Source organism: Phyllopteryx taeniolatus, chromosome 9 (assembly GCF_024500385.1).
Source record: "Phyllopteryx taeniolatus isolate TA_2022b chromosome 9, UOR_Ptae_1.2, whole genome shotgun sequence".
In the NCBI taxonomy this organism is placed as follows: Eukaryota; Metazoa; Chordata; class Actinopteri; order Syngnathiformes; family Syngnathidae; genus Phyllopteryx; species Phyllopteryx taeniolatus.
This window is the reverse complement of record NC_084510.1, coordinates 21,530,743-21,590,752: the sequence shown is the minus strand read 5'-3', so window position 1 is coordinate 21,590,752 and position 60,010 is coordinate 21,530,743. Positions and strand designations below refer to the sequence as shown.

At 41.0% G+C, this 60,010-nt stretch overlaps 2 protein-coding genes and 1 pseudogene across 2 annotated transcripts; all 3 read left to right on the top strand.

The window, feature by feature from the left end:
* The first annotated feature begins 250 nt into the window (after nt 1-250).
* rpl29 (ribosomal protein L29) lies at nt 251-4,279 on the top strand. Its single transcript, XM_061783707.1, has 4 exons — nt 251-335; nt 762-817; nt 946-1,010; nt 4,103-4,279. The coding sequence occupies exons 2-4, from the start codon at nt 781-783 to the stop codon at nt 4,208-4,210; spliced, it is 210 nt and encodes a 69-aa protein (XP_061639691.1). The 5' UTR covers nt 251-335; nt 762-780; the 3' UTR covers nt 4,211-4,279.
* Nucleotides 4,280-5,008: 729 nt separating this feature from the next.
* iars1 (isoleucyl-tRNA synthetase 1) lies at nt 5,009-59,518 on the top strand. The gene is made up of 34 exons (XM_061783705.1): nt 5,009-5,121; nt 6,146-6,272; nt 6,897-7,053; nt 7,133-7,252; nt 7,343-7,425; nt 9,089-9,206; nt 9,286-9,433; nt 13,664-13,751; nt 17,038-17,098; nt 17,247-17,342; nt 18,936-19,058; nt 24,335-24,426; nt 25,188-25,286; nt 31,450-31,576; nt 34,480-34,553; nt 34,686-34,880; nt 35,771-35,857; nt 36,194-36,277; nt 37,577-37,721; nt 38,603-38,723; nt 38,848-38,939; nt 39,823-39,900; nt 40,270-40,391; nt 44,100-44,202; nt 44,303-44,386; nt 45,863-46,037; nt 49,721-49,833; nt 51,558-51,653; nt 54,158-54,334; nt 55,455-55,575; nt 55,956-56,081; nt 56,160-56,306; nt 57,263-57,415; nt 58,955-59,518. The coding sequence occupies exons 2-34, from the start codon at nt 6,154-6,156 to the stop codon at nt 59,035-59,037; spliced, it is 3,807 nt and encodes a 1,268-aa protein (XP_061639689.1). The 5' UTR covers nt 5,009-5,121; nt 6,146-6,153; the 3' UTR covers nt 59,038-59,518.
* Nucleotides 20,283-22,361, top strand: LOC133484124 (vimentin-like; annotated as a pseudogene).
* Nucleotides 59,519-60,010: the final 492 nt, after the last annotated feature.

Genomic DNA, 60,010 nt, shown 5'->3' with positions numbered 1-60,010 from the left:
TTTTATATGGAGTTTATTTTTTGTAATGAAATTTAATTAAATTTAATTATGTGTTATTTCATTTTATTTCAGGAATATTTTTTTGATGATGCGCCATGTATTCAACTACTAATTAAATTAAATAAAGCGAAATTTGTAATACACACTCAATAAACATCCAATTGAAAAATTGCTAAACATGAGCAAAGACGGACATCTTGTGGTCCGTTGTGAACATTCACTTCCCCGACCTACCAACAGGAGGCGGCCTTTTCATTCAGAGCAGACTTCCCTCCGTTATTTACTTCCGAATGTGACCTTCTTTCTCTTCCGGTTGTTGTCCATTCGTGTGTCAGGTATTTGACGTTTTTCATGGCTATGTACTCTATAAATCTCTATCAATCTGTATGTGTTTGCGTTGCTTTTATACAAACAGTCACTGGATTTGATCGAACACGACACAAAGCAGACGTCCGCGGCACTATTTTAATGATACGATCCCTTTGTAAAAGGAAAAGTTAGTGTAAAGTGGTGTTAGCGCTCTTAGCATCAACTAGCGTTTACAATTATCTGGCGATTGTGCCATACGAATTCTATTAGGTTTTTTTTTTTAAAATAAACGTTACATTTTGCCGATAAATTGCTGTTGGTGTTATATGTTACACGTTAAAAAACGGCTGTTTTAAGTTTTCTTCTGGTCAAGCCACGTAGTAACCCCGAACGCAGATGTCGCCAGCAAATGTACCCTTATTGGCATTATCTAACTCTACATTTTATTTTAGTAGGTAAACAGGAGTCACAATGGCAAAGTCGAAGAACCACACGACACATAACCAGTGTAAGTAGTAATAACGGTCCAACAATACAGTACAGCAGTCTTTGACTTCTTCCCTCACTATAACAACAGCACTGTTCTTGAATGGAACTGTTCACTAATATACATCCTTGCCGCCCCCCCACCCCCAGCTCGTAAAGCCCATAGGAATGGCATCAAGAAGCCCAGATCCCACCGCTATGAGTCCCTGAAGGGGGTACGTACTGTGCCACATTGTCAAAAATAAACGTACAAGCTGGATTGTGGACATGGTGCTTGCTGCGCCAATCTATAAAACTTGATCTGCACTGCGCGGTTCAAGTGACACATTTAAAACTTAGCTCACAAGTGGTCAAATCTCCAGATTGCAGTCAGACCTCTTCCAAATATGGATACAAATATGCATATTGATAGTTTCATCGTGTGAACCAAAACCACCAATTGGATACGAGTGCAGCGTGAATGCACATATTGGATATTAGTCCCTTAATCCAAGCCTCACACTAATACCACTCTTTTCAGACAGAGTACAATTACTTTTGAATCCTTGCTAATACTACTAATAATATTATTAATTATCAATTAATTAGTAATATTAATAAATAATAATATTGATACTCAATGTAATTGTCTTGGAATTGTGATGAAAATGTGTGATTTAAATCAAATGTTCAAAAACAAAACAAATTTCATGAACACGGCTGGTGAAGTGGTATTGGTGTCGTAGTATTGTAGTGTCTGACTACAGATGTACAGTATCGGTACTGATATCTTCTGAGCTTTCCTATTAAAGAACACCCCTCCCCTGTAAATTTGAACTGCAGCAAACGCATAGATTATTAAATAAATGCCGCAATAGATGTTGATTATTAAATAAGGAAAACATTTGCCGACTGACTTGTGGATAATCCTGACATTACCAGCCATCCATCCATTTTCCGTACTGCTTAGTGCCGCGGGCGTGCTGTAGCCTATCCCAGCTATCTTCATGCAAGAGGCGGGGTACACCCTGAACTGGTCGCCAGCCAATCGCAGGGCACAGAAAAACAAACAACCATTCACACACACATTCACACCTACGGGCAATTTAGAGTCTTCAATCAACCTACCACGCATGTTTTTGGGATGTGGGAGGAAACCGGAGTGCTTGGAGAAAACCTACGCAGAGAACACGCAAACTCCACACAGGCGGGACCGGGATTTGAACCCCGGTCCTCAGAACTGTGAGGCTTTCATTTATTAAACTATTGGGGGAGGGGGGGAGTCGTCCCAGGCCAACTAAGCAGTACGTAGTGTTTAATATTTGTATGATATGTGTATTATTGTTGCGTATTGTCACTATCCAGTGACTTCTGTGCAATTTGGGTGTCTGAGCACAGGGAGGTGTTTCATCGCTTCAGTGAATGTAAATGCAGAAATGTACATGCAATTAGATATGGGCATTAATTTAAAATTTGCCATTTGGACCCACTGTTGTTTTTGCAACTTTTGATTAGTCCCATCAGGCGTCACCACAGTGAGCTACTTGCATGATTAGTTTGGCACAGTTTTTGCGAACCCAACCCACCCATTTCTTATCTGGGCTTTGTGTAAATCCAGTCTAATATGCTACAAAAATGCACAGTCTTGGTAGGTTAGATTATTTTAAAATTTGCGTGGATTCTGGAGGTTCTGAATGCTTTCCAACCACAAGTAATTGCTGTTACAGCATGCCTGTATGCTTGTTATTGTATACTTGTTGTTAGGCCTGCAACAACAGTTTTATTAAGATGATATTGTCCCAAAAACTATCATGATAAATTGTTTTTCTTTACTCTCAGAAATGAAGTATAAAGAGCTGCAAGACCAGCCTGGTTTATATGGAGCCTTCTATTCCACTCAAAATCGATTTAGAAGCCCAAACTGAGTGAAAATGGTCCACATAAACACCTCAATCGAAATAAGCAGGCTGAAGGATTCGGTCTCACGGGGGCGGGGGTATTCCTTTTGCCAAGCCGATCAGAAGTAAATTTCCGCCATGTATGTAAAATAATACGTAAATGCCCTGTGACATCATCGTTTATGTGCGACATAAATATGGCGGCTCCTGACGGAGCTCATATGTGGAGATCTTGGTTTTAACTTGTTGTTTTGAATCAAGTGTATTTAAAAAATAATGTTTTAAATAAACGTATAAAACACTACCAACTACTACGCTGAATAGACGATGGACCTCAGTCTTAATAAATGACGTGACGTTCATGACGAAGTGCGCATGTTTCACGGCTGTTTCGATTAAATGTAGTGCACATCATGCCATCATGTGAATAGATCACGTCACGTCACATGTAAACAGTTGACCAGAGATCTTCAATCGGAATGAAAAAAAGGTCTCCATGTAAACCCGGCGACCGTGTGGTTGGTCCGTTGAAGACGAGCCCTTCACCTGTCAATCAAATATATGTTGATGTTCGCTGTAGTCAAATATTGGCTGAATAATGTGTGCCACTGAGGTTATGCAGTTGACGTTCCCGTATTTAATTGGGGACTAACACACACAACACGGAGTGAAGCTCTGAGGTTTTAAATGACATCGCCCCACGACAACAACAACAAAGCTGTTTACTTTCCCTTAAGTGTCTCTGTTGTGTGGCACTACGCACTGCACATGGAGCAAGGCAGTAGAGTATTGGACGGGGAAAACACCGGCAAGAGTGTACTGGTCCGCCGGTGTTCCGTGAGCCCACTAGCGGCTAATGGCACAGACGCCCAACTCGCTCACTGTGTGATCCGTGTGCAGGCTCACAACAACAATAACAATTTATCGAGTCCCGAAAAACTATTGTGTCCATTTCATTTATTGAACGATAAGTAATTATCATAACGATTGTAGTTATCGTAACAGGCCTACTTGTTGTAATGGAATGTTTCTGGAGCAGGCTGCTACATTTAAGCAGGTGTCTTGTTTAAACTTGGTGAAGCAGCATGTGGCTCATTGTCCATTGTTATATATGCATGAGCTGTTTCTTTTTAACTAGGCTGTGGGATCTTTTAACTCGATGGGTGGTTTTGACAGACGTCAAAAGAAGTCGAGGAACAAATCATGTTAAATACAGGACCTTTAATTTTCTCCTTCCCATACAGGGTTCATGCTCTTCTCCTTATGCAGCACATACAAAACGTTAGTGCTTGCGAGTGCCCAAAACATGTAATTAATGCGCTGAGCCCCAATATGAGCATGCCTTAGTCTATAGTAGCATGGAAAATACACACACACACATTTAAATATTGAAATATTGTTTCTGAAGAGTTTTGTTTTGTTGTCTGCAGTTGGACCCCAAGTTCCTGAGAAACATGCGCTTTGCCAAGAAGCACAACAAGAAAGGCTTGAAGACGATCAGGAAAGCCGCAGCCGCCCCAGCTGTCGCTCAGAAATGATCTGTCTGCTCGTCTTGCCGCAACGCCTTCAGTTTTCATCACAATAAAGCAATGCTTTGTTAACAAACACCCATTTTCAGTGATTTCTTCTAATAATGTATGTCAAAATCTCGAGATAATGCTCGAATAATAATATAATAATTTATGGGTGCCTCTCAGGGCCCTCAAGGTCACCATAGAAACATAGTAAAAGAAAACAAGCAGTACAATAACAATTAAAACCAATTAAAATGGCAAATGTTGTCCAATGAAGCTTGAAGGTTTAAATTGAGGGATTGAAACCAATGTTACTGGTGCTGTAATTGGACAGCTGTGTAACATTTATTATTATTATTATTACAGATGGCAAAAAAATTTTTCGAGGGTCAAGAATGAGATTCTGTATTCGCAATACTGTTGCAACTTGGAGTTGTAATGACAATCACAGACCATGGGGCTTTGTAACACCTCACTTAACGTGACAAGAATGGATACTTTAAGAATACATAAGAAATACCCATAGCGTGTTCAATATAATTTTCCAGTCCATTCGAAGTTTATTTCCCGCGAAAATATTAAAGCACTTGGGTTGCTCGGATACGGTGGGTAGTCCAAGAGACTCCGGATTATCGAGATCTAATTTTATGCAATTTGTAACATTACTCACTGTGTACGCATAGCCTACGAACACGACCACAGAGCCACAAATAGAAGTAGGACACTGAATATTATGACTGAGTTGTTAACGCCCTCAAATTAACGTTGAGAATAATACACTGTTAAAGCATTAAATTGTCATGTTCTCCAATTGGGAGTTCAGAAATTCCGATTTTTCCGTTGAACGCTACATCAACTCTGTCGTCACTTCCGCTCACGTTAACACTAACTTGCATCATTTCTCGTGTGTTCTGTCATCCGGAGTTGGACGATATGTGAGTAAACCATTCAGACTGGCACAACGTCATATAAATCGCCGGGTATTCTACCGCTTGTGTCACATTCTGTAGCTTTGTGTGTATTTTGAAGGCCTTCCTCGCACGAAAGCAGCAGTGATTTTTGTTCCGAGCAAATTTACTTAAACGTTGACCGGCTAACTTAGCACGCTAGTTCACTTAAAAGAGGCGTCATTATTGCTGTTTCTGACTCTGAGGAAAAGTGAACTTGAAGTAAACTCTTCTCTGCGCATCTATCGGCTTTGGATTTAAAATGACACATGATCAAAGCATTGTTTATATAATTGTGTGTTGACAAATTGTGACGAGTTGGTTGAGTTGTTAGCCCCCCACAAAAAACATAAATTCATACAAAAGCATTTAATTTGTTTAAATTAATGTTGAACGGACTTATATCAGTCTTAACGTCAGTCCATTTTTGCACATTTTTGTCACTTGGTGGCTATAATAACAGTAACATTGATCCTGACACTGACTGACATTCTTGTCTAACTAAAAAAAAAAAAAAAAACATTTAAACATTTCTTGAGGCAGTCATTTCCATAAAACTGGCTTAAAAGTGATTTAGATTTATATTTATTTGAATTGTATTTTCTTGAATTAACTGTGAAATGTAAATTGTGATTCTGTATTTTATATAGTGTAATATCTGTGACTTTGAGTGTGGGCTGTGAAGGGCGGCACCAGGTTATTGACAGTAAAAATGAAAGAGCAAAGGGACATTTTAGCATGAATGTTGGCTCAAGTTAGTGACTTTGCGTGTGGAGCAATGGGGTGTGAGTTGTAGCCGATGCAGTTCTTGGATGAATGTATTTTTTTTTTTTTACCTCTCATGGAAATAAAGCAACTGAAATCCAGAAGTGACTGTCATCCTTGACCACATACGAGGGCAGTACAATATATATGACTATATTCTGACCTGTGTGAAACTTGTGTAAAGTGCTACATAAAGATAATTTACGTATTACCTGTGTGTGATTTGATGCCCTGTGTTGGTGAACAGACACCATCATGGTGGAGCCGGTGCCTGAGTCCATCAACTTTCCCTCGCAAGAGGAGAAGATCCTCCAGCTGTGGAAGGACAAGGACTGTTTTAACGAGTGCCTCAAACAATCAAAAAACCGGCCCAAGTGAGTGTATGGAGGTGTCTCAGCCAATAAAATGGTAGAAATATTTGTCTAACTAGTTGTTGATGACTGCCTTGACTTTGAGAGGCGCTGAATTAGCCTTAGGCCCAATTAACCCTGCATAATTCAAGTGTATGATGTGTGTCATGGCAGCATAAAGGGAAAAAAAACACGCATAGAATTAAATATCCTCAGATTGGAATCAGGTCTCTTTCAAATGTAGATAAAAAAATCGGATATTTATTGGATATGTGCCCATGCGACTGCAGCCTAAACTCATAGATCGGACGTACCCCCTCAATGCAAGCTTGACGTGATCCAATTAATTCGATTAGTGATGTATATACCAGGGATTTCGGTATTGGTGCAGATACTGCATGTCTGTACAGTCCTACTAAAAATACACTGATACTACATAGTGATACCAATTCACCAGCCTCACATGCATCTTTTAGCTGGGAGCCATGTTGGCCTTGTAGAGATACTTTAAGGTAAACAATCAATGGGGGGGCAGTGGTGGTTTCAGATATGGGCGATATGGGCAGCCGCCCAGGGTGTCAATCCAAACCTCAACCACCGTCGACCGAACTGCAATCACATAATTACGATGCCAATTTCCCTGACCAGGTACACCTTCTATGATGGTCCACCCTTTGCCACGGGTCTACCCCACTACGGTCACATCCTAGCGGGCACCATCAAGGACATCGTCACCCGCTTTGCCCACCAGAGTGGCTTCCATGTGGACAGGCGCTTTGGCTGGGATTGCCATGGCCTGCCTGTGGTAAATAACATATTGTTGTTCTTTTTTTTTTTTTAACCCAAATCCTCCCAGAACTATCGATCAGCTGTGTGTTTTGTAGGAGTACGAGATTGATAAGACCTTGGGGATCACAGGCCCCGACGACGTAGCCAAGATGGGCATCGACGAGTACAACAAGCAGTGTCGAAACATCGTCATGAGATACTCTCACGAGTGGGAGGTCAGAGATGGCAAGAAATAAGTGTGTTTCTTGTATTTTGGGAACTGCCAAATGTGTGACATGGATTGTTGTGCCGTTGGTCATTGCCAGGTCTCGGTCAACCGAATGGGCAGATGGATCGACTTCAAAAACGACTACAAGACACTCTACCCGTGGTTCATGGAGACTGTCTGGTATGTTTGGCTGGCAAGAACTGCATTTCCACACAATTTGAAGGATGTGTGTTTAAGACTCAAAGCAGAGGTGGGTAGAGTAGCCAAACGTTTTTCTCAAAAAAGAACACCGTTGCTTTAGAATAATATGACGAAAAGTAAAAAGTAGTCCTCCAAATAATTACTATAGTAAGTTACTCATTACAGAGTAACTCGTGAGTAACTTCTGATTTATTATTTTTAAAGCAGCGCATGAAGGTCAAATAGATGAAAATATAAAATAGGAATGTGCAACAAAAACATCAATGAATTAAATCTTGATAACATCCATCCATCCATTTTCTGAGCCGCTTTCCCTCACTTGGGTCGCGGGCGTGTTGGAGCCTATCCCAGCTATCATCGGGCAGGAGGCGGGGTACACCCTGAACTGGTTGCCAGCCAATCGCAGGGCACATACAAACAAACAACCATTCGCACTCACATTCACACCTACGGGCAATTTTAGAGTCTCCAATTCATGCCTGTTTTTGGGATGTGGGAGGAAACCGGAGTGCCCCGAGAAAACCCACGCAGGCACGGGGAGAACATGCAAACTCCACACAGGTGGGGCCGGGGATTGAACCCCGGTCCTCAGAACTGTGAGGCTGACGCTCGAACCAGTCGCCCACCGTGCCGCCTCTTGATAACATAACGATGCAAATTCAGCCACAAAGGAATTGTATTATTGTCTTAGTTTACACATGTGGAACAACCCAATAGGCTTACCAGGTAAAGATTACATAGAAAACCGGAAACAAGGCAGCTCAACGCATGACATAGCTGTTCTTTTTTGTTTTTTGTGCGGTCAGGTGAATTCCTGGTTCCGGTGAAATGAAGCTGAACGTCTCTAGTGGTTACGTTAAATTGGTGGAACAGAGTCATGTGACAGCGCATAAGACACAAGTCTCTCAGACGAACCAAAACAAATAGTATACTTCAAGGAATAATAGATGAAAATAAAAACAAGCAGTACTGTATGTATCTACTTGCATTTAAAAAAAAAAAACCCAAAAAAACAACACCATTTATTTTCCCAATGGAAATAGAAATAATCCTTTCCAAAGTTAAACTGCGGTAATTATAAAACCTTTGTTCACTGTATATAGACTTTGAATTAACATTTTAGCATTCGTAACTGTCATAGAAGTGTCATAAATGAGCTAGGAACTGTAGTACATTAAAAAAAGAATGATTTTCAACTTCAATGACGATTGTGTAATGTGATGCTCACCCTTTCATTCTTGTCTCGCAAGTGTAAAAAGAAAGTTACCACTCCAAATAATAAATGGTCCCGTTATTCTTTTTACATCCCTTGAGTTTTTCGTCTTTGGGATTTAGTGTCACAAAATGCCAAACACGTGTGCAGAGTTAGAATCTCTCGTCGCTTGCCAAACTAAGGACTCAAAGATTTTTTTACATTATTTTTGTTGGTTAAACTTCAAATGGTTCCTACCACAGAGGTATTCCTCCTTTGCGGTTTTGCTGCTCTGTAATGAGTTGATTCACTATCCAGTGCCAAAATATTGGACTTTAATGGCAGAAAGATCAAAGGTAAAACCATTGTCAGAAAAGATGTGATGTCCTGGCGTAGCCTACAACAGATCATAGCACTTACTGAAATGTCCATTCATATGATTATGATCAGGTGGGTGTTCAAGCAGCTATACGACAAGGGTCTGGTGTATCGCGGTGTCAAGGTCATGCCTTTTTCCACTGCGTGCAACACTCCGCTCTCCAACTTCGAATCCCACCAGAACTACAAGGTCCACACAACCCCCACAACTTAGGACATTATGTCGCAGCAGAGAGAAAAAACATCATTTCTGTTATGTCTTATTTCAGGACGTTCAAGATCCATCGGTCATTGTCAACTTCCCGCTGCTTGACGATGAGGACGTGTCTCTTCTTGCGTGGACCACCACTCCATGGACACTGCCCAGCAACTTGGCCTTGTGTGTCAACCCTGAATTGTCTTATGTCAAAGTCCAAGGTAAGAGTCTTGACACAAAAATCTATTCATATTAGGGGTCGCACAAATCATGGTTTGGTACGAATGGTTTTAAGCTCACAGTTTGGTTCACATTAGGTACAGTCAGGGAACAAAATGTAAAAGTGCTTATCTTTTGTGTAAACAGGGACTGATTTAAAGACATTTAAAATTGATAAAAACAAATGCAAAACAAAAGATTTCAAATACATAAAATGGAGAACTTTTTCATCCACTGTTTGGCCATAAATTATTAATATAGTCAGGCGTGCACATAAGTGGTGCGCAGCTGCCCATGCACACTGAAAATGTTATAAGCGCACCAGATTCGATTGTAGCAGTGCGCATTTGCGGACTGCCAAGCATTGTCTTTTTTTAAAAATCTTTTTTGGGGTGGAGCTTAGAGGTAGACGGGGCTGGAGTAGTGTTGTAATTCACGAACGACTCGTTCAAACGAAAAATCTTTTGTGTGAATATACTTAATGGAATCACTTCATGAATTGATTCGTTCCTTTCCTGAGCATGTGGTGCATAAGTTCTCCGCACAAGGCGCCACTCGTGGGCAGCAGCGGTGGCTGAGTGCCCACATGGGCTGCTGACGAGGGGGCGGGCACCGTGGGGCGTGGGTGTCTCAGTCTTGCTGCATAGCAGCTACGGTGGTCCGTCAAAATATGTCTTTATGTAAAACCGGACTGTGGTGCAAAAAGGATGAGGGACAGCTGCCCGAGGGAACTGCGGCAAATCAGCTGATCGCGTGGTTCCATACTGCAAGTCAGGGGCGGTGCTAGCTTGAATGGCTCCCTGTGCGAGACCTCTCGATGGCACCCAACACCCGCCCCCATCATCGTCCTCATCATCATTGCTAAAGGCAGTGTCAGCTGGCACAACCGTGATACTCCCATGGGATTATAAAATAAGTATCTATCTTTAGTATAATTACAGATATATACAGAATGCAAGATATAAAATAATATAAAATGTGTCTCAAGGAATGTCTGTTGCTAAAGGTATGCATGTACAGGCTGTTTAATAGCTGTGAAATGGCTCTGGCTAACACTAATAAAGCGTAAAGCATATGCAAAAATACCTAAAAAGGAAAAAAACTGTTATAAGATCATTAAACAAAACAAAGAAACATGTTTTCTTCCTTTATTTGTAATGGATAGGACGTATGTCTAAAACCCATCATAAGTTCATTGAGTGAGGTCGGTGGGTAATGCAAAACAAATGAGCACTAAGCAACAACCTCTGGTGCTCATTTGACAACCTGACCACAATTATGTACACCCCTGAATATAGTTACGTATTGTTGTAAAACACAAAATATGTATACTTTATAGACTGTATTTGCATTGGTTGGCAGCGGCTGAGACTTGCTTGCTTAAAAACCTAAAAATACTGTGTTGCTGTTCGCATAGTTGAATGAGTGGGTACCCGCCACGAAGTGGGTAGGTACTTAAAAAATGAGTTAACTTTTTATGTCACAAATAGACAGAAATTTGATCCAGTTGTTCTGCAAGCCTTGTGCCGGTATTGCCTTTTACATTCAGTCAACAAACAATATAGATATTATATTGATCAACGGTAAGTGTAGAAGTCTGCGTCCATGAGACTCGGCCTGTAAATCTTGTTTCTGTCATGGCTTGATGGCTAAGCTTGAGTGCTTTTATTTTTTACATAAAAGGAGAATTTTATACTGACTATTATCTTAAGCCAATGCAGAACATTTGACAGATCTCTTGTGTCGGATCGTGTCAGATTGTGCATGTATATCTAATGTTCAGAATCAGAATCATCTTTATTTGCCAAGTATGTCCAAAAAACACACAAGGAATTTGTCTCCGGTAGTTGGAGCCGCTCTAGTACGACTGTTGTGACTACTGAGAATCGTAGAGCGTGACGATTCCCAGCAGCCCATCATAGCAATGGGCTACTGCAGGGGGCACTGTTGAAGCATTGAGCAAATGACTCAGTAACTGCACTGCCTGTGCTGCATGAGAGACCGCCTCGGAATACCAATGATTTTTTTTTTTCTTTGGCATCAAGTCAGTCTCTTTTTAGCTCTCGTCCTCCTTGCTTCATCTCCATCCAACAGTTTCTTCCCATTTGCCTTCACCCTCCACCTGTTTTTGACCCGACGTCGCTCTTATGTTTGCCGTGTCTCTCGGGCTTCTGTCAGCCCCTGCAGGTCTGAGCCTCGCAATCATCTGTCACCACGACGACACATAGAAACGTCCTCTTTTGCCCCCCCACGCTGCTTCAGTCTCTCCTACATGATCCTTTTATTTCCCAGTTTTAGTATTTTGGGACCGTTCTGGTTCCCCCGATGGCAATGCTTCCACCAGTTCTGTCGTCTGTTGAGCAGTCTCACAGCACGGCCATGGAGTCCTTACCTGACCTTGACTTTTTATGGCTGTGGCCTCGTTGTTACCAAGCAGGATTCGACACCTGAGTTAGAGCCGTTATGCCCCCGCCCCCACACATATACACACACAACAGTTATGTGGAAAAGAGCATTACATGGTTGCTGTTTATCACACATGAAACATGGATCAATAAACATAAATCACTCTTGTCAGGGCCATTTGTTCCAGCCTTCAAAAATTAAGCAGAGCATGAGAAAAATCATCATTCATGTGTCGCAAATGTATGACAGCTTAGAAGACACTAAGGAGGAGGAATTGATTTGGAATGGCCACTAAGCGTCCTGTGTCACACTATGTGCTGGATGACCAATTATTCTTTGTCTTGCATCTCTCGTCTGTGTTTTTTTTTTTAAATGCTTTTGTAATATTCACCTTCGACCTGGTAAGTCTGAACGCAATCTATGGTCTGTAACACTGGTTAATTTCCAAGTTGTTGGAATTTCAAAACAATTTTCCCCATAAGAAAACGTGAAATGAATTAAGTACTTAATGACCATCACAAAGCATTTTATTAAATGTGTAATGTTTTAAGTAACATTGTGTTCGCCTGATAGCATATTTTCTTAATTAATTATAATCAAATTCAAGAAACAAGAAGAGTCCAGTTACCTCGATTCAACATGTTGCGGATTTCCAAGACATGGATGACTGAGAATTGACACAGACGTAAAGAAAAAAACAAAGAATTTCTTTTTTTTTTTTTGCATCTACAATGTATTTTTTTAATACCAGATGTCACCACAGATCCAGCAAAGATTGCAATATTCAATGTTTAGGCTGGTATTTACATACATCATAGTTGTATAAATAAATAATATACATGTATTTAATTTGTGTCTGAAGATACCAGCCATAGAGAAAACAAAATATTTGCAAGTTCGGTTTCAAACAATCATGTAATCAAACTGTAGTCAATGCTCATTAGCGTAGCATCCACAGAAAGTCAGCTAACCTGTTTTCTGGGTTTGGTCATGTGACGTTCTGCATTTACCGGGTTATAAACCTTCAAACAGCTGCTACTTTAATACACACAGAGCAGCAACACATGCAATTAGCGTGTGCGATACGGACTGGCATACATTCTCTGCACTGCGGGAATAAACTCCTCTTGTAGCAAATGTAAGTGACGTCATGCACGCTGTCATCTCGAGATTACGATTTCAGTGTCCCGGCGCCCTCATTGGTTAATGGAGAGTTCAATCTTGCTCCTATCTACTAAAACAATATGTGCAACAAGAGGGAATAAAACTTGGCGCCTCCTCTATCCTAAATGCTAATATAAAGGGAGTTCTTGTATATTTTAATTAGAAAATAGTATATTCTGTAGTTGTTTGATTGTATTATTTAAATTATTGTATATTGGGTTTTATGTACAGCACTTGTTAACTGTGGTTGTTGTAAAAGTGCTATATAAATAAAATTGAGTTGAATGTGTTCCTCACCCTTTCCTATGTGGATTTGTCATTCTCCTCACACATTTCTTCTTTGGCACCAAGTTTAGCTGATATCAAAAAAGCAAACAAAAGGCATGAAACAAAGCTAGAAAAAAAAAAAAAAAGCCAAACACTCTTGTAGAGTTGTTTTTTTCCTGCTTACTGAGCTGAAGTCTCACAAGATCTGTTGACATCACATAAAATGTTTTTGGACTTGTGGCAAAAAAATTTCCACAGTAGTTTGGTTGAACTCCAAATTGTACCACTTGTCCAACTTTTTCTTGTGTAATGCCAAGAGGCTTGCACCTAAATATTTTAAATGACCTGGTTAAAGCTTCGCCCAAAGTTGCCTGGCTTGTTTTTTTTTTTCACAGATAATACCACCAACAAGACGTACATCATGATGGAGTCCCGGCTGGGCGCTCTGTTTAAGTTGGAGAGCGAGTACACGTTCCTGGACAAGTGAGTGTTTATAGAGCCACTTTTCAAACTTGCGAGAGAGTGAGTCATGCATCCCTTTTTAGATGTAGATAATTAAACACAAGTCCCTCTGAGCTCCCTCATATAACAGCAAAGTGCTTTTGTGTAAAATTCTACCAAAAGCTTGCAGAATTTAAATTGCAAATGAAACAAGTAACATTAGCATCAAGCATTTTTGTTACACGCTTAAGTGAGTCTCATTGTTACAATGCTGTAAATTAGCATAGCTAATGTGACCCATCGCAACTTTATAGCTTGAATTTCAGCCCAAAAGACTGTTCAATATTTCATTGTATATTAGGTATATTATGTGACGTACAAGTTTAATTAATTCTGGGACCATGGTCGTAATCCAAAACAGTTATATCATCTTTTCTCACAGAAATGAAAGAAAATGCCATTAATCCGTTCCACCGCAATGAAAAACACCAACAATTGTGTTTTGCATTCTGTGTTAACATTAAGATAGCAGACTTTATAAGTTATAAGATTTGGTGAAATACACATAGTGTAAATCTTTTTTTTTTTTTTTAAATTGACAAACTATAACTAGGAATGGCAATACATCGGAACCCCGGGGCTGGGCCGACCGCAAATAGCGAAAATCCACAGATGATTAATGCCCATTATAATTGCACTGGGGGAGGGGGGGGGGGGGGGGGGGGTTAATTTTTATTTTTTTAAACCCCAAAATTCTTGAATAAGCGGGGATACGGTCAAGTATTGGAACGGTAAGGTCAATTCCTTTGTTTTTGTTTTATACTGATGACATTCGGGTTTCAGATCAAAAGATGAATATGAGACAAAAGTTCAGACTTCCAACTTTTATTCCATGGTATTTATATCTCTATGTGTTCAACAACTCAGGACAGAGCACCTTTTGTTTGAACCCACCCACTTTTCAAGTGAGCAAAAGTATTGAAATGTGACTGTTTCTTCTTACTGAGGTGTTGCCTTTTAGATTGATTGCTTAAGCATTCGGTAGTGCTTGTTTTTGACTTTAGGTTTCACCTGTGAAAACTGCATTTGCTGTTAAGCAAACATGAAGACCAGAGCGCTTTCTATGGGAGAAAAGCAAATCTTTTTCAAGCTGATAGAAGAGGGAAAATCAATCAGAGCTATTGCACAAAAATTGGGCATGGCCAATACAACAATTTGGAATGTACTGAAAAAGAAAGACACTACTGGTATACTGAGCAACAGACATCAAACAGGTCAGCCAAGGGTATCAACAGCAGTTGATGACAGAAACATTGTGAGAGCTGTGAAGAGACACCCAAAGACAACAGTCAGTGACATCACTGCCAACCTCCACAGGGCAGGGGTGAAGGTATCACAAGCCACTGTTCGAAGAAGACTCTGAGAGATGAAATATACAGGCCATCCCACGAGATGCAAAACACTCATCAGCAAAAAGAATTGGAAGGCCAGATTGGATTTTGCAAAGAAGTACAGAGATGAGCCACAAAAGTTTTGCAACAAAGTTCTCTGGACTGATGAGACCAAGATTAACCTCTACCAAGGTGATGAAAAGGCCAAAATATGGAGAAAGAAAGGATCTGCTTATGATCCAAAACACACAAGATCATCTGTGAAGCATGGTGGAGGTAATGTCATGGCTTGGGTTTGCATGGCTGCTTCTGGAATGGGCTCACTAGTCTTTATTGATGATGTAACTCATGATGGTAGCAGCAGAATGAATTCTGAAGTCTACAAAACCATTCTGTGTGGCAATTTACAGGAAAATCCATCCATACTAATTGGGAGAAGCTTCGTCATGCAACAAGACAATGACCTAAAACACACTGCCAACACGACAAAGGACTTCATCAGGTGAAAAAAGTGGAAGGTCTTAGACTGGCCAAGTCAGTCACCGAACCTTAACCAAATTGAGCATGCATTTTACCTCCTGAAGAGGAGACTGAAGGGAGAAACCCCCAGAAACAAACAAGAACTTAAAGAGGCTACAGTAAAGGCCTGGAAAAGCATTTCAAATGAAGAATGCAACAGTCTGGTGAAGTCAATGGATCGCAGGCTTGATGGAGTTATTGCAAGTAAGGGTTATGCCACCAAATATTAAATGTTATTCACTTAAAGTTAATTTAATAATGTCTGTTCCAATACTTTTACTCACTTGAAAAGTGGGTGGCTTCATCAAGATGTAAATACCATGAAATGAAAGCTGGAATTCTGAATTTTTGTCCCATATTTATCTTTTGATCAGAAACCCAAATGTCATCAGTATACAACAAAAACAAAGGAATTGACCTTGCCATTCCAATATTTTTGGAGGGGACCGTATACCCCCAGGCGGCACGGTAGTTGACTGGTTACCACGTCTGTCTCACAGTTCTGAGATACCGGGTTAAAATCTGGCCTCGCCTGTGTGGAGTTTGCATGTTCTCCCCATGTCTATGTGGGTTTTCTCTGGGTACTCAGGTTTCCTCCCACATCCCAAAAACATGCATGATTGGTTAATTGAGAACTGTAAATTGCCCATAGGTGTGAATGGTTGTTTGCTTACATGTTACAGGTATATTTTATTGTCTGTGCAGATTCTCAGTCATCCAGGTCATGCACAAAATGAACCACGTATCAGTTGCACACAAAATCATTGTTAAAAGAACAAAACATGAATTTCATACAAAAACAAAAAATCAATTCAACGAAAATTTACTGTAAGTGAATGTGCATTTTGCTGTTGCCATTCCTCTTGGTAAGTGCCACTCTCATATCAGAGAAATGGACTTCGTTGTGAAAATTCACAACAAAATCTGTTCCTTTTGTTATTTCTACAATCCTTGAAAAGGGTTCATAGGTAAGAGTAGATTTTTTTTGGGCTCTTTTTTATTATTGGAAGCGCTGTCTGACACCACAGCAATGCTATCAACCCAAGTGTATCATTGAAATGTTGTTAAATAAAGAGTTTAAAAAAGGGAACAAAGCATTTCAACTCAAGGCGCAGCGCCGCAATGAGTTTTGAACGGCATGAACACGGCATTCAAAATGCGATGTAAAAAGGCTTCAATATCTTTGTACACGCTTGCATAAGTATTTGGTAAGTACAGTTCAGTTGTATTTAACTTTTATGTACATTTGCATTTGATAAGTTAAAAACCCTAATGAGCACAGGCGCTGTTAGAGATGGATAATTGATTGTTTTCTTGCATCGGGTTCTCAAGCTTCTCCCAAATTGTTTTCTGAAAACTTTTTTTCCCCCCTGCTCTGCCTGACATGTGACTTTGAAGTGTGTTCCCTGCCTTTCCAGATTTCCTGGCAAAACGCTGAGTGGAAAAAAGTACAAGCCTCTTTTCAATTACTTTGCCAAGGTTAGTAAACTCTGTGGCTGCATCCTACTTTTATATATTGGCTACAGAATGAAAACAAGCCTCTTCTTCTTTTCACCCACCTGACCACATATTGGCATTTGTATTTACGTCCTTTAAATCTCTCTGTTTTTTCACGATATAACCCCAGTGTGGCGAGAGAGGTGCATTCCAGGTGGTGACTGATAACTATGTTAAGGAGGAAGAGGGCACAGGAGTGGTCCATCAGGCACCTTACTTTGGAGCTGTAAGTATTAATTTGTATGTCTTTTTTGTTGATTTGTCTTTTCATAGACCGGATTGAACAATATGCAGAATTATTTTGTTCCTATTACATAACATACTGCAATTACTTTCCTGCAGTAATGTTCTTGACATAGTTTTAAAAATATGGTAATTCAGACAAATTGTTCTGGAAGTGAATTTCTGTAGGTTGGCAGCTCCGCAGTCACAGCCATAAATGCATTTTTACTAATTGGCACAATAATGTATTGTTTTATTGTTTTCGGACTTGGTTTCCTTTCTGTTTCGGCCGAGAATTTTCATTTCGGTTCATCACTAGTAACCATATGTGGTGGGATCACTTGTGTTGTTAAACCTTTTAGATCATTATATACAAATTATTATTATTATTATTATTATTTTCATTTTAGGGGCCATTTTAGTTTTTTTAGCCCTCCGAAGGCCATACATTTATTTTAAAAAGACAATTATGCAACAATCCCTCTAATACATATTACATATAAGAATTTGTCTGTCAAATGTTTTGTGGCTTTTTTTAAGAAGACTTTCTCTGAGGTTTTACTTGTTTTTACAATTCCAAATGCTCTCGTAAAGTCTCAAACGCTGATGGCTCAACCTTTTAAGTATTTGTACGCAATTTAAGGTTGATAATTTTGACCGAATTCCAAATTGCTGACCATTAGGGTGTTCCATTTTCCAGGTTCAACTGCTATTAGTTTTCTTAAAATGTCCTCCTGACATCTTTGGTTGCCGTCGTCTAAAATGCTCTTTGAGTGATTTACCTATTTATTATGTGTACATAAATAGTGACAAAGCATAAGAAAGAAGAATGTTTGTTGCTTTTAAAAGTATCATTTGTATATATTTAAGACTTCTTTTAGAAAAAAAGCAATGTTCCTATGCTATCGTGGCTACTATTGGGTCATTGCTAATGGTTAGATGACTTTGTCAAATGGGGCTTAGGTTGCCCTGAGGCTTGTAGGTAACCTTTGTGTTGTCTTAAATCGCCACCACACCCACTCGTTCATCTTTCAGACCTTGAGAGTATTGTAAACGTGTTGCATTGCACATATTTTAGAGATGACAGATCAATGCATTTATTTTCCCTTAGGCGGATTTCCATTTTTTTCCCCACGCTATCATCCTAGCCCTGAAATGCCAAACAACCCCGTTAGCAATCCATCTTTTGCCGCTTGACAGGCTGTTGGAATACAGAATACATTTACAGTTGTAGTGCAATCAGCCCCTTGGTGCTGAGCTGTCACATAGCAGCAGTGGTGTTTTGTTTTTAGCTTTGCAAACATGCTATTTGGTATGGAGTCATAAGATGCCAGTAGGCTTGTGAGACAGTCTGCCAAAGTGGTTGGGTAATTACTTATTTAGAGTTTAATCTTTTTAATGGAGATTTATTGGGAAGACAATCTCATAAGGATTACTACTAAGGTAATGTTAACTAGCGAAGGAATCCTACATTTATTACAACACAGTCTTGCGCTACACTCCGTGACTTGTTCAATATTGTACAGTGACTAACAATGTGAAAGAGATTTAATTAGCATAATCAATGCTTGAATGTGTGTCCAATCTCCTCGTGTAGGATGATTACAGGGTGTGCACTGAATACGGCATCATCCAGAGGGACCAGGCTCCGATCTGCCCCGTGGACGCCTCCGGCTGCTTCACTTCAGAGGTCACCGATTTTGTGGGACAATATGTCAAAGTGAGTGACGCATCAGCCTTTTACATCGAGCTTGGTGGATATTTCATTGACAATAAATTGCTAACAGTATTCATAGGGTGTTTAATAATATTTATTTTTTTCACATTTTGAGCTAAATATTTCCTCTCCCCGCTGCTCACCATTTCTCTGCTTATGACTAGAAAATGCTTTTCCATTAAGTATTAATGATCTTTTTCCGCTGTGAATATTTGCACTGAAGTATTTCCATTTATTTTTCATTGGTAGGTTGTCTTTTTGAGTTATGGTTATAGGATGATATGGAGACACTCAACTTTAACAACTAAAATGAGCTGAATATAAACACCCACCCACTCACAAGCAATCAAAAAACAACAACAAACATTTTTTTTTTGTGCACCAGGGATCTGCTTATAGCATTCACACTTGACCAACGAACCCCGCTATCCAAACAAAATGTGTGAATACAGTCTGATTTGACTGCTTAAATGCTGCACTTGTGATTTCCCTATGCATTTTGGTGTCATTTTCAAGATTGGTCCTTGCCTTTTATTTGTGTAGTGTTCACACTTGAAGTCAACTTAACTGCACCCGTGTTCACTTTGCTTGTTTGGTGCGTACTGATGTTCAGATGATAGCGTTCAAACTTGACCAAACGAACCATACAAGGAAAGCAATCGCAATGGACAAAATGTGAAAGTGTAAACACAGTTTTGTTCAAATCTTCCAATAAACCCAGAGATTGGTGACTAATAATTTTCTACATACACTTATTACAAAGTTTATTTAGATCAAGTCGTTTAAAATCAATGGATTACCTGGAAACCTGCGGATTATGGTAGTACTTGATAACAGTATTTGACATTTCAACTCGGGATAAAAATTATACCTGATCTTTTAATTTTGACATTGTTATTATACTATTTCCTAGTAGATTTCGTGTCATACAATCCATTGCGGTCATCTACGACCATGTCTTTTATATTTGCCAAATGTCTGTTTTGAATGCTTATGATAATGTCGCAGTTAATGTAAATGATGATATACGGACATAATTGTAACTATATAGAGGCCACACACAGTTTTAAACTGCCTGCATCAGTGTAGTTGTTCAGGGAAACCCATTGTCATAGCACATTGTATGCATGGAGCGCCATCCTCCTAACAGACGCCTAATGTCGCTAGTGGATGTTGAATTAAAAAAAAAAAAAAAAGGGCCTACATGATCTGATCAAGTATTTCACATGCTTACGTGAAAAGAGCTGGGAGTGGACTCTGACTTAGGCTAACAATACGTTGTTGGTGGCCACAGCCTCCTTGTCATAGTCCTGTTTTGAAACGGTTAAAGCTTGGCCGGCGTTTCGAGGCTGTCTGAGAAATTCTTTACTGTTGCATAAAAACCCTGCAATGATTTGGGACTGGCTCAGAAGAAGAGAGAAGACGACAACAATTGGCAACATGTTGAGCAAATCTTACATCCAGAAGAGCCTGCAAATGAGCCGCCCTGGCAGCAAAGTAAGGGTCCAGAGCCCATCTCTGTCCCGAGGCCATGGATCCACTTTGGATGTCCGCAGAAACTCTGTCGTGCGTTCCTGCTCTCGAGCTTGGAACAGAGCTGCACAAGCCGCATGCCAACAAAAAAAGAAGAGAGGCAGGAGGTCAATGTCAAGTTTGAAGGCTACATCGGCAAGGTGCAGGCCCTGGAGAAGAGGAACGCTGTTCTTCAGGAGAAGCTGGCCAGGCTAATGGGTTGCAGCAAGAGCCCCTCCACGGGCATCACAGAAGAATACGAACTGAAGTTTAAAGATGTGCAGAATGTGATTGAGGGCCTGACCAGTGAGAAAGGGGCAGCTGATATTGAAAGAGGCTACCTTGAAGAGGAGGTAGAAGTGTAGAAGCTGAAGCTGGATGAAGAGCTGGCCCTTAAAGAAGAGGCAGAAATAATATTGAGGGATTTTCGGCAGAATGTTGAGAATGCTGCATTGCAGAAAGCCGTGCTGGAGAAGCGCATCGAGCCGCCTGTGGCCGAGATCAAGTTATTGAACCAGCTGCACGATGAGGAGGTGGCTGACCTGTTGAAGGAGATCGAGGACTCCAAGGTGACCGTTGAGTTAGATGAAGAGCAGGCCCAACTCGCCGCCTACCTGCGCAACATGCGGACGGAGATAGAGGTTGTTGCTGCTCGCAACGTCTAGGAGGCCGAGAAGTGGTACAAGTTTGACACCCTCAAGGAACACACCGGCAAGCATGAGGAGCAGATGAAAAGCATGAAAGTCAAGATCACAACCTTGCACGGCCAGCTGACAGACCTCCAGAGCCAGATTGACAGCCTGAGGGTTCGTAACTCCAGCCTTGAAAAGCAGCTGGAGGACATAGAGATGGCCCATATGGATAAGGTGGGGAGCCACAGGGATGTCCTCACTCAGTTGGAGACCCAGCTCTGCGAGACCAAGCTGGAGATGAGCGAGCATTTACAAGGCGTATTAAAAGGCGCAGTCTCAGTTACGGGGTCTATTTCTGTATTTAACACATACATAAGGCATAAGGTATTATTGGGCGCAGGCATGGTAAAACATACGCTAGCTTAAAACATACGGTAGCATGGATGCACGCTAAAACAATGTTTTTAAAAAGGCAGCGGGAGCAAAACTGAGTTCGGTTGTACTTTATTGAAGTATTTAACAATGTACTCACGTTATTTTTTGATCAATCCTCATCCACAAATCCATCAATGTCCTCATCTTCTGTATCCGAAATGAACAGCTGGCCAAGTTCTCAGTCAAACACGCCAGGTTCGAGTCAGTCTCGTTGCCCTGCGAAAGCTCGCACAAGCATCCATTCACAAATTGTGGCGTAACTCGCCCGGCGCTGCCTCCTAGTCTTAGTAAAGTTGTGTTTGCCATCTGTCATCCATGGCTCCCACGCCGCTCACCTCACTTTGAACGCCCTGTTTACACGGATGTCCAGCGGTTCGTCAAGTCTCCCGGAATGATGGCAAGCCCCGAGTTATTGCACTCAGTCGAATGGTGACTTGAGACGCTTCTCTCGGCTGTTCTTTGCTCATTAATCCATTGCTCGAGTTGGTCTTCCAACTCGGGGCACCTTGCCTTGTTTCCGCGTTTTGTTTTTCTTTTTTTCCCGTGGAAACTCAGCTTCGTCTTCTTGACTTGGCGAAGCTCGTTTTCCTGCTTCCTCCACTTGCTAACCATGGATTCGTTGTTCTTGAATTCTCTCGCGGCTGCTCGATTCCCATGTTCTTCCGCGTAACTGATAGCTTGCAGTTTAAACTGTGCTTCGTAAAGCGTCTCTCTTCGTAGGTGACATTTTCGGGGGTCCTTAGCCAAACAGATGTTGTTTTTGCACAATGCACACCCCGGAAATGCTTCTAGTCAGTCAAGCGGTAAAAAAAACCCCCAAAAAAACAAAGCAAAAAAAACCACCCCCGCGCGGGGGCGTTGCTTTAGCGTCCTACTTCACGCACCCTCCCGTCCTCAGCCACGTCCGCTTTTCCTCTGTATAAGCAGCGTGTCGGCAGGAAATGCTCCAAAAAAATAATAAAGGCAAGCAGGGCGCTCATCACACAGCAATATTTATAGATGTCGGAACTCGGTGCGCACATAAGGCGCGCCGCATTATAAGGCGCCCCGCGTCCATGTTGGAGAAAATTTAAGACTTTTAAGTGCGCCTTATGGTCGTGAAAATACGGTACTACCAAATTCTAACCGCATATACGAGACAGATGGGTTATGCGAAATTGCTGGCTGGGAGTTGCTCAACCCTGTTCTAAAATATCCTTTTTCTAACTTACCCCTGATACGCTCCATGGTCAGGTTTTATTTTAGAAAAGCACAAGCACAATCGCCCCCACCCCCCACACACAGACTTAAGTCAGTTTTCAAATGCTAAATATTTAAAACGAATGCAGTTGAGCAGTCTAAATGTCAATGTGCAATGCATAATTCAACAAGGATGTGGAATATACAGCTAAAATAACTATCAGGTAGGTATTTATGGAAATGGTGTCATACCCAGCCTGAGCTAGTTACATCATTTACCCTGCCTACTCCATGGCCCCATTTTCCCAGAAAATTCCCTTGTTTCCCAGCTCATTCCTGCTCCATACTGCGTCATATTTGACACCGCTTCCTAAAATAGCCTCCCTTCCATTCAATTGCCTCTCCGCGACTCGTACCACCACACCACCCTCTCCCATTTGTCTTCTTTGGCAGCCGTAATGTATCCTTTGTCCTACCTGATGCTGCATGTCGTTTTTCCTGCATCTTGGCCTCATGGTGCTGCCTTGCCTCATGATGTCAGTCACTTCCTTCGGCTTGTCACATTTTTGCAGTCAGCGCTTCTCTTGATCCAGGTTTAGGTTATTAATAAAACCTTACTGAGCAGCTCTAAACTAATAAAGATTGAAGTGGGTGCATTCTAAGCACTGTATTGATCCTTTGTTTTCTCCCTCGTGAGGTGCGTTATGCTCTTTTCTCTTCTGGTCCAATTTATCATCTTGTCACTGTAATACTTTATTAGTAGATATATGAATTGAGCCATATGGGGTAGCTGAAGTTATTAAATACAGATATATTTTCCACTTGTATTCCAAAAGTACAGGTACTTTGACCAATGTAAGTAAAATGGTTTAGTCAATTCCGTAGCCGGTGAAATTCCCCTCACTCACCATTAACACAAGATGGTGTTCACATTGTAATGAGTTTGGGGGTCAAATTGGTAGTAAAAAAATAAAAATAAAATGTAATCTAGGCCAAGAGTTTGTTTTTTTGACAAAGAAATATGAAACAAGTTTCACAAAGTACCTTGCTGGAAAAAGTCATAAGCAGGAGAATTGAGTTGTGAAACATACACACATCTGCAAACAGAAATTCACTAAACCTTTGAGTCTGTGACGTAACCACATGGAATACTTAACTTTGTACAGCAAACAATTGTTCAACTTAATAGATACCCACCTCCTACATATGCCATTTTTATTCAGTTCAGAATTACCCATTATTGTATCCTATCGAGGATATGATGTCCGGTGGAATACATTGTATTTGTAGTTGTTTTAGTGGAATAAAAAATGACAAAGCAAATGCTGGATTGGTGAACAAAACATGTCAGAAACGAGCTCTTCGGTTAGAATTGCACTTGGACTTGAGGTTTAAAAAAAAAAAAAAAAAAGCAACAACCCTATTTATAATTTTATTTCTCATGTATTGAATCCATCTTTATCACATTCGGTTAACATACGTGCATTTAATTTTAAATATGTAATACTTTTGTTACTGTAGGATGCTGACAAGAATATCATCAAGTGGCTGAAGGAGAAGGGTCGCCTTGTCAATGCCAGCTCTTTCAAACATAACTACCCATTCTGCTGGAGGTGAGACATGGACAACTCGCATACTGAAACTACTGTATAGCTTCTTGTAACTACTGATTGCCGACAATGGGAATTACTGGTCACATCAAATACTGCCTTATTTAGCAGCAGCAAACCGTGTGACCTCCTGTGAAGTCTCAGTACAGTTTCTCAGTCAGCGGTATCCAAATGCACCGTGGGGTCAATAATGTTTTGCGTTCTCAGCGCAGAATCAATTCATAGTCAGTGTGCTAGCACAGTCATAACCTTTCAAGGTCCCACATTAGCAGAACTTCAATTCATTAGCTTGTCTCTGAGCAGCGGTACAATTAATTAAACCCATTATATGCAGCGATGTCAAGCTACTAGTAGATGCAGGCTTGCAGAGAAGAAAGTCTTTAGTCATTACCCCTCACCATCTGCGTTGTCAATTGTATTTAAGAAGTGTGTGTAACTAGAAAAAAATGAGTGCATAAAAATAGAACTTACTCTCTCTTACCAGGCCAGAGCTGTCAAATGTTCAAAACGTCTGTATTTTGTTACAGAAATGACTGAACGCTGACTCATCACGGCTGTATCACTGATTGTTCTGGACATTGTGTGTGTGTGTGTGTGTGTGTGTGGTGTGGGGGGGGGGGATGGATGGATGGATTTGGACAAGCGGTATGGAAAATGGATGGATGGATGTTTTGGAACTTAATTTTTATTTTGGCAGCTCTGCGAGGCAGTTTTACGCTGCCCGTGCTTATTTATTTGCTTGTAACGGGTTCATTTACTCGCAGGTCAGACACCCCCCTGATCTACAAAGCTGTGCCCAGTTGGTTTGTCCGTGTGGAGCACATGGTGCAGAAGCTTCTGGACAACAATGGACAATGTTACTGGTAAGATGTTATTTGGAGGGCATACTCACATTTAGCCATGCAAACTTTGCTGAAACCCTTGACAACTAAAGTCAAGTTTGGCTAGTGTGAGTGCTTTGAAGCATATTCCGGATTGGTTCACTTCCACTACTCTGGCACATATAATAAATGTGGGCCATGGCCCGGCACAATTCGTCAAGCATATACATGTGCAACCTGTGTAATACAATAACTTCCCACTTATTCATGATAACTGGCACCTTGCTAAATATAAATGCATACAACTAACTAATACACAAGTCAACCAAGTCCACTGCATGCTTGATTACACATAGGCCCATGCGTGCAAATTGTATGCATCATATAATTAATCCAATTGCTCCTGCACAATGTCTGTGTCATAATATGGAACGGTTCTGTTTGCCGGTTAGTTATTAATAATAACCGCCACCACAGAAACAAATAGAACTGCTCTAAATAATACACTATCAAAAATGTCCACACGGTTCACATAATTCATATAATTAATAAGATCACTCTTCTCGCAAGTTATTCAGTATAACTGCCACCTTGCACAATACAAATAAACAAACTGGCTAGAAATAATCCTGTCAAAAAAATTCCACAACATGCTCAAGTACGCATGGCCACATGTGCGCATAATGTGCTATCATATTATAATGAGATCACACTTCTCACCAGTTATTCATGATTACCGCCATCATGCACAATTTAGAAGTAAGCAGTATTAGAAACAATCCACAGGGGGGGGGGGGAGTCCAAGTCAGGGCACACACTATCACGCAATATTGCTGTCATATAAGTAATCAAATAACTCCCCTCACCAGTTAGTTATGATAACTTCATGACAGCATGCATGGACACGCTCACGTACACAAGATACTCCAGGCGTCATGATTAATATGATTGCTCCACCCACTTAGCCATGATAACCACCACCTTGCACAACAGAAATAAGCACAACTAGAAATAATCCACAGTCAGGAAAGTTGTTATGAAGCGTTTTATAATGAGATGGCTCAACAAACCCCCCCTGAAATACTAACCTCCACTTTCATGTATACAAATAGTAAAGGAAATAAAATACTAATCGTGCTTGATGCTAATCACAATAGCGGATTGTGGAGTAGAAGTTAACGTCTGCATGAAGGCTCACCGACCAAGTGATATTACCCCAGGTGATCCCAGTGCTCTTTTCTGAGCTGCTGGTAATGGGAATGTCAAACTGAGATGAATGACTAGCTGGTAGAAAGGTGAGACATACACACACACACGTACACACAAAGGGCGAAACTGACGCTCGCTACTGTAAAGGATAAATTCATTTCCTGTGGCGTAATGGTGGGACACTTAATTTCACAGCAACCTACCTTCTCTACGTGAATTTTATATGAATTGACAGCGCTGGAACACTTTTAATATGCTCCGGAAAGCAGTAGGTAATTTTTCATATTTGATGTACTACAGTAAAGAATATATTTTGGGAAAGTTTTGCATAATAGAATTATGAATACCAGATGGTATTGTATATTTTTTAAATTTTTGCAGCACTGTGCAAAAAAGTGCCATGTTAATTGTAGACCCGATGGGAGAATTTACATTTACAATGGAAAAATAAATGGAAAATAAATTACACTGAATTTTTACAAGGTATTCGGTTGTATTGGTGTAAGAAAGGTTGACAATTGAAAAAGCTGCAACAGTGTTGTGTTGTAAAGGTGTTAAATGTATTTCCTTTAACTGTATACAGTATACCATATGTTTATAATACAAGTTCCATAATGATGCATTTAGCTGACAGGCTGGATTCCTTCAAACACATCCTCTTATGCAACTTTCTAATTAAAACTTTCCTCTAGCTCCTGTTAAATAATTGAAAGGACGCTTTTTGATGAGACACACCACTTCTGCTCCCGTGAAGATTTTTAATTCCGCCAAGATTGTCTGTCAGGGAGCGCTGCCGTCTCATCAGCATCCTCATAAAAAAGGAAAATCCTCCCCGGGTTCGGTGTACTTTCAGATCACGTTCCTGTTCGTTGATCAGAGGCTAGAAAAAAGAAGCCCTTCAGAAAGCGAAGTGCTTGTTATAATATCCCTACAGTCATTTGTTCGGCTTGTCTCGCTTTCTCGCATTGGCGCAGCGGGGAGGAGAGGGCTAAGTACCTATTAGGACCTTCTTCTGAGTAAATCAATGACTAACCTAACGAGTACTCTGAGGAGAGCTCATCTCTTCAGTAGAAGGATGCTTGGCCACACTTTCCCTACAGCAGTGGAACATAATTACTAATTGATGACACAGATCAATGTGTTTGTCCTATTTGTCCAGCTTCCTTCATTCCGCCACATTAAGCAAAAGTTGTGTTTACAAAATAAACTAATAAATAAATAAACAATACACAAAGTCACTATTGGTCTACACTCTACAGCCATCCTACCTTCCTCCAATATACAACAACATCACTTACTTACCGTTTGGATTGAAATGCCAGGGCTCCAGCGATGCTCTGTTATTTGTTGACTTTTGAGGTGCACATCGGCAGCTGTGAGGCACTTTACTTGTACAGAAAAGGCACCTGGAGCTATTGAGGCAAAATGGAGGGCATCATTTGGCTGCAACCAGCAAACATGCAGTTGATTGACTCTCAACCAGTTAAACTAGGACACTCAGCATTATGGATATTGTGATTGGATGTGGTTTCAAAATGACTTTATTTTACTTTTCATGTTAAGATCTATAGTACTAGTATTACGATTGTGTAATAGTTGTGTTTGTGGCGTCATAAGTAAATTTGTAAATGCCGATTATGTTGTAATTGATACTCAAACTTCCAAATCACCCCCCCATTTGCTGCCGTGATCCCCGCTGGACATCGTCCTGTGGTTTTAGTAGTTACTGGAGAAATCTGCATTTAAATTACTAATATGCTGTCTCATGCTGCTAATGTAACCTCTGAGTCCCCTCTCTGACCAAAGCCTCTGAGTCTTCGAAAACGAGACTGCACACTTTACATCCTACGTGTAGCAAGAGAAACAGGAGGAGAAGAGGAGTACTGGGACTTGGTGAGCAGCAATGGGGAAAAAAAAGAAGGGGGTGAGATCATTAAATTGATATATTAGGGGCCTAAATAGAAATGCCAGCTACAAATGGGAATTGATGAACTCGTTGCTTAGTGGGTGGATGCGGAAGACAATTTATCCGCTCTCCTCCCCCACCACAACTACCACCACCACCACTATACCTCTTGGCATGTTAAGCACATTGGTCATGTGATGGTTGGAGGGAGAGTTGAATGCCAGTTTTTCAGTTCATCTGATTTTCACTGTCCACGCTCTTCTTTTAGCAGTACGGTAAGCATCAAACCAAGACACGTCGTTTTCACTGCGCCCACCTCGTGCGCCACCAGCCTCTGCGGCGCGGTGCTGTGCCATGGCAACACATATTTAATGAATGGGTCGGTCAGTGGCGCATTAAGTGCAGTGTGTAAAGGCTTTAACAGTTCGGGGGCCCTTCCACACAGCAACACCGCATCCCGTAATCAGATTAAATGCATGATGATGCATTGACAGCATCTGAGTGTCGAGTGGAAAGCTTGACATCCCAGTCTTGCCGGCATTTCCGCCTCTGTTTCAGCTCTGATACTCACAGTAATTGTGGAATATTGGATCTAATTCACCCAATTCTGTGTGCCGTTTATACTGAACAGTGAGTCAGGGGGTAAAAGGTGTTTTTTTTCGCTGAGGCACAAGGCACTGATGGGGCAAAAACAGCCTCACTGGTAATGTGAGGGAATATTAGTGCACCTCAGGAGACCTAGTTTCAGACAGCATCAAATAACAAACTCAGTGGGTGTTTTGCATCTTCGTTTAGCTTTTTGTGACACTTTTTAAGCATGTCCATGGTAAGAGAAGAATAGATAATACCGTTAAGATGGGTTTAGTGCTATTACTGGCTTTATCTTGGGTGCTACTTCCTGATTTTGTTACCATTCCTGGTTTTATTTTGGGTGCTACCTCTTGATTTTGTTACCATCCCTGTTGGCTTAGGGTGGCACGGTGGATGACTGGTGGCTGAATGACCTCACAGTTCTGTGGACCGGGGTTCAAATCCCGGCCCCGCCTGTGTGGAGTTTTGACATGTTCTCCCCGTGTCTGTTTGTGGGTTTTCTCTGCGGACTCCGGTTTCCTCCTACATCCCAAAAACATGCATGCTAGGTTGATTGAAGACTCTAAATTGCCCGTAGGTGTGAATGTGAGTGTCCCCTGCGATTGGCTGACGACCAGTTCAGGGTGTACCCCGCAACTCGCCAGACAATAGATGGGATAGGCTCCAGCATGCCCGCGACGCTAGTAAGGATAAGCGGTACAGAAAATGAATGGATGGATTCCTGTTGGCTTAGTAGAACTTTGTATTCACCAACTTATTCTGAGCAAAGCATTTTGATATAGATCTATGGTAGGCTTTACACGATCGGGATTTTTGGTGCTGATCACCGATTACAAGATGGAACAATATATATATTTGAATAACTTTTAACCTTTTATTATCTGCTTTTAACGAGCATGGACCTTAAATCGGACAGGTAACTTACTATAATGACAATTTAGCTGCTAATTAAGCTGCTTATAATGAGCATGGATCTTGTAACAGCCCTCATAGTGAGCTGAAATGCTAGTTTAGCCGATAGTTTTGTTACAGTTTGGATTTGTTAAGCTTTAGTATTTACTAAACATGATAAATCTTATCGGTAAAAGGATATCAGAAATCTGAACGCCACTGTGTCACATTTATGTATGTAATGTGACGTGGCTGCTAAGATAGCCATATTTGCTCTCAAAGGTTTAAGATAAAGAAGGCGGAGTTCCCCACAATTGTAAATGGGAAGTCAGCAAGCACAATGAACGCCATAAGTTTACCTTACCTTACCTTACCTTACCTTTTCATTGTCACGGCTACATGGACGGTTACTGTTTGCTTTAGCGTCCGTTTTGTTGTTTGCTTTTTTTTCCCCCCGCCTTGCGTTTCTTCAACTCTGCATGCTCCTCCTTGTGTTCCTTATACCGGTCCCTGTTTACATTTGTCTTGTTGAAGCATTTTGTAGATGTTCTCCCACCATGTAGTGCAGTGTTGCACAGATTACAAGTAATTAGTTTTATCTGTCTCAGACACCACAAAGAAGTCCCACACCACCAACATGTTTTTTCACTGACCCCAAACACTGGGTGCATTTGGAAATTTAATCTAACGCCCAAACTCTACTCTTCAGAAAAATTCCGACGTGTAGCAGGGCGCACTTTGAGTGCATTTCCAAACGCACCCTTTATTAGCCGCCACGTACGTACTAACGACATCACAAAACATGCGACAGGGTTACAAATAAACTAGCTTTCGGACTTAAACATACACGACAGAAGCGCGGAACGTCCCCAGAGTAAAAGAGATTGTGTCGACTGCAATGTCTTAATTCACGTATCTAATCAGTGAGGTAATTGATCAGATCGACGAATTATGACATTACAGCCGATCACAAAATGAGCATAAAATGCAAAATATCAGCCATCCTATCGGTGCAAAATCGAATCTTGGGCGAATGGTGTCGTGTAATTGAGTCACATCTGATTTTGTTATTCTCACTATCTAGCTAGGCTGTGACTGGTTAGCTGCCGGATGCCTGTACTCAATGTATTGTAATCATTGCCTGTACATTTATGAAGGAAGAATTATTTGTGATGGCAACAGTTTGCACTCTGGTACAAATTATTTGAAATTGAATGGATATGAATAGGCAAGATTGTTTTGAAAGTCGACCAAATTGAAGTTCGACCAGCATCACAGAACAGATAGTGGTCAAATTTTAGGTACTGTTGTCCAATTATGTTGGCTTTATATGCACACTGCTCAGTATATCTTCTAGGATGAACTGTCTTTTTCCCTTTAGGATTGCCTCAATTCTGTTGTGGCATAAATTGGCTCTGAGATAATTACCTGTGTTTGCATGACTTCTTTACCTGGTCTCCCGAGACAAAACTATCCTCAGGGGACAAAATGTTGCAGAAAGACCTCTTTTAAATTGTGTATCAAAAATCTACTACTGGGATTGTAATCCTGTTTCGTAAAAAAAAAAAGAACAGCCAAAACACTCATCATATCCTCAATGTCTTGCAGGGTTCCAGATTTTGTGCGTGAGAAGCGCTTCGGCAACTGGCTGAGGGATGCGCGAGACTGGGCCATTTCCAGGAACCGTTACTGGGGCACGCCGATCCCCATGTGGGTCAGCGATGACTATGAGGAGGTCAGGAGAACACAAGATATGCTGAAAAGACTCACAAAAATCAGCAGGCAATGAGCATGACAAGGCACTAATAGTTAAATGCAAGAATTTGAAAATATGCTCCACAGTTTGTATTTTTTATTAATTTATTGGTCAGCCTAGGTATGGGTGTTTATCATGCATGATATGCATTATGTTATTTAGGTTTTGGGTGACCCTAGTTTCATGTGTAGCGTGACTGCATATTACATGCCGTCCGCTTTCCCCCAGGCACCATTATTGAGTCCCCTCCATAAACTAAACTCATGCATAATTCATTTATATAAACAGAAAACCTAATGCGTTGACGTTTCGCATCATAACGGTGAGGGTAACTTCCAAGGAATACAATGCAAACAGCAATGGGATGGAAAGCAAAGAAGATAATGGAAGTTGAAGAAAATAATAAATTGCACTCCAAGGAAAATGGATAAAAAATTCAGTGCAACCGTCAAAGTTGAACACGAGCCATTGTTTGAAGCTAGTTGGCTTAGGTTTTCTAATTTCACAACCATTTATCACATAGGTAATCATGTAAAGTGAATTAATGTGTCCCAGGTTTGAGCTGTCAGCTTCATAAAACCATATAAATCATAAATAAAGCAAAGTGAAAGTACTCACCTTTTCCAAATGCTTGGTGTTAGTTGAGCGGTACTGTCACTTAGCGATTTTTTTTTTTCCCAATTATTTATTTATTCTCAATCGGGTTGAGGTCAGGACTTCGACTGGGCCACTCCAGAACGCGTTTTTTTATTTGTATTTTATTCTGAAGCCATTCTGTATCATTGTGATATTGCAACACCCGTCTTCTTTTGAGCTTCATCTCTTGGACAGATGGTCAAGTTCTTCCACAAACTATCTTGATAAACTTGCAAATTCATTTTTCCATTGATGATAGCAAGCTGTTCATGCCCTGAGGTAGCAAAGCCACCCATACCATGATGCTCCATCCACCATGCTTCACAGTTGGATAAGGTTTTGATGTTGGTGTGCTGTGCCATTTTTCCTCCAAACAAAGGAGCATTGTGTGTTCCTCCCAAACAATTCAACTTTGTTTTCATATTTGATTGAAATCATTTGTGGTTATCAAAGAGCAAAAGTGTGACGATATCATTAGTATCCTTCTGTGGTGGCGTCACAGAATAAAGCCAACGAAAAAGCAGAACACTTATGGGGTTCGTCCTTCAGATAGTCAATGACCTGTGGTCTGATTAGATTTGGTGATGTCACGTGGCGATATTTGAACTCGTAAGTTTTGATTGACCTTTAAGGTACATTTTCCCCCCCCCCAAAAAGTTTCCAAAATGTACCAAATTCGGGGCGAAACATGCAAGGTTCCACTGTATAGACCTAAAAAAGACATCTTTCTTATAAATGGTGACTGTTAGTGACTTTCTGACGTGCAATATGTGCGGTTCCACAGTGCGGCAGCGAAGTGCCCCAAAATTTAAAAATTGCTACATGAAACGGTTTTATGTTGTGTAATGGCATGACCTGTCTGTAGAATGCCTGCCCCGGCATGCTCCTAGGACAGCAAGCAGGGAAGGACACTCCTGGAAGCAGCTACGGAAAAAAAGGCCAATCCACAATACGTTACAATGTCAATCATTGCCGTTTTTGTATGCGGAATTTGCGCCCCCTTGTGGAGTCGCCCTTTGGACTAGTCTTAGAATTGCTCTCACTTTTCCTGTCACCTTTGCTCAAGTTAAGGGGGGTTTCGCACAGTGTGCCATTCAAGCTAGTATCACCATTGGTCACAGTCAGTGCCAGCTGACAATGTAAAGTTAACTGAACTGAATAGCGCTCTCACAATTGGGTTGTTGGAGTTTTTTAATGAAGTGCTGGTCCCTGGGCTGAAAGACAGACAGCTTGCGACCTGCTTACTGGAAATAGCGCTGTGACTGTTTCCAGAACACTCCCTGGTACCAATCTAACTCTTCCCACACCGGCAAACTTGCACACTCAAAAACAGTTACTTTGTGGTTGCAGTATGATTTTCTTCCCCCAGTTGCCGTTCTTTTAGTTCTGTCACTTCTAGGCCCAACGTGTATCTTGTATTTTGTTTCTTATGTTACCCTCTTAGTGTCAGATGGGGTTAGCAGTGCCTTTGGGCCATGCTACGCCTTGTGCTGCCAAAAGTAGAGCAGAGTCTATGGGCAGACTCTCTGCAGAGAAGACTTTATGAAGTTATTCTGAAGGTGCGGTCGCTCACATGGGCCTATTTTTACAGTGTATATATATTAACATATAAAGTGTGTAAAATTCTGAATCCACCGCAAATCCCATCCAAGCTCGCTGTTCACAACCTTAAGTTAAATACACACCTACATGAGCTGTATCAAAAAGTTGGCCTTTACAAATGTTACAAGCAGATCTTCCCCTGCAAAGATAACAATAAAAAATAATAACAATAAAGCCCTTCTCTTAAAAAACCTATAACGTCTTGATGGGCTATATTTCAGTAACAAGTTCTCTATGTATTTGTTGCTTAAGAAAATTAAACTGGAAGTAATTTTCAATCCTATCAATCTGTTTTGGCGCAATTGGAGTTATGTGGAACCAACTTCTGCATTTGGAAAAACTGGTCGAAGTGCTTCCTTACTAACAGACGCCTTCCTTTACTATTTGAGGTTATATAGTACTTTGAATTAAATGGACTCATAAGAGAGTAAGTTCAGGATGTGTTAATATTGTATAATGTTATGACCCTGTGATGTAACCAATTATTAATATAAAGTAATGTAATGTATTAGATGCTCTCGGTATGATGCACTACAAGTCTAAAACACTGCAAACCACAATAATAACATTGTTAAATCAATCAAAAGCAATTTTTTTTTTTTTTTTTAAAGCTTTACTCAATATTCACTGTGTGTGTTGATCAGGTGGTGTGTGTCGGCTCCATTGGCGAACTGGAGGAACTAACTGGAGTCAAAGTAACTGACCTGCATCGGGAGAGGTGAGTGGTTTAGCAGAAAGCCCCACATTGGCGCACAAATGTGCAGTGCAATCAAGACTATTCTGTCATTGAACCTCCTAAAAAGTCAGCTCGGTTGTAATTTCACGGCTCTTGCGCTCGCCCCCTCCCCAGCATCGACCACCTGACAATGCCCTCACGCTGTGGCAAAGGTGTCCTGCGGAGGATCACCGAGGTGTTTGACTGCTGGTTTGAGAGCGGCAGCATGCCCTACGCCCAGGTGCACTACCCCTTCGAAAACAGGAAGGAGTTTGAGGACACGTTCCCAGCAGACTTCATCGCCGAGGGCATTGACCAGACAAGGGGCTGGTAAGTGAATGGGAGTGAGGCGTGGATGGACGTGTGGGACCGATGCAGACAGTCATCCTGACCTCATTGAGGCGGAGAAGAGAGCATGAACAGATGGCTATTCATAGCAAATAAGGCAGACTATGGGTTTCCTTTTCTTTTGTCGTATCTCCTCAAAATGTTCCCTCCGCTCTAAAAGACACTGTGTCTCAATGAATCACCGTATGAGTCATCCACTTAAATAAATGCCCCACGTTTTTTGATTTACTCCTACTGTTCAGGCTGGTGCGTCTATTAAAATGTGACAGTGTGCAAACTTATTCATGAAAAGTTACTTTTTAATTGCTTTTATTCACATTTGCAAGGCTCGAAGTAACTTTTGTTCTTTGAGGAGTGGTTTTGCTAATCAAGGAGTTCCTTTGAGAAGCAAATTTCTAATTTTGAAAAGCAATTTTTTTGCAGGTCAATCCCAGAGGGACCTGACGCAAGGGAGGGGTATATCAGCGGTTTTGTGGGGTAGAGACCACCTGTCAGGCCTTTATAACCATAACCTGCTTCTTTTTGTGGAGTGAGTGGAGCCACCTGTCGCCATGCAGCACTCGTATCTCAAGTTTGGGCTCGCAAGTCAAAGCAAAACCCGATCGACTGCTCGCATCTCGAGGCACCGCTGTATATGGCTGTACTTTCTTCGAGCGGTCATGTTTTGCCCATGATTCATGCTCCATAGTCGTCATGGTAATGCAAAGCCATACACTGCATGGGGACATCCCGCAGTAGAAGTGGGCATGGTGAGCAGTGACTCTCCCAATTTAGTCTGCTTTGATCACGTCTGTTTAGAGTTTTAATTTGTGGAAAGATTTCATAATGTTTCCATAATGTTTTAAAATTTCATTTTTTCTGTCCCTCTGTAGGTTCTACACGCTGCTGGTACTCTCCACAGCCCTGTTTGGCAAAGCGCCCTTCAAAAATGTCATCGTTAACGGCCTGGTACTTGCTAGGTCAGTCTTCAGTCTTGTAAAAGATGCTTCTCCTTTTCTTGCCAACATTCTTATATTCTTGTACGTCGCCCTGCCTGTTCACCTGCTCCTGTTTAAGATCACGGTGCTATGTGCGTTGTGACATTTAGTTCCTTAGAGCTGCTCGTTAGTTGGGGCTCTCGTCGTCGTCCTCTTCTTCCTCCTCAGCCCTGGGCCCTAAACGCAGCACCGTGTTCACAGGCCTGCTGACCTGGAAGGGCTCCGCTAGTTTGAATGTCAAGTGTGCGGTTGCTTAGATGTATTTTTATGCATGTATGTGTGTGCACATTAATGCCTTTGCCCGTCTTACCCTCGCAGCGATGGACAGAAGATGAGCAAGCGCAAAAAGAACTACCCGGATCCGGGCCTCATAGTGCAGAGCTATGGCGCCGATGCCCTCAGGTCAGCTCTTGCGCTTGAGTGTGAGCAAGTGTGATTGTGTGTTTCTGAAGCATGAAAAGCTGTGTGTGTGCGTGCGTGTGTGTGTGTCTGTCTGTCTGTCTGTCTGTGTGTTAACCTACCTTATGTCATTAGCTGGCATTGTTTTGAAAAAAATCCTGAGCTACTCCGAACTGTCACAGTCCTACATACTGTATACACGTGCACTCACGCAAACGTTACATGCATACTCACGTGCACATTCCTCTTTTGCCCTGAGCAAGAGAAGCGCCGTTGCCATATGGCCTAATGAATAAAGCACCACACAGTTCTACCATATGTTCATATACACAGGAAGGAAGAGTGGGTTGCTGAGAGAGATATAACTTCTTGTTTCTCTCTGGAATACAATAATGTTGAATACACTTTTATTTGGCCCGCAATGGGAAATGGCAAACTGTACTGTATGTACTGAAGAGTGAGAATAGTCAGCTTGTATTTAGCAAAAACTATTCAGGTATCACTAGATAGTCTGTATACAGTATATTCAGTTGAAAAGGAACTAAATAGCAACATCTGATTCCTGCCATATAATGTTTTATCGTATTACATCTACACATTTTAGCTTGACGATCCCGAAATCCAGGTGTGAAAAACTTGTTGCATTTTAGCAAATGGCTACAATATAAAAAGAGTGACAAATTTAAGGGGGTCTGAATAGTTTCCGTACCCACTGTACCCATAATGACAGGGTGGACAGCAATTTCAGGGACATATGCAAACTGTGCAATATGATTAAGAAAATAGAATACACGATGCAATTGTGGTTGTCTACATGAACATTTCACGAGTTAGACTCAGGCCACACATTACACAAGTTTACACACTACACCAAATAACTCGATGTGAATGCATCTGACTGACAATCACCTTAAAACATTTACTGTTTTAAATCACTATGGATTTCTCTGGCAGCCCATTTAGGCAGCTGACATGATCGACAAAAATCCCAAACTGTCATTGCATCCAGATGGCTTTGTTTCAAATACATTGTAGGGAATCATACAGACAAATTCATGATAATTGTATCAGTCGCCAAACTCGAGTTGTATAAGGCACCATTTTTAGCGCTGTTTTCACTCTTATGGGCTAAATGCCATTTGATTAACATACCCAAGTTTATGGTGTTAAAAGGCAAGTTTCTATTGAGTGTGTGTTGGCACTGCTCAAAATCAATGTGTTTGATTGAAGAAGCCATAAAAGTGTCCTTTTTTTGCCTCAAATCGTACTCGCCGAGGTTTTACCGTCCATCTCTCTCTACAGATTGTACCTCATCAACTCCCCAGTGGTGAGAGCGGAAAACCTCCGTTTCAAAGAAGAGGGTGTTCGAGATGTGTTGAAGGATGTCTTCCTGCCATGGTACAATGCCTATCGCTTCCTGGTGCAGAATGTGCAAAGGTTACAAAAGGTACTGGTGCTTAATGAACGTCACAAAATGTCACTTCTCTCCAAGCACTCCCGCAAGTCATCCTTTAGAGCACAGGTGTAAAACTCAAGGCCCGGGGGCCAGATCCGGCCCGCCACACCATTTTATGTGGCCCGCAAAAGCAAATCATGTGGTTGAACTTCCAAGATTCTTGCTAAAATCTGTTCCAAATGTTTGTATAATATTCATATGTAATAAATAGTAATGAACTATTGTAAGCATGTTTTGCTTCCAAACCCCTTTTACAGTTACTTGAACAATAGTTGAACAAATCATTATCCTTGACTTCTGATTTCAAAACTAGTTATCCATCAATTTGTTGTCTATGTGTAATAATATGATGAGGCAATTAAACATTGATATGGTTTTAAAATCATAATGGCCCTCTGAGGAAAAACGTATCTAAAAGGTGTCCCGCGACAAAAATGAGTTTGACACCCCTGCTTTAGAGCCTCTGCTCCCAGGTGTTAAAAACACAGACATCTTTGATTGCATAGCAATCTCAGCATAATAAATTCATTGTTCAGTGGTTCATAACGGTAATTACCATTGATTAATAGCATGAAATAATGTTGTAAAAAGGTGCAGTAAGTAGTCCTTATTGTGTTGTTTAGCTCGCAATGATGCATTTGGGTGTGTCTTATTATAGTTTAAAAACAAGCCACCCTCCGAGATAAAAAATGCATTATTAGTTGGCTGCATACTCTTTATCCTGAAGATCAACTTCGGTATTGGCCCATAACCAGTTAGTTCTACATGCCAAGTTATTACATTTTTTGACCTACGAATGATGCTTTTGAAATGTTTAGTTCCTGTTGTGTTGGAGTGTGCCAATGCTTGTATTTGTGTATGATTACCCCCAGGAGGACAGCATTCAGTTCCTGTATAATGAGAACACCGCAAAGCAGAGTGACAACATCATGGACAAATGGATCCAGTCCTTCACGCAGTCCCTCATCCAGTTCTTTAAGGCAGAAATGGATGGTGAGAAGACTGGTGCAACACTTACGTCTCCAGAGGCTTTGATTACTTTGTTTCTGACATCCTAAGTGCTGGTTTACAGTATACTCTTTGAGGATGCGAGTGCTAACTTTCGTCTGTCTTGCAGCATACCGCCTGTACACTGTGGTGCCTCGTCTGGTCAGGTTTGTGGATATGCTCACCAACTGGTACGTCCGTACCAATAGACGCCGTCTAAAGGTCAGTGTTTTGCATAAGTGATTATTTTATCCTACTAGTCATCCGATATTTTGTATATTTGTAACAGGATTAGACAAGTTTAGACGATTTATGACAATTTCTTCAAATATATACAATTTATACAAGAGAGCCAACCTGTTCTGTTCAGCAGCTTACAGTAGCCGTGCAGTACTAGTGATTTAGAACACACTCCTCCTGTTGCCTTTTTTTAATTGCCAAATTTGATATATTTATTTTTAATAACACCGAACAATACATGGTTTAAGAGCTGGCAGACAGAGACAAGAGATAACTTAATGAACAATGACACTTGGGGATAAACAAGGAGAGAAAAGCAAAAAGCAACAACAAAAGTCAATAACAACACCTGTTAGAATGCTTGTGAATATTCTGTTCCATCCAGGTTATTGTATTCTCAGGTCACTGGGTTGATCACAACTGAAATTGCGCAGAAAAAAAAAAAATCCAGTCGGTGACTCCCCTCCGCACATCAAGCAATTGACTTCCACGCAAATATACAAACTCACAACAACTGAAAAATTGCACCCTCCGGTGTTCTAGGTAGAGAAGAAAATGGGTAGAGAAATATGGGCAAAACAACCACAGAAGTTGGAATCTTGTTGGGTAAACTGGGACTAAACAAGGGAGAGCAAAAGGCGGTAGCACACATTTACATTTAATGTTTAAACCAACAAAATAGAAATTATACAACTGTATATAATGTATCTTTTCTTTTTTTTTAGTCTCATCAGTGGACATTTTTTAGTGAGCAATTTTGTCAATATTGGTAGAGTTCAGTTGGACTGCTATGTGTTTGGGCACTTCTCTCCTATTCATTGCTCCATGGGGGGAGGCATTAGATTGACGTGTGTGAACTTTGCAGGGCGAGAGTGGTACTGAGGACTGTCTGTGGGCGCTGGAAACCCTCTTCAGTGTTCTGTTCTCCATGTGCAGGCTGATGGTGAGTCATAACAGCTTGTGTGAAAGCGTGACTGGGTAAGAGTAAGAGAGAAATATATTTTGTTGAGTTGTTTTTTTGTGTGTCACATACTAATCGTACAAACATGGAAAAGGCGCACCTGCAATGTGTTTTCAAAGCAATGAATAATAACACGTGAGCAATTTTGAACCTAACCTAGATCAATCCAGATTGTTTGTGAGCTTTATAAACTCTGTTTGAACTTTTGCTCATAAAATCTCGAGAAAAAAAGGAAAAGGAAAGAAAAGACCTGCATTGGGAAATTTAAATTAACCACAGTTGCACAGCATCAAATAATCTTCCTCCCATTTTTATCACAATTGCTCTGCTTTTTTCCTCCTTCGCCCCCAGGCCCCCTTCACACCCTTCATCACCGAGATGATGTACCAAAATCTGCGTAACCTGGTCGACCTCGCCTCTTTGGAGGAGAAAGACACCGGCAGCATACATTATCTCATGCTGCCCCAAGTCAGGTGGGGGAAAATCCCTTCATTAAACAAAAATGAGTTGAGTGTGTAATTTTAAATTAAAACTTATAAAACTGCAATGGATAACGTGACGATGGCCTCAGATCCCTCATCAACGTGCAGTAGCAGTCAAAGGTTTAGCCCCTTTTGCACTGCCTGTAAAAGCCGACATTTTTCAGTCACCGGCAAAGAGTGGGGGGAAATGAAGTCGATCCAGCATTATTTTGATGTAGTATCAGAGGCGTAAGAGAAGTGGGAAGGACTTGTGATGCCCAGACAGACTTTTACCTGCCTGTTGTGTCGACAGGAGTGGTGCACTAGTTAGACCTCATAAATTAATTTCACAATTTAAAAGTATTCCCTGTTGTCTGGAGACAGCAGGAGATGTTCACCCCTGTGCATCCATGAATGGTGCGTGCGTGAAGCCACCACTGGCTAATGTAACCATTGAAAGCATGGTCCGTGTGAGGTAATGCACTAAATATTGATTGAAATGGTTAGTAATGGCGTTAATAATTATATTTAGCCAATATTTATTGGGATATTTTTTGTTTCTGGCACGTCAGGATAATTAAACATGCACGAGTCAAATTGACCCAGGAACATTATTGCTGAACATAACATGAAAAAATATAATTTGATGAATCAAAAAAAACATTCAACACAATAAGCTGTTGTTATTATTATTTTTTTTAAATAGACACTTTGGATTCAATTTATACTAAATTTAATTACTCAATTTATACAAAAACATCCATCCAAAAATTATTTCATCTGTCTCCTGCATGTGGATTAGTGCCGTATTTAATTATACCAATACAAGTTCAAGCTGCATTTTATGATCACAACATTTACAGTACAAGGCTTTAACTCTCAAGTTGAAGTTGGTTATATACAAGCTTTTAAGATTTTTTGTCCTGAGCAAAAATCGTTGTTGTAATACAAGCCATAGCTGGGGAATTTAATAACGATCCCATTAGCCTCATAATACCTCAAAGTCCATTACAGGTACTTTTCTTTCAGCCACACAAACTAGCCTTGCTCACACTCGAATGGTTGAGACTAACGTTAGCGCTGGTGTCTGTGCATGCTGCAATGTTTTTTTTATATGAATTTGATAACAGAGGTTGTTTGTTGTTGTTGTTTTCAGAATTAATTAATCATAAGTCGAAGTCCCATACGGCAATTATTTCACACCTCACACGAGCCATCAATTACATCACATTGCTGGGTTCTAGGGTTAGATTTTGAGGATGACGAGTTGACGTTATTTAATCGTTGATATTATGTTTTGTTGTTGTCAACTTGCTGTGCGTGCTTTCCCCTCCCAACACAAGCTAGCTCACTCACTTGCGCCGCCGCCGTTCTCGGTTGCGCTGGCCCCACCCCTCGACTGCTTCATCCAATTGCATTTAGACACTCGTTCATCCAATGACATTCAGATACCTTCATGATCTTGCAGAGAGTCGTACCTTATTCTCTTATTCACCAATTCAGTACTAAAATTAAAGGAGGAGGTTATGAATGGGGTTGGGCATTGAGAACCGATTGGAACCGAGACTAACGTTCTGGTTCTCCCGGAATCGTTCAAATTTAAAAATTTTGGTTCCCAGTTTTGATGCCTAGTCCTCCAGCCCCGAAGAAGAAGTGGCGAAAAACAACGAAGAAGCGGCAAAAAACAACGAAGAAAAACACACACAAAGACGTGCTTGTGCCCAACGACGGCAGCAACGAACAAAAGTGTGTCTTAACTGTGTTAAAATTAATGACCAGTCACCTCAATGCAATACTTGGAATAAGATTATATTGTGCAAAGGAGGCTTTCACGATGTGTAGCGTCTGACGCCTTCCAAGCCTCAGCCTACATCGCGCGGAGCTTCAGTGAAGTCAACTCTCAGTCAATTGGGTGAGTGAAACAATAAAATATGTCTGTGACTACATTGAGACAGCGAACAAGCGAAACAGTTGCTTGCACTTTTGCACTGATGGTTTTTAGCGTTGTTCATTTTAGTCTATGCTGCGGCCGGCTAAGAAAATGGATGTTCATAATTTGGGCGCCCTTTATTTAAATGATCCAAACGTTTTTGACCCAGCCCCCTAAAAGAATCGGAATTGCGAATCGATGGAACCGGAATTGAAATAAGGGAGCGGAATCGGAACCGGAATCGCTCAAATTCATCCATCCATCCATTTTCTGAGCCGCTTATCCTCACAAGGGTCGCGGGAGTAGTGGAGCCTATCCCAGCTATCAACGGGCAGGAGGCGGGGTGCACCCTGAACTGGTCGCCAGCAAATCGCAGGGCACATATGACCGAACAACCATTCGCACTCACATTCACACCTACGGGCAATTTAGAGACTTCAATGAACCTAGCGTGCATGTCTTTTGGGATGTGCGAGGAAACCGGATTATCCAGAGAAAACCCACGCAGGCACGGGGAGAACATGCAAACTCCACACAGGCGGGGCCGGGAATTGAACCTCGGTCCTCAGAACTGTGAGGCAGACGTTCTAAGCATTTGTCCACCGTGCCGCACGCTCAAATTCGAACGAGGCCAAACCCTAGTTATGAAATTGAATAATCTGTTGTATTAAACCTGAAGTAGTTTTTCATGAATTGTTGCAAGAGTTTTATAAGATCCATCTGCCTGTGAGATCATGAGTCGGGGGGGTTTGAGGCGACTGGAAGGTTGCTGCGTGTCTGCGGAATGAAGGCTTGAGTGAAACACTAGTTGTTGGCGACATTAACAGTTCATTTTCACATTAAAGAGGGTATTGATCGACCACCGCTTGTCTTAGTGTATCGTCTGTCTTTTTATTGTTACATCCTGACTGATGTGTGGATTTAGGGTGTTCTTCAACGAACGTTAACATATGCCTTTTCAGATGGGTGCCCTTGTACTTTCTTACAGTACAGTCTTATTTGCAGTAAAATATTTTCGCACGCTTGAGATACCGCTGCTCGTTTGCTGCGCCGACCAACGACCAGTTCATTTCACAGTGTCGTTAATGCCCAAACACGTGATTGCCGATTAATCGACTTCAAGCTATAATCGTCATTGTGCATTGTTAAAGTTGACACGTTGACTATTTGGTTCAACCGCTACTGGGGGCTCTGTGTAAAAGGCAGAGGAATGATCTGTTACCGCTTTGATGTGGCAATTTTACATTTTCAGAGACCTCTTGAAATTAGGAAAATTTAGAAATTAGGAACACACTGTTGTGAACCAACCGACTATTTAATATCACAAACCTACCTCTGCAAACATCTACACGGTCCATTACTTTTTCATTAGGCTTAATTTCAATGCCGTTTGTATACTATTTACTTCATAGTAATCAGTTTGTTAGATTTTGTGATTATGTGATTTGTGTGTAAAAATACCAAAATAGCCTCACATAATTGTCTTGGTCCCCTCCTAGTTGGGTCTTTTTATTTCTCTTCTTTTTGGATCACTTGTGCAAAGCGTTGGGAGGATGTGCTGAAATTAAAAAAAAAAAAAATGTTTTGATAAACTATCTTGTATAATGCATCATATCATTTTCACTTTGCACTGAGCTGCTCAAACGTACTGTGAAATGCACAAATAAAGAGACACACTGTAGTTCTAAAATGAACAGATCAAATAAATGATCATCTGAGTCGAGTGATCATTTGTCGACTCAAGCTGTGAAGCTGCATGTTCCAAACTCATCTGCGTTTCCTTTTCACAGGGATAATTTGATTGACAAGCGCATCGAAAACGCCGTCTCTCAGATGCAGTCGGTGATCGAGCTGGGGCGGGTCATCCGTGACAGGAAGACCCTGCCGGTGAAGGTAAATCATCCATTTTGTCCAATGCAGCTCCAACACTCTATGTATATGACTACTGCTCGTTGAACATTTGATTGACTGCAGTGACTGTCATGTACCTCAGTATCCACTGAAGGAGGTGGTCGTCATTCATCAGGATTCAGACGCGCTGAAAGACATCCAGTCGCTACAGAAATACATCCTGGAAGTAAGTTAATTCATTCATCATGTAAGTGGTACAAATACATTGACGTGATATCACAGTATTCTGAGTGTAATGGCACACGGCCATTGGACACATGCGAGTCATAGCCCACAATTCCCAACATATTGGGTACACTTCTTTATCAGCAAATAACGGTGGATAGGTTAAAAAAAAAAATGTCTGAATAGGTGAGTTTGTGAATATGCGGGGGAACACTGTAATCTCCAGATCTCTCTGTAAAACCAAAATATGACGTACACCTGGCTAAAATGGTAGAAACACCCAAAATAGTAGGGATACTCGTGGCCAAAATATTAGAAACACCTGTAGCCAAAATAACACCACATTGTGGTCAAAATATTAGGTACACCTGTCGTAAAAATACTCCATCAGTACAATGATGACATCAGGGAAAGCATCCGAAAACAACATAATGCATGATGTTTGGCTGCCACCACATTCTCCTGTCATGTCGACAAGCCGAAAGGGACACAGTTGGCTTGCTTTGCTTCTGTCAATTTTTTTTGCTTTTGGGAACACGTCCACGAGCATCGCCTTTCTCACTTCAGTGCTTAAGCAGCTGATAAGACGTCTTCAACAAATGGCCTGTTCTGTAGAATGGATGAGAATAAGTACCGCACGCCGCAGCAGTGCATGACCTCCCATCTTTTTAGCTCTCTACTGGCAACTGTATAAAATGAAATCCACATATAATGAGCCCACTCAAACCTTGGCTCCATCATTCAGTCAAAAGAAGCATATCAGCAAGTCAGCTGTGTAAAATGTCTGTCTCAGCCAATTTGCAGTACAATTGAGAGGAGCACCTCAGTACCCGCCAGGGAGTACGACCAATATTTGCCTAATCGCATATGAATTTGTCTTGTATTTTCCTCTTTAGACAGGGGAGAATAGAACGTATAGAATTAATCGAGAAGGGCTGCCAGACCTACTGGGCACGTAAAGATGGAATAGCTCAGTGACTGCTTGATTTCACGGTGCACTCGCTCTGTGACAGGATGATTCCAGCGTGGACTTCTTGATTTGTTTCTTATACTTCATCCCAGATCACTTAAGTTTGAAATTGTTGTGTTAGATAATGCTTATTTATTCAGACTATAGAGTTCAGCCTCTTAGGTCCCGCCGCACACCGTACTCCACTGAATTGTCACACAGGGTGCTGGGGAAAAAGTAGAGTTTTTAACCTGGACTTAAAAACATGCACATTTGGGGCCGACGTCACTTCTGTTGGCAACTTATTCCATTTGTGTGCAGCATAATAGCTGAGTGCTGCTTCACCATGTTTGCTTTGGACTCTGTGCACCACTATTTGATCTGAGTCTGTCAATCTCAGAGCCCTACTGGGTTTTTATTCCATTAACATTTTATTCATGTATTCAGGACCTAAACCGTTTAGTGATTCATAACCAAGACGTCGCTGTGCAATTAAGAGTTCCTCATCGTGTCTCTCCTCTCTTCCAGGAGCTCAATGTGCGCCAGCTGACCATCTCGACTGATAAAGACAAGTACGGCATCCGTCTGCGGGCTGAGCCAGACCACATGGTGCTGGGCAAGAGGCTGAAGGGTGCGTTCAAAGCCATCACCGCTGCCATCAAGGAGCTTAGCAGCGAACAGCTCGAGGCCTTCCAAAAGAAAGGTACGGCCGTTAAGTCCACTTAGCTGGTAAAGTTAAAGGTTAATTCCATAATGTCTCCTGTCACTTAGTAAGAACGCTTTCTTAAACGTCTTCTCAGCCGTCAAATGAGACCACTTCAACCCACCCTTTATTTAAACTCCTTTTCTCCCGTACAGTTTTGAAGTGTTTGTTTTAAGTCACAGGGGTGAGTGGAAATTGGTAGCAGCCAATGTGTGTCAAACAGAAAAAGATGTGGATAGATGCTAAGGTAGTCAATTCATTGACTGAAACACTAATAGTGGCCACCAACATTACAGATCAGCCCACTAACGGCCAAAAAGTAATCATGTTTAATCTTACGTACATTAACAAAATGTAACGAAACAATCAAGAAATGCTCATATGTCAATTCAGCTGAAATGCCACATTTGTACACACAGATTTTACGTCATAGAGGAAGATGGGCTGACCAGCAGTATCTGAAGTGCATTTTGGGTGCCTCTATAAATTGTTTGGACTTTGCTAAATTTCGGAGAATATGCTCATATTTCAGGTCCCTGTGACCATAATAAAGATGCAGTACCCTTTATAACGAACCAATGTCCATCCTAACGTGTGAAAGCCGTGTCCAAATCAACATAAAGCTTGTTACTGATCCCTTGCTCCACCAAGTAAATTCACTGCTGTCCACATCAAAGCGGCACAAGGTATTTCGTCCTTCCAATTAGGTGAGGAGAAAGCCGCGGAGAGCGCCAAGGCCTCATGGGAAGGATGCTGCTGAGCTCACCTGGACTGTGGGAACTTAGCTTTGCCATTTACTTGGGCGTTTGAAGTGCAGTCCAGTTGCTGAGAGGAGAGGTTGGCTGACGGAACGAGGGGAGACAGATGAAAAAGTGTGGCTCTGAGTGGCGGTAAATTGATCACGATGCATTTGAGTGAGGAAAAGCTCATTTTATTTATTTATATTTCAACGAGGCTTACAGGAATCTTGTGTGTGTCGATAAATGGACGCTTAGTTACTGCATTGCTCACTTGCGTCTTAATTGCTGTGAAACGATCCCAAAGAATTAACCGCTCCCTTTCAGTCAGGAGCAGGCAAGAGTGATGTGAAGTATGCCTTTAGAGGTTACATCAGCCATATCAAAGTGACCCAGAGGAGGATGGGAGCAAAAGTGAACCACAGCATCACCTGACGATCGCCACGAAGGATATTAGGAGCAAGACTCTCTCTGTAAAGTGGGCCAGATCTTTATTTACTATTATTAGATTAGAGTCCGACCTGGCTTTCTGTAGTCATAGCAAATCAATTACCTTCTACCAGCTGAAGAAGATATCCATAGTGAAGGCTTACATGTGCCAAGCAGACCAGTAGAAGCTCATCTATGATTTTATCTCAAGTAGACCGACCATTGTAATCGTCTTTTACTGGAATCGCCCAAAAGAGCATTAAACGGCTGTACCTTAATCAAAATGTTGCAGCTCGGGTTCTGATCAGAAGAAAGACGTCAGAACATATCACTCCAATTCTAAAGCCTCTACACTGGCTCCCAGTCAGCTTTAGAATATACTTTAAAGTTCTGCTTCTGGTCTATAAATAATGAAATGGTTTAGTTCCTGAATTTATGAAACAGATGTTAGTGGAATATAAACCCAGTAGGTCTTTGAGAGCTACAGACTCAGGTCAAATAATGGCGCACAAAGTCCAAAGCAAACATGGTGAAGCAGCTTTTTGATGCTATGCTGCTCACAAATGGAATAAGTTGCAGGCAGAAGTCAAGTCAGCATCAACTTATTAAAACACACTTGAAATGTATTTGAACACTCAAAAACATTGTAGAAAATACTGTATGTATTATAGTATGTGTTAGATATGTGACTTTAAGAGGCGGGGCCAGGTGGGGTGACAGCGCAGCGAACATTAAATGTATTTTAGAAATATTGTGACTGTGGCTCTCCTTTCCTACGTGCATGGGCAGGGGCCGAAATTAAAATTAAATAAAAATTTTTGACTCACCAGACAAGTTGGCCAGTAGATGAAAAAATCCACCCGCCAAGCATATTTTTTTACCGGCCAAAATATTAATTCATTTTACATAGGGCTGCACAATATATTGAAAAAATATTGTCATCGTGATAATTTTACAAATATTTCGGTAAAACGGTATTATGTTGGATGCAAACTGAGAGAAGAAGTCAGCAATATTAAACAATAGCAATAAGAATTGTTTTTTTTATTTAACATCCCTTAAGTCTCCGTGGGATCATACTCCCTGGCACGTGTGCGTCTGTTTAACTTTTCATAATTGAACACTTTTAAAGGACTTTTAAGCAGCTTGCAGGCTGAAACATCAGGCTGTCAATGTTTCTTTTAATTTGGTTTTTAAGAGTTTGGATTTTGCATCGTGAAACTGCTTGTTGTTGTATTATGAATTTATCTTGTTTTTAGCTTGTACTGGCAAACCTGTTCTATGTTTTTATTGTAGGGCTGTTCGACCTGGTCCAAAAAAAAAGAAAAGAAATCACTACATTTTTGTATTTTGTCCGATCTTGATTATTATCATGATTTTTTAAATATTTTTTTTAAACTGTACTAAAAACTAAAGAAGCTAGAGAGTATTTCAACGGTTTTAAATGCATTTTGTGAGCAACACAGTCAATGATTAAAACACTAACCCAAACATGATATTAGCATACTTACTTAGCAAATTAATTACATGTAGAAAAATATAAGAACACTTTTCTCCCAACAATGCAGCGAATGTAGAAAAATAACACTACTTTGAAGTCCAGAGTGTTTTTGGAGCTACAAGATGCAAAATAAACTAACTCTCCCCTCAAGAATGATGAAGATACCTTGAGTTGTAAACGTTATCATTCTCCAGTTATGATGCTACATACCGTGTTAACATTGTTACTACTTTCAAATGTGCATCATCTTTAATAACAATACAGATTAGTAACTACTTTTGCCATTTTACAAACCACCTAAATAATAATGACACAATTTATTGTTGTTCCTGGTGGCCTCACCGTTAGCAGTGGCTAACTGCTAATGCTACTTGTGCTAGCAAAAGAGAGTGACAGGCTGTACTGACTTCAATCGCATTTTTTATTGATTTTTTTTCCACTGTGTACATTACAACATTGCCTTTAGTGTAAATAATGGTTTTATAATGCCGGTACTTTCAGTATTTTTATAATTATTATATTATTTATTATATATTTCCGATGGATTTTTTTTTATTAGAACCCTGTGGAAAGTGAACATGCCACAGAATATTTTACTTGTATGTATGTATAAAGCAAAGATTCCATCACAATATTGATATATCCTCCTGTTTTTTGTTCATAAGCCTGTGGATATTTTGACAAGTGAAAAGAATGGGCTTCGTACTGAGCACATGCAAACAGCTGGGAGGTTGTGCTACTCAAAATCTCATCACACAACAATTGTGTGCTATTGTAAGGTTCATAATTGGCTTTGGAGCACATTAACATGGTATTGAATGAGAATATCCTAAACCCATAATGGGAAATCATTGCCTTTCGTGGACTGCTTTAATGATCGTGGATCGATAACGTTTTGATTCACTTGTTCCTCAACAGTGTACAGAGAATACAAACTCTAATGATGATGATGATGACATACACACCCTGTGAGTCATCTGACATCTGCTGTGTGTTTGTGGGGGGTCATGTTTTAGGTTCCATCGTGGTGGATGGCCATGAGCTTCACGAGGATGACCTGAGGCTGATGTACACGTTCAATCAGAGCTCTGACTCAGCCGCTCAGTACGAAGCCCACTCTGACTCCCAGGTGAGCAGTTGACATGTAATACTCGCCTCAGTGAATGCTAACAACACAACATAAATCAATTACTCACATGAATAATTGGCCAAATGTAAGGAGCTTAGGGAAAAAAATATTTATTCGTTCGTTTTTTTTTTGGGTTTTTTTTGTTTTGTTTTTTACAGTATAACTTTAAACATCGAATGGGCATGTGAATTTCCTTGATTGACTGTGGAAAATAAATAATTTTAAATAATTTTAATTGGCAGAAAAACTGTCCTTCCCCGTGATTGATTTTTTTTTTTTAATGGGCTGAGAGAAATCACGGATTTATAAAACAAATTTTACAGAATATTGTCGATGGTTCTTAACAAAACTCCCAAACAAGGTCGGAACGCACCATTATTTTTTTTACAGCCATATTTGGCAGCACTAGCCTCAAGTGAAAATTAACAAATGATTATTTTCAAAGGAATGGGAGAATCACCGTAATGCGGATAAGCGTTATAGAAAATGGATGTATGAAATGGGAGAATCTTTGTGTAATTTTCTGAACTCCTCTTTCCATGCTAGGGTTGCATTGAGCAGAGCAATGGAGGAGTTTCTATGTGTGAATGTAGGCTGTAGCTAATCCCATGAATTATTGATAATCAATTCAGCTGTTAGTATGCCCAGCCCTAGTATACGTAGTGACATTTGCATTGTGATCCATTGTGTATTCCACTCAGCCTTAACAAGCCAATGCTAGACAGATGGCGAACATTTTGACGTTACTGACACAGTAGTCGTGCTGCATGTCTACTGTACACACTTGAGATTGTGAGGAGTGGCGAACAAATGATGGTGTCGCTGCACTGACAGTCTTCTTCATGAGTACGATGCAGGGAAAGTGGACACCAGTTCATCTAGCTTTCCCACAGGCCAACACTAATCATTGCTCCGCCGAGCGTATGCACAGCGCACGGCTGCACCTTAATAATTTGCCGCTGTTCTCACTCTCTCCAACTGCCCCTCAGCCTCCATCTGTCTGCCGCGCTCTCGGCTGCGTGTTGCTTACTTGCATCTTCACCCCCCACTCATCCTTCTGCAGATATACTCATATACTATATACTAAGTAAAGTCAGTAAAGTACTTGACCTGCTTTCATATATGCAAAGTTACTATGTTCCTAAAAGGCCATTGTCCATCACATGTAATTTGTTTTATACAATATCCTGAATATATTCTGTAATTCGGTTATGTTCTGCTATAATACTGAGCCCATATCGCCCCCTCATTATGGTCATACTTAGTGAATGAGAGGTCTTAAATTTGACCCAAGAGGCCTTAAAAAATATATCTTCAAAGCTTCAATTTGGCTTCCTGAAATCCAGAGATATTACTGTTTAACATCCATAACTGGCACCCAAGCGTTAAAATCAAAATTGACCACCATTAATATAAAGGCGTTAAAAACAATAAAGCACGCATTAGGTAATAATAAAGGTATTAAAGTGAATGGCATTGTGCCAAGCCTCGCCAGTCTCCTTTACTAACATTTTTAACATTAAAACACAAAAACAACAAAACATTTAAATGACAAAGGCATGATACAAAGATAACAAGTGAATATCCATAACATCTATTTTATATTTATCTTCAGACGTCCTGCTTATAACCCCATTGTTGAAGCAACTGCGCCTTTGGGGATAAAAGCGTTGCATGGATCCAGTTTGCTTCCATTTGGTCATCAGTAACAATCTCTGCCGTAGGTGCTGGTGCTGTTGGACGTGTCCCCGGACCAGTCCATGGTGGATGAGGGCGTGGCCAGAGAGGTCATCAACCGTGTTCAGAAACTACGCAAAAAGGTAGGGGCAAGCACGACTCACCCTGGAAACAAATCACGACACAGAACACTCTCCCAACAGATGCTGTCATTTGGTGTTGAATGAAACTTAGCAAATATGAACAACTTTATGGACACCCTTTCACACATTAAAAAAAAAGAAAGTAAACCAAGGGCTAAACAGTCAGAATGGCTCCCAAGATAAAAAGGGGAATTGCTAAAGATAGTGTTAGGAAGTACGTTTCAAAGATGAGCAGAAAGAGCTGTCATTGACTATGCGTCACGCAATGCAACTCTGCTAGGCACTGTTCTAGGTTTTTTTGGGTTTTTTTTTTCCCTCTCTCTCTTTATTAGATTGACAAAACTGAGAAAGCGCTCACTGGTGATAGCGTTAGCGAGGTAATAAAAAAAGAATGATCAAAAGAAAAGTGCAGCAAATTGGCCAACAGAACAAATAATCTTTTAAATGACAATATGACATCCCATGACATTTTTTCTTCTCTGAACAGAAAAAAAAAGTATTTCCCTGCATAGGTTTGTTGTCCCAAAATCAGTCAATGAATTAGAAAAGAACCTGAATCAGAATTTCCCCATGTTATTATGGAAGAAGGCTCTTCTTCAATGAGGAGCTCTAGTCCTCCTCCCCTTTACCTCCTTAGTTAAAGTTAGTGAGCAATAAACTGTTATCATATTTATTTAGTGTTTTGTGTTTTTAAAATATTGTGTTTTCACTTATTTCTTTATTGCACTATATTTATTTTTAACCACACTGATAAAAAAAAAAGGTAAGTATAATTTAATTTGGGGCGCTGGAAGGGATTAATTACTTTTCTATTCATTTCAATGGGAAACATTACCTCGGGTTAACAACGTTTCGGGTTACAAACGGGGTCACAGAACCAATTAAATTCGTAATCCGAGGTTCTACTGCTCCAGGAGAGGTAAAGATCCCTGGAAATGTTCGCTTACAACCAAAATTGCAAAGTTCCTGTGTTTTGTGGCATGGTTTCTTGACACTTTTTTGTTAGTATACTGATGATACACACACCTATTAACTTTCACATTGATACTGTATATTAAACTGGCTTCTGTGACAGCGTTTTCAAAAGATTCCGTGAGTGGCCGCAAATGAGCCCATTTTTCTGAGTCCCGCCGGCAAACATTTGAAACTCATTAGAAGTGTGCCCAGTGAAATGTCTGGACTGTGTTTGGGGGTGAAATTATGGTTTTGAAGGGATCATTTTGAAATTACGTTATTGTAATTAAACACCAAATTGGTTGGATAAATTAACCAATTTTTCAGTTTCAGCCCCCCAATTTCCATTCAGCATGATCTTTTTTTTTTTTTTTTTTTTTTTAACCCCTGTGATAGCCCTCCTCCTTTTTCATTCTTCATTTTTTAATGCTCTCATGCTAATTTGCAAAATCTTTCCATTGCAGTGTCACAGTCAGACGTTTCTCCATCATAAGGCGGCATTAATGTTGGCTTAATTACACTCTGGCCCCTTTCAGATTCGAGCGTCGGAGCTTTGAAGTGCGACCGGGGAGTAAAGACGGATTAGCTGGCAGCCTCTTGTTTTCTCAAGAAACAAACAAGGTTTTTCCGTCTGTGCGTGCAGTAGTAGCAGCGGCACTGCAGCTTGGATCCCGGCCAGGCCGCATTCCAACTCTTATTTCAAAAACCCCCACACCCCCAAAGTCTGTGAGGAATTTTCCACCCTGGGGATGCGAATTAATTTACACAATTTTCGCTCATACTTCTGCTCTGTTTGTGTGTGTGGGGGTGGGGGTGTTTGTGCACTTGTAGCAGGAGGTCAACCCATTCTTTATCAGGATTCACACTTAACTGGAGTTCTCTCGGTTTTTATCAATACACGCACACACACAAACACACACACACGATCAGAGTGGTGGCCCCATCAGCAGAGGGTCACTACCTTGACTTGGCAGCAGGAGCCTATAAACCTTCATCCATTGATTGAATGCTCCACTGTATCTCGCTAACTTTATTCCTCTGCCCTTGAGCTGTATTTTGCAATTGCTGTGTGTGTGTGTGTGTGTGTGTGTGTGTGTGTGTGTGTGTGTGTGTGTGTGTGTGCGCGCGCGCGCTTGTGCTTGTGCGTGCATGTTCCACTCATGAAATTGCAGCTGTCCACACATGCAGCACGCAGCGGTACCAATTAGGACGAAATCAATGTTTTAGATGGTGTCAAGGTTAGCGGCGGCTGCAAGCACTAAATGCTGCAAGAAACATTTTCATTCTTTTTATTTTGTCTTTATTTGTTCTCACACTCTTTTTTTTCATTTCTTTCTAATCCCACCCTCTTTCATGTCCTCCTCCTATGATGTTAATCCCATCCTCTCTACCTTCCTTTAGGTAACCCGTTCCATACAGATTTAATGTTCTTATTAGAAAAGAACGGCATCTTCCATAACATTGTCACCCCTCTTCATCAAAAATATTAAGTGGGTGAATATCCTTTGAGGATCTTATTTGTGTTCATATTTATATACGTTTTCTCTCAGGGCCATTTGGTGCCGTCGGATGAGATCACAGTGTACTACCGCTGTCAGCCAGATAGGGATTACTTGGGCTCGGTGATCCAGGCTCACACGGACTTCATTCTGGCGACGACGAAGGCGCCCCTCCTGCCTTACCCTGTCCCCAAGAGTGCCGGCGTCATCATCCAGGAGAAGACGCAGGTACAAGTTTGCAACGCATCAGTTAAAAACTCAAATTTGGTGTGTCGTTTAAAATTCTTCATTCCTTGAAAAAGACGTGCGAGTGACTGATTGACTGGATCATCTCTTTTTTAAATCTATTACATTATTAAGCACTGACTGTACATAAATTAGACCAAACTAAAAATAAATATATATATATATAAAATCATTCAATTCAATGCACAAATTAACTTTACGAAGCAGATGCTAATGTAAAAACACTTATATATTACAACACACTAATTTCAGCAATACCGACACTTCTAGGTAAGCGTGTTACCCTGCAAACATCTTTGTGTTCCCGCCATCCATCACAAGAATGTCAAGTGTCTTCATAGTGGGAGTAGTTTTAATTTCATTAGAGTAATTCATTTCTACTCATAGCGGTATAAGATTTAAGATTATAAAAATGTTACTTAAATGTTACTAATTTCACATGTACACATAATAAAGGTTTTATGATGACGACTGTTTGAGTGGGAAATTAGTTACATTGGATTCTCAATTTTTATTGAGTTCTGTTCCTGAGGCGGCGGCGAAACCGAAATTTGTGCTAACCTCCACCAATGTAGTAGTAAAGTAATAATTACAGTAAACTAGGACATAAATATCAAACAATTATGATAACAGAGTGTGCCTTCTTGTTTGGGATGACAACATATTCCTACACCGCTGCGCAAATTAGTTTTATCATGTATGTCGTACGTTTGTATCCTCCTAAAACGGGGACCACCTGCACTTATGAAACGCAACAAGGTAACAGTATCACTGAAAACACATTCCTGTTTCTTCCATCACGAGACTGTCAGGCATCATCATAGGGGCAGTCATTTTACTTTATTCTAGTTTAGTTATACAGTGGTTAACTTCTATATTGGCAGTTGAGAATACAAATTGTTTAAGTAACTTTGCCTGTACACTTGATAAAAGGTTTTTATGAGGGTGACAGCTTGAGCGTGATATGAATCATTCACTTGACATTATTTCCAATGGAAAAACCATTTAGAGGTTCCAATGTTTTGGCAAATGCATTTAAGTGTCACAGAATGTATTGAAGTATTTTTTTATTCCCCCTTCCTTTCCCACATGCTGTGCACAGCTGAAGGGCTCTGACTTGGAGCTAACTATTGTAAAGGGATCTTCGCTGCCACGAGCTGCTTTAAATGGACCAGCGTGTGCTTACGTCAACCTCCGAGTTAAAGTCAACAGCAAAGAACAAGGTAGGAGCAAAAAAAAAAGTGAAAACACCAGGAAATTTCACCAGGCTGGTACATATGATCAGATAATAATACATTTGTCTTTAGAATTGGTGAATCAGCATGTGGCTCATTGCCCAAAGTTATTTTTGTACACTTTGTTCCAAAGTAACTGCATGCATTTGTTCTAAAAATGTTGGCAGGTCATGAGGTAGCTTATGTTCAGTATAAATGTGACAGCAGCTGCTGCATGTGTATTGCATTAAATGCGTGGGTTGTTTAATACAAATGTTTCCAAAATGCCACAAAGACAGCGCTTTGTGTGTTTTTATGAGTTCTGTATAAAGCAATTACAAGTTGGAGTATGAAATATTTAGTCGCCCTTTTATGATTCTCTCTTGCAGACGGGGTGGTGCTGCTGGAGAATCCGAAAGGCGATAACGGGTTAGACGTGGCCAAGCTGAAAATCGTGTGCGGCAGCATCTTTGGGACCAACAACGCCAAGCTCAAACTCTTTAACGACGGCAAAGGTAAGCACGAGTCCAAACATTAAAAACTGCTCCTCTGTGCACTCTTCTCGTCTAACAGCGTGCTCGTCCCTCCTGCAGAATTGGCTAATGAAGAAAACTTGCAGGCCCTGAGTGGTAAAACTTTGACAGTGATGACAGACACGGCTTCCCCTGGGGTTGCCACTTCCGGCAGTGCCCTCGTGTGTCCTTACGTGAATCTCATTCTCTGCAACGTGCAGCCCGCTGGTGAGGACACACACACACTCAGAATCTACTGCTGCGCTGCAAAAACAACTACTTCAAAGTTTTTTTAAAAAGTATTGAAATGAAGAATCTATCATTTAAGCAAAATGATCTGCATTTGACTTGGCAAGACTTATTAAACATAACTAGCCTCAAAACGCCCCACCAATGTCTTAACCACTGGCGGGCTGGCATGGGGGCGTGGGGTGGCAGCTCCCATCCGGTTCGCCGCTGCCTTGCTATGCAACGCGTGAGTGGCCCGACCACTGTCGCCCAAATAACACAAAACACATTACATTTCACGGAAGATGTATTTTTTCGAGTTGTGGGCATAGTTTGATGGCGAACTGCATGCTATACTGAGCCAAGTTATTCCGAATAAGGAAGTGGCTATTCCGCCGAATGGCCACTGCATGGTATAAGGGCGCTTGGTGTTTTTATAGTGGGGGAAGGGCAAGTCATGTTGTTCCCTTCTTGTATCAGCGTGCCCCCGTTTTAGCCCCGCGCAAAACATCTACACAACCGAGATGATGAAAAGGTGTTGTAAGTTATATCTCAACAATTCAGTTCTATATTGCCCTCAGTCTTAGCACACTTCAAACTTATTTAATGTATTTAGAAACAAAACGCAGTTCACAGGTCTTTAAAACTTGTGTACAGTTGTGCCTTGAGATATGAGTCTTCCATGACAATGTTCACAACTCAAAACACTCAAAACACATCTCAAATCATCTTTCCCCATTTGAAAGTAATGAAAAAGCCTTTGATCTATTCCAGCTTGCAGGTCGATCAGCATCCTGGTGCATTCAACCTTTGATTAGTAATTGGTTATTAACCTAATATCCTTAATGGTCATTCATGCATTGTTCTAGAATGGTTTTTACACTGCGGGCCCCCTCATTTTTTGAATAATTAGTCAAATGTTTGTACCCGTCTCCCTATCTGCTTGCCTCATGCAGAGTGCAAAACGGGACAAGTGGGAACCCTCCTCCTGGTCAACCCAGTTGGCGAGAACGGGCTCGACTACTCAGGCCTGCTGTCGGAGGCCACCAAGGTCTTCGGCCTCCGCGGCAGACGGCTCAGACTCTACCTGGACCAGGACCTCAGCCAGGGTAAGGTCAAGGATAATACCAGCTGTCGATCAGATTCTTCATTGCTGCGTCATTATAACATTCGAAGATACACGCCTAGCCCAAAAAACGCTGATGCTATCATTGCTGTGCCTGAGCTGGATGCTGCAGTATTATACCCAGCAGTCTCCACTTTGATACAGCACACCATTTTCTTGCTGCAACATGATTGTAACTTTTGGGGATCAATGACATGAAAGGACAATAATAAATACACATGCTAACCTTAGCTTTCCTTTGGCTGCTGTAGTATTATATGTCACAGTCTCCACTTTGCTGTGTTTGCCTTCAAATCTCCTTTCAAATAAAATGTCTCCTCAGCTAAAATGCTGAAAAGTAAATACAGTAGAACAGGCGTGGGCCCGCTACGTTATTTATTTATTATTTTTGCCTTTTTTTTCATAAAATTGATTTAGTCAAATGTAGTTTTCTTTCTTTCTTTCTTCTTCCATCCATCCATCCATTTTCTGAGCCGCTTCTCCTCACTCGAGTCGCGGGCGTGCTGGAGCCCATCCCAGCTATCATCGGGCAGGAGGCGGGGTACACCCTGAACTAGTGAGGAGAAGCGGTACGGAAAATGGATGGATGGATCACTTATTTATAAATGATGAAATATAAAAATAAAATACTGTTATCATTAAAATAAAATAAAATTAATCAAACGTGACAATGACAAAAGTTTTTCCACCCCTCATTATTTTCCTGTCATCCTTGTTGTTTATACCAGCATGTTTAGCATGACTTAAGCATACAATGTGGTGTGGTTTTCACGTGTACTCAATATTGATGCTTTGGAATTTCCAAAACAAGGTACAGTACTCTTTTAGGCCTATTAGCGTGCAGATCCAATACCATATGAGTGACGTAAACTTGACTGGTTGAGCAGGTTTGTATTGCTATATCAAATAAAAGTTGTCTCCCTGCTAGCAGCCAGCATGGTGAGAGCTAAAAACCGGAGACCCACATTCTCCTCTACTGTTTATTAGCTTGTATTGTTCTGGCTGTGGCGGCACGGTGGCCGACTGATTAGAGCGTCAGCCTCACAGTTCTGAAGACCCGGGTTCAATCCCCGGCCCCGCCTGTGTGGAGTTTGCATGTTCTCCCCGTGCCTGTGTGGGTTTTCTCCGGGCACTCCGGTTTCCTCCCACATCCCAAAAACATGCATTAATTGGAGACTCTAAATTGCCCGTAGGCATGACTGTGAGTGCGAATGGTTGTTTGTTTATATGTGCCCTGCGATTGGCTGGCAACCAGTTCAGGGTGTACCCCGCCTCCTGCCCGATGACAGCTGGGATAGGCTCCAGCACGCCAGCGACCCTAGTGAGGAGAAGCGGCTCGGAAAATGGATGGATGGATGTTCTGGCTGTTGAGTTCAATGCAGGGTGTTTTCGCAGTACTGGTTTCAAATGGGAAAACTGACTGGGTGAGCTGAACCAAGCTGGTACTGTGTAATAGAAAAGAGGCCACAGATACAATGAAGTTTATTAAGCGTGCCACTAATAAACATCTTGTCTCTTTTAGAGCTGCCGGCCGATTCTCCAGTAAAATCTCTGGACACCAAAACTCTGTTTGTGAGGGTTCTTCCCACCACGGCGGAATCGTAGATACCCTCACAAATTTGTCATCCCTGTTACAGTACAGCTTCTGACAATTGCATTTTTTTTTTTTTTTTTTTTTAACCTCTCCTAAACGATTATGTGTTTAAATCCACTCGGGATCACGCAACATTTTAGGACCCATAAGCACACCATCATACTAGTAGCAGCACACCATCATACTAGTAGCACAGATTCCTTATGGAAAACAATTATACGTTTGTGGTTTTCTTTCCCATTTAACGTTAAAACTTTCTTTAACTAATTTGAGGTCAGTTTAAGGGTCCAGAGTCATTACGGCTGTGGCAATTAATTGGGCAATTTGCCTTATTGTAGCCACATGCCATTTAGAATTGAACAGATAAACCTTTCATTGCTTTGCGAGTTGTCATTGGGAAAGTTTAAATGAAATTTTCGGGTGGCTGAGCTGTCAGGTCGACCTATGGAAAAATGCTATCAAATGGAATAAATCAATGGTGATGGAAAATGAGGTGGTGGTTGTTTTTTTTGGTCTGTTCTTTCAGCCTTGTCAAGGCAAGGCAAGCACGTCTGGTCCCACAGCGTTAACCTCATTTGCTCTTTTGTTTATCTGCTCGACTCACACACTTTGTCCCATTTGTTCGCCTTGCCTTCTTTAATTGCAAGGTCGTCCATTAAAGGCAACAAAGGGGATTAAAGATGCTTTCAGCGGCAGTAATGAGGTAGGACAATAAAAAAATAAAACATCCAACCACAGTAACAATAACTTACATGTAATGCAACATTAAGTGCAATGACTAAAACCAATGGGATAAGTGTGACGTTAATGCCTAAAGTAAGATGCGGTGGGAGACAATATTGTGATGTGTATCGCATTGTATTGTCTCATTGTTAAGGCAGCATCAAATATCGAAAGCTGTCAGATTTCCAATTATGTGTAGTTAATGACAAACTAGATATTGTTGGTGTTTATATATGTTTGCCTGTACTCTTGTCATGAATG

What these genes read in the sequence shown, in the direction of transcription:
- rpl29 (XM_061783707.1), top strand. Translation starts at nt 781, where the DNA reads ATGGCAAAGTCGAAGAACCACACGACACATAACCAGT. An exon ending in CCACACGACACATAACCAGT is followed by an intron (nt 818 to 945) that starts GTAAGTAGTAAT and finishes CCCCACCCCCAG; the next exon opens with CTCGTAAAGCCCATAGGAAT. An exon ending in GCTATGAGTCCCTGAAGGGG is followed by an intron (nt 1,011 to 4,102) that starts GTACGTACTGTG and finishes TGTTGTCTGCAG; the next exon opens with TTGGACCCCAAGTTCCTGAG.
- iars1 (XM_061783705.1), top strand. Translation starts at nt 6,154, where the DNA reads ATGGTGGAGCCGGTGCCTGAGTCCATCAACTTTCCCTCGCAAGAGGAG. An exon ending in AGGCACCTTACTTTGGAGCT is followed by an intron (nt 17,343 to 18,935) that starts GTAAGTATTAAT and finishes CTCCTCGTGTAG; the next exon opens with GATGATTACAGGGTGTGCAC. An exon ending in GGACCAGGACCTCAGCCAGG is followed by an intron (nt 57,416 to 58,954) that starts GTAAGGTCAAGG and finishes TGTCTCTTTTAG; the next exon opens with AGCTGCCGGCCGATTCTCCA.